At 40.8% G+C, this 60,948-nt stretch overlaps 7 protein-coding genes across 8 annotated transcripts; 4 read left to right on the top strand and 3 right to left on the bottom strand.

Moving 5' to 3' along the window:
* The first annotated feature begins 5,876 nt into the window (after positions 1–5,876).
* On the top strand, positions 5,877–8,456 carry LOC146491163 (serine protease 57-like). Of its 2 annotated transcripts, none has more exons than XM_085151181.1 (5): positions 5,877–6,711; positions 6,842–7,007; positions 7,171–7,300; positions 7,449–7,703; positions 7,804–8,456. In XM_085151181.1, the coding sequence occupies exons 1-5, from the start codon at positions 6,672–6,674 to the stop codon at positions 7,954–7,956; spliced, it is 744 nt and encodes a 247-aa protein (XP_085007307.1). In that variant the 5' UTR covers positions 5,877–6,671; the 3' UTR covers positions 7,957–8,456. The 2 variants fall into 2 exon arrangements, with proteins under 2 accessions (XP_085007307.1, XP_085007308.1); XM_085151182.1 differs by having other exon boundaries at positions 6,340–6,711; positions 6,854–7,007.
* An 825-nt stretch (positions 8,457–9,281) lies between these two features.
* On the top strand, positions 9,282–14,020 carry LOC146491162 (spindlin-1-like). Its single transcript, XM_085151183.1, has 5 exons — positions 9,282–9,615; positions 10,265–10,306; positions 10,569–10,816; positions 10,910–11,143; positions 11,818–14,020. The coding sequence occupies exons 2-5, from the start codon at positions 10,287–10,289 to the stop codon at positions 12,021–12,023; spliced, it is 708 nt and encodes a 235-aa protein (XP_085007309.1). The 5' UTR covers positions 9,282–9,615; positions 10,265–10,286; the 3' UTR covers positions 12,024–14,020.
* Positions 14,021–14,382: 362 nt separating this feature from the next.
* On the bottom strand, positions 14,383–16,905 carry micos13 (mitochondrial contact site and cristae organizing system subunit 13). Its single transcript, XM_085151185.1, has 4 exons — positions 16,733–16,905; positions 16,187–16,343; positions 14,899–14,956; positions 14,383–14,648 (listed from the first exon to the last, which is right to left on the bottom strand). The coding sequence occupies exons 1-4, from the start codon at positions 16,759–16,761 to the stop codon at positions 14,551–14,553; spliced, it is 342 nt and encodes a 113-aa protein (XP_085007311.1). The 5' UTR covers positions 16,762–16,905; the 3' UTR covers positions 14,383–14,550.
* Positions 16,906–17,142: 237 nt separating this feature from the next.
* On the top strand, positions 17,143–23,757 carry LOC146491160 (hydroxysteroid 11-beta-dehydrogenase 1-like protein). Its single transcript, XM_085151179.1, has 6 exons — positions 17,143–17,354; positions 19,269–19,399; positions 19,542–19,745; positions 19,821–19,914; positions 21,907–22,072; positions 22,161–23,757. Exons 1-6 carry the CDS (start codon positions 17,270–17,272, stop codon positions 22,342–22,344), a joined length of 864 nt encoding a protein of 287 aa, XP_085007305.1. The 5' UTR covers positions 17,143–17,269; the 3' UTR covers positions 22,345–23,757.
* Positions 23,758–28,626: 4,869 nt separating this feature from the next.
* Positions 28,627–42,511, top strand: LOC146491157 (hydroxysteroid 11-beta-dehydrogenase 1-like protein). The gene is made up of 6 exons (XM_085151180.1): positions 28,627–28,777; positions 40,402–40,532; positions 40,736–40,939; positions 41,022–41,115; positions 41,527–41,692; positions 41,775–42,511. Exons 1-6 carry the CDS (start codon positions 28,696–28,698, stop codon positions 41,956–41,958), a joined length of 861 nt encoding a protein of 286 aa, XP_085007306.1. The 5' UTR covers positions 28,627–28,695; the 3' UTR covers positions 41,959–42,511.
* On the bottom strand, positions 29,681–33,075 carry LOC146491159 (uncharacterized). The gene is made up of 2 exons (XM_085151177.1): positions 30,680–33,075; positions 29,681–30,289 (listed from the first exon to the last, which is right to left on the bottom strand). The coding sequence occupies exon 1, from the start codon at positions 33,073–33,075 to the stop codon at positions 30,925–30,927; it is 2,151 nt and encodes a 716-aa protein (XP_085007303.1). The 3' UTR covers positions 29,681–30,289; positions 30,680–30,924.
* Positions 34,710–38,725, bottom strand: LOC146491158 (uncharacterized). Its single transcript, XM_085151178.1, has 2 exons — positions 38,470–38,725; positions 34,710–38,079 (listed from the first exon to the last, which is right to left on the bottom strand). The coding sequence occupies exon 2, from the start codon at positions 37,320–37,322 to the stop codon at positions 35,562–35,564; it is 1,761 nt and encodes a 586-aa protein (XP_085007304.1). The 5' UTR covers positions 37,323–38,079; positions 38,470–38,725; the 3' UTR covers positions 34,710–35,561.
* Positions 42,512–60,948: the final 18,437 nt, after the last annotated feature.

Genomic DNA, 60,948 nt, shown 5'->3' with positions numbered 1-60,948 from the left:
GCAAAGGAAGTGGTCAAAAAGCAAAAAATGACAGATGATAATCATACTTGCCAAAAGGAAACTGCTCTATAAAAGGCTCAACCTGAGACTCCTACAGTACAAACAAAGGCTAACCATTTTGCTGGCATCATGTTCGGTCTGCAGAAATTTCTCCTCCTCCTTGTTCTGACCTGCTTTGGACAACACGGTAAGAATCACAAGTCCTTGTTGTTATTCTTCAACCATTTAATGAGACATCCATTTAATTTTCCTTTTTTTTCTTTTACTTTATTCAGTGCATGGGGGTGGCATCATACATGGAGAAAAAGCCCCGGAGAGTTCAATGCGATATATGGTCTCTGTGCAAAACAACGGCGGTCATGTGTGTGGAGGGTTTCTCATCACTAATAACTTTGTGGCCACTGCCTCACACTGTTTTGACGAGTGAGTAATCAAACATCTTCTGCTTAAGTCTCTTTCCTAAAGATAATTCTTTCCCTTCATTGGATAGTGGAGCAGTGAAGATTAGACAAGAACATGAGTAGAGAGCAGGGAAAGATGTGCAGCATCTTCTCGTGTGGCTCTCAGCGGAGGCGGTCGCACTTTTCTCCTCTCCTCCTTACCCTTATCTTCCCTGCTTAGCCTCTCTGTCTTTGTCTGTCTCATGTGCATTACTTTTTTCCCTGGAACAGTCTCTCACTGTCGTTCTCTAAAACCTAAAAGAGAATTAAGGATTTGATCAACTGGTCTCTGAATGCTATTGACACCCTCTTCTCAACGAGAAGTCTGGGCTCGGGAGAGCCCGAGTGCCCCGGAGGGACTTTCCCTGCCGGTTACACGATGGACGGGTGGCAGACCTGGAGAGTCATGTGCCTGGCGGGACTGTCGATCGAGGACGCTGAAGACATTTACCTATTTGGAACCATGATAACGGGGTTCTTGCTGATCGGAGCTGGCATGGCCCTGACTTATTGGAGAAATAAGAGAGCGGAACCGGTTGTTCAAACCCCCCCAAAGCTGTCCGCTGGAATCGAAGCGACGGGACGAGTCGCGACCTCTCACAACGAACGCAGCATGGTTAACACCTTGGAGACGCTTACAGCTGCTGTGAAGGCTCAAAACAACACCATTGAGCGTATGGTGGGATACATCAGAGAGGGCCCTGCTCAAAATGACAACCTTGAGCGAAAGTTGGATCACATCACAGAACGGATCACTGCAGTTGTGAGGTCTCAGAATCAAAAGAATGATAACACCACGGATCAGAAGTTTGATACCATCATGGGGAGGCTTCGCGGCTCTCCAACGGGAGATCGAGAGACCAGTATCAGAGTGTTAAAAAGATCAGCTTTGAAAATTCTCAATAAATCAACAAATTCGGGATCAAAATGCAGACACCACCACGGCGCCAGCTGCACAGGCCCAAGGCTGAAGCCGGACAAACACTCCCTGATAACGACTGTGTGATGACTATTCTCCCCATCCCATGCAAGGACACCTGGATTGGCTGGAGGACTGTTTACTTAGCCTGATAGGGCGAAGGACACTGTCTCAGCTGAACTATGGACACGCACACACACACACTTACACTGATAAGCACTCACTCATCTCCCCTTCCCTTTCCAACGCCTTCGATGCTTGTTACCTCCTGGGAACACAAGGCGGGTCTGGGCCCGCGCTGGCGAGTCGGCGCAGTGGCAGGATGTCTGCTGTGTTGCCTGGGATTATTCCTCATCCCCCTACCCAACCCTGTGGCTTGTTATGTCTTCATAATGTTGTGCTGTGAACATTCATGTGCTTTTTTTGTGCAGAGGAGTTTTTTTTGTTTCCTGTTCTCGTGCTGTCCTACCATGGAAGCACAGCATGAGTAGGGGTCTCTTTTTTTCCTCTTGTACCTTCCCATTGTGTGTACATTTCAGTGTTTTTTTCCGTAACTGCCGATCTCCGACTTGTAACCCCCATGTAATGTCTGTGTTATGTGTGTAAGGTCGGGGGGGGGGGGGGGGGGGGGGGTGTCTCATTTCACTGCGGGGCAACCTGTATGTGACAAATAAATTCTGAATCTGAATCTGAATCTGAGCAAAGCTCTGCTCAATTTCAGTCATGTGGCACATGGTTCACTGCCAATCCAGTGAGCTAAACGGACGACCTCCTGCTTCGATCTCTGATTCATGTCATTAAAACAGATTTCATACAATCTAGTAAGAGTGGTTAGTTGCCTGGATCCAGCCACTCTTACTGGATTGTATCATGTCATCTCAACAAGAACAAATTAAGTTGCTGAATTTCATGCAGATGCTACATGATTTAATTATGTTCACCATAGAAACATGGAATTATTTAGTTCAAATTACAAGTTTGGATCTTGCGCATGTAACAACCACCCAATTAAATTTTTTGAGTCGACTCATGAAATTCACAAGATCACATAAGATGTCAAACCACAGGAAAATCACTGGGGTAAGAGGCAGACAACCACACCACGTGTATGCTGTTACTGTTTCTTATGGTTTAACTTGTCAAGGACAACGACATAAAGCATCATCAAGCATAGCTTTCCTACTTTTGTTAAGTCTGTATTGACAGATTAATGCCATGGTGGTTCGTGCTGTTGCATCAGAGCAAGAATATCCTGGGTTCAAATCCACAATGTGGCGAAGTTTGCAGTGGGTTCTCTCTGCGTACTCTGGTTTCCTCCACAGTTAAAAGTCATGCAGTTGTAAGGGTAACTGGTTATTCTAAATTACCCAAAGGTGTTGAAGTGCAAATGGTTGTTTGTCTCTGTATGATAGACTAGCGACCTGTCTAGTCTGTACCCTGCCCCAGTTACGCTATCACTTCCGCAGCCCAGATAAAGATAAGAAGATGGGTGCATTGGAAGTTGCTGTAAATCTCTTGAATTTTTTTGTTAAACATTATGTAATATGAATACAACATGTACTACAGACACAAGTTACATTTCATTCATTCAACAAGATTATCATTGGTGTAACAAACAAATATTTTACTAGTTCATGTAACAAGACTGACTTTTGATGTGCCAAAGTGTTTAAACAATATAAGATGAATTTAAATAAATCTAATTAGACTAATGTGGTACAAACATGACTCACACTCACACCCTGGGCCATCTGACCTCAGGAATTCGCATGATAAGGTGGGGCCAGGTTTCACAATGAACTCACCCGAAACTCTGGCTGATTGGGACCCACACCCAGTTCCACACCTTGGCTCAGGCGATTAGAGGATCATCAGGGGGTCCTTTTGTCCCTCTGTGGGGGGACACTCCCACCAGGTTTATATCTGGGACTCTCCACCATTTGACCTTAGAACTGAAGAAGCCTCTTGGATGAGAGGTGAAACGTCTTCAAGTAACTTAAAGAAGTCCAGATGCTTTTCTTTGCAAGCTCCTTTGACTACAATGACCTGGATGACTGAGAACCTTCACAGACATATCCATATACATACTGACCCAAGACGCATGCAAAATTAAAAAGATGAGGAAGGAAAAAATGCGAATCAGCTGTAAAACTATTCCTGTTTTGGGAATTGTCTCATTGTTGCCACCTCTAGTGCACCTGTTGTTAATGTAATTAACACCAAAGCAGCTGAATCTGATTAAAAAAACTGACCAGCTCAATATCCCAGAAGTGTAAGTGGCATGATGCTGTACTCTGATGAAAAAGTATTCCTGTTAATTTTTTGGACCAGGGTAGAGACACGGTGTCGCTTCTTTCAGCAGAAAAAAATGAATTACCCTGATGTAATGTCTTCTAAGGCACTGTCAGAATACTCACCACAAACATGTTGTTACTGTTACTAAAGGGATATTCTCTCTTCCTGCCATTTCTCAAACACCGCATTTCAGATTCTATAAATGCAAAATCACAGGAAGTGCATTAATCAGATTTTCAGGAGCATGCATTTAAAATTTAAAATCTTATGCATGCAGCAAGAAACCCAGTTTTAGGTTAAAGCAGAAGTATTCTTGGGGTGTGGTATATTGTGCTATACAAAATCGCAGCGTTTCTTAAGAGCACTCTTTTCAACACACAAAAGGGGAAGTGTAAGTATCCCATATTACCCGTAACTACAAACATGCAAACACAGACTTACAGTGGGGCAAAAAAGTATTTAGTCAGCCACCGATTGTGCAAGTTCCCCCACTTAAAATGATGACAGAGGTCAGTAATTTGCACCAGAGGTACACTTCAACTGTGAGAGACAGAATGTGAAAAAAAAAAAAAAATCCATGAATTCACATGGTAGGATTTGTAAAGAATTTATTCGTAAATCAGGGTGGAAAATAAGTATTTGGTCAATAACAAAAATACAACTCAATACTTTGTAACATAACCTTTGTTGGCAATAACAGAGGTCAAACGTTTACTATAGGTCTTTACCAGGTTTGCACACACAGTAGCTGGTATTTTGGCCCATTCCTCCATGCAGATCTTCTCAAGAGCAGTGATGTTTTGGGGCTGTCGCCGAGCAACACGGACTTTCAACTCCCGCCACAGATTTTCTATGGGGTTGAGGTCTGGAGACTGGCTAGGCCACTCCAGGACTTTCAAATGCTTCTTACGGAGCCACTCCTTTGTTGCCCGGGCGGTGTGTTTTGGATAATTGTCACGTTGGAAGACCCAGCCTCATTTCATCTTCAAAGTTCTCACTGATGGAAGGAGGTTTTGGCTCAAAATCTCACGATACTTGGCCCCATTCATTCTGTCCTTAACACGGATCAGTCGTCCTGTCCCCTTGGCAGAAAAACAGCCCCATAGCATGATGTTTCCACCCCCATGCTTCACAGTAGGTATGGTGTTCTTGGGATGCAACTCAGTATTCTTCTTCCTCCAAACACAACGAGTTGAGTTTATACCAAAAAGTTCTACTTTGGTTTCATCTGACCACATGACATTCTCCCAATCCTCTGCTGTATCATCCATGTGCTCTCTGGCAAACTTCAGACGGGCCTGGACATGCACTGGCTTCAGCAGCGGAACACGTCTGGCACTGCGGGATTTGATTCCCTGCCGTTGTAGTGTGTTACTGATGGTGACCTTTGTTACTTTGGTCCCAGCTCTCTGCAGGTCATTCACCAGGTCCCCCCGTGTGGTTCTGGGATCTTTGCTCACCGTTCTCATGATCATTTTGACCCCACGGGATGAGATCTTGTGTGGAGCCCCAGATCGAGGGAGATTATCAGTGGTCTTGTATGTCTTCCATTTTCTGATGATTGCTCCCACAGTTGATTTTTTCACACCAAGCTGCTTGCCTATTGTAGATTCACTCTTCCCAGTCTGGTGCAGGTCTACAATTCTTTTCCTGGTGTCCTTCGAAAGCTCTTTGGTCTTGGCCATGGCGGAGTTTGGAGTCTGACTGGTTGAGGCTGTGGACAGGTGTCTTTTATACAGATGATGAGGTCAAACAGGTGCCATTCATACAGGTAACGAGTGGGGGACAGAAAAGCTTCTTACAGAAGACGTTACAGGTCTGTGAGAGCCAGGGATTTTCCTTGTTTGAGGTGACCAAATACTTATTTTCCACCCTGATTTACGAATAAATTCTTTACAAATCCTACCATGTGAATTCATGGATTTTTTTTTCACATTCTGTCTCTCACAGTTGAAGTGTACCTCTGGTGCAAATTACTGACCTCTGTCAGTAATTTGTCAATTACTGTCATCATTTTAAGTGGGGGAACTTGCACAATCGGTGGCTGACTAAATACTTTTTTGCCCCACTGTATTAGTGATGTGCGATACCACCGATTTCCTTTCCGATCCGATACCAAGTAAAATTCAGGGTGGTATTGACGACACTGATCAGATACCGATACTTTGCACAAAAACTCAGACAACATCAGAGTACTTGTTCTTATTGTTTAATCATGAATATTATCATATAGAAATAAAAAATCTGAAGTTGTGTGTTAATTGATGCTATTTGAACACGTATATCTTGTCATTTAACATTGCCTGGACATTCCAACAAAAATGTCCAACATTCACACTTTCCCTTATTCACAGTAGTGCTGTGCCACACTACAAATTTTAGTATTGATCTGATAACAAGTAAATACAGAGCCAGTATTGCTGAAGTTGATTAATGAGATGAATTCTCAATTTGCAAATTCTGAACACATTTTAATCATCACTATATAAGTGTGATTTTTACTTTCCACAATAACTAGTTAACACAACAAAACACACCTTTGAGCTTTTCACGTGTTTTAAAACTGGGTTTTTGGAGACCTGGAATCTACATTTTTCTTTCTCTAAAGCACACAAAAAGATTTGGACATTTTTCACAGTGCATGTTTGAGGTTTATTTTTTCCAAAGAAATAATTAACAGAGTTCAGCGGGCTACACACTGAATTTCGATACCAATACTAGTGTTGGTATCGATGCTGTCGATACTTGAATCGATCCGTCCACCTCTAGTACTTGTAGTTAACTGCAAACTAGAATTAGGGAGGAACAATTATGAACAACTAAACTTCCTGAGCATTGTGTTACAGCTTAAATACCACTGCCCGTTAACATCAATTATGAAACCTTGTTTTGTAATTTTTACCGAGACCTTTACAAGACACCTTACAGCATGTTAGCAAACACACTTAAGCAACACAAAAGAACATGAAAAGAGACATTTGCTTCCCTCAACTTTAGTGCGGATTTCACCAGTGACCATGGTAGCCAGATTCTTCCTTCTGCTGTTTGTCCTCAGTGGTAAGCTTTCATGTCTTTATGATAAAAAATAATCTAAAATCTGACAAACACTGTGCATATTTTTATTTGCTACGTATCCTACTACTAATTACATATTGTCCTGGATTGCTATAAACAAATGACGTCTTAGTTTGTGTTTCAGGAGCTGACGGTTCTCGGATTATTGGAGGCCGAGACGCTGCCCCCCACTCACTCCCCTACATGGCCTCAGTGCAACTTCAAGGTCGCCATTTGTGTGGAGGAGCACTAGTGAGAGAGGACTTTGTACTCACAGCAGCACACTGTGAGACACGTGGGTACGCATTCAGTGTTTGCTTTAATCGGCAGCATTTGCAGAACTGACAAAAAAAAACCCCTCTATCAGTTTTTCTCAATATCATAATAGGTTTCTTCGTTATGGAAGAAAAATGATTAACTTTGGATTCTTGATAACATAATAAATGTTGCTGCAATTTGTAGAATACCCACAGTCGTGCTAGGAGTTGATTCCCTGACAGGTACTGAGCCAACGAAGCAGCAATTCCTTGTGGTCAAATCTTTTCCGCATCCAGGCTATGATGGACACAAAAATGATATCATGCTCCTTAAGGTGAGAACAACAGCTGTCTGCTAACGTGATCATGATCATGATCATTTCTAATTTGCACAGAAACATAACTTATGATGTTAAGGTTATGCAAATACTAACACCGTTCAGCTTTTTAAAGTATTTTTCCTGTTGTTGATCTCCTTCTCAGCTGAACCGGAGGGCCCAAGTGTCTCAAGCAGTTCAGGTGATCTCTCTGAAACCTGGCAGGCTGAATCAAATCAGCCAGTGCATCACAGCAGGCTGGGGCGATATAGGCGATAACAACACCTTACCAAAAACGCTTCAGGAAGTCAACGTCACCACTCTGCCACACATGATATGCAAAAGGAGATGGGGACAAGTTCCCATCACACAGTCGATGGTTTGCGGTGTGGGATCCCACAGCCTTCAAGGCTTCTGCTCAGTAAGAGATTAAAGTGTCTGAGTACTGGGAAAACCTGAAAAACCTGTATTTTAAACAAAGCGTAAGTGTACTTAAGTGTACTTTATCATTTCTCTTCAAGGGAGACTCAGGTGGACCGCTCGTGTGCGATGGAGATGCAGCGGGTGTTATCTCTTTCTCTGGGAGTCGATGTGGAGACCCCCAAACCCCCGATGTCTATACACGCATATCTTCTTTCCGGTCATGGATTCAAAGGGTGTTGAATGACAATTAGGCCAGTTAGACTAACTGATAATGTGTCGCAACGCTTGACTGGGTTATGGTGCTGTAGCCATGATTTTTGTAATTCTGCACTCATCACAGATACCCTTTTGCTTTAGGTGTGCCTTTCAGATGGGTTAGGAAAGGTTCATGCATGCTTTTCTCTTCTTCTTTGCTGTTGGTGCACTTCAATGTGTTTCAAATAAGAACACAATCTAAAATAAAATACTTTTGCTCGAGAGTTATTGTACATTGTGATTTTATTTATTCATTTTGAGAAAAGCTGGATGGCGTACCGCACATTACACTAAATATTGAAACACTCAATTCATGCAAATCATTTTCTTCATCATGCAGTGATACTAGTATAATGATACCTCACGGAAGAGTTAAAATATTTAGCAAGAAGCACAGGCTCATTGAGCCTCACTGAATATCTTTGTCATTCTCAGTCACAGGGAGGCAGCTGCATCCTGTTCCAGTTGATTGTTTGTTTGTTTGTTTGTTTGTTTTTTAGGTATTACAAAAAAAGAAGGCCTCCAACACTGTCATCTTCATAACTGCTGCATTTCAACCATATAACATTTTTGTTTCTGCCATTAAATATTGAAAACTCACTCCACACTGAGCCTGACTATATTTGTTCCTCTCTAGAATAGTTTATTGGATACTATTTTTTTTAATTAACCTCCAGTTTTTACTTTTTAAAATGTGTTTTTGGAATTATGCTTGACTGACTTTTAAAAAATATATTGAAAAATCAAATAAACAAACCAAAAAAACCCCAACAACAACTGCAGTACTCTAACATACCTTTAGGGGGAGAGCAACTAGTAATGGCTTTATGGGAAACACTGCAAAGCTCATATAACACCATACTGAATATATATTACTGGCTCTGTGCATCTGTTAAAATAAGATTAAGATTGATAAGATTGATTCAGATGATTAAGGCAGCCCAAAACATGAAGGTCACACTATGCAAGTGTCCTTGTCATGTGTCTAATATTTGTCCACACCTATTAACTCCTAATTCTAAGCCTGCACATTTATTTTTACAATATTTTAAGTCCATCTAATAAAAACAGCTTCCTTATTGTTATAAAGTATTGTTGTAAGCTTTAAATTTCCATGTTTTAGAGTAATATTCTAATTTTACAAACAAAATGCTCTCACAGCTCAAACAGTGACGCCAAAAAACTAAAACAAATACGGTCTGTCCCTTTAATTGAAACCATAGGCAACTCCTGCGTCATAGAAAATTCTGACCTCATTTTTCCTGCTTGTTGGTTGTGTTGTGTAGCTATCTTGTCATCTTGCCCGTGTACCAAAGACTTAACCGCTTTATTTCTCATATTTCTAGAACACACGAGCTGACAGTATTCACGAATCACTGTCGGAAACTGTTTATGTTTTGTGTAAAAAAAAAAAAAAAAAAAAAAAAAAAGTCAGTTTCGCGGACACCAAAACATCATTTCCCATCACTCCCCGCGCCCTGCTCTCATTCTTCTCTACGGCTCTGGTGACTCACGCCTTGACGGGATATAGAGTCTTCTCTCCCCTCCTTTCCCTTTCCCACAGGTTTCGCGAGATTTTACATAGGCGGATTGGTGTGTGGCAACATTTCTCTGCCAGACGAACTGAACAATGCTGATATGAAATCTGCTTAAAGGTAATGAAAATATGTTCCACGTAGAGAACAAGGCTGTAAACACACAGTTTTTAGCTGTGTTTGCTAGCTGCCATTAAAGACACCGAAGAGTGTGCTGGATGTATGTGTCCGCCTACACTTACCTACAGTAACATCTGCATTGAGGTAGAGCTAAGACTGTTTCCGATAACCTACAGAGGCGGTGTGCTGGCTTTAGTCCAGGACAGGTAGGGTACATGTGACGTAAAGGGTCTAATGGCCTTGCCAGTCAGCTTTTATGTGTAACTTGGTGAGTCCTTTGCGTCACACTGTAACCTTCTAACATTAAATCCTGTAATTTCGCACATAGCAGTGAAACGGCTTTTCTCAAAGTTGTCAGTCGGTTTTGTTAAGACTTTGTGATCCTAAGATGAGGGGAGGCTTGCTGTCAGCTATAACACACAGTCTTGTCTTAGTATACAGTGACCTCTATGGTAATGTTGTGTCAATAAATACCCAGGAAGTTATTCCGTCATGCAAATTCATTGGCTCGAGGACTTGTCAGTCTGTTGAACAGGCAGCATCTGTTTCATAAATATATGTGTGTGTGGCATCTCTTAATGTATAATCATCATACATGTGCTTGTCAGTTTGGCAGTCAAACTAATTGTCCTGTCTTTCTCTTAATTAGTAACCTTTGCATTTCTGGAGGCATGTCCAAGAAAAGGGGCAGGTATGTCGATCTGCGTCTGCTGTATGTATTTGATGTCACATTGTGCCGTCGTTGTCACAAAGAAGTCACTGCAAGAAACCCCCCCCCAAGTGTTTTAATCACATGGAAGCCACAGAAATGAACAAATAGCTGACAAATGTGACAAAGGTCATACTGTATTTCGACTCGGGTGCATTCTTAAAAGAGCAAATTAGGTTAGGTTGTTGGAGCTGTGTGTAAGGCTCAGGCTCACAGACTTACATCTTCGTCTTGTTTCTACCAGAAAACGGAGCAGCGGGGAACTGAGTGACGCAGTAACCCCAGACCCCAACTACATTCTGGGAGTCCGCATTCAGCATAACTGGCGTGAGAGGGGGAATCAGAGCAAATGGAAGGGCACAGTACTTGACAGAGTTTGTGTAAATCCTTCCCTCTTCATGGTGAAATACGATGGCTTTGACTGCGTCTATGGCATTGAGCTGTTCAAGGATGAGAGAGTGTCCAACCTACAAGTGTTGTCAGAAAAAGTTGGTAAGTCAGTGTCTGCCTTGATCAGTTCATACTTCAGATTCTAGAGTTACAGCTGGGTCTGTATTGTCCTCTTTCATGCTTCTGTCTCCACAGTAAACAATAAAGTCAAGACACCTCCAGGGGCGGAGGAGTTGGTTGGCAAAGCGGTGGAGCATTTATTTGAAAAGGAAGATGGAGAGAAGAATGAGTGGAGAGGCATGGTCCTCTCTAAAGCACCAGTTATGACCAACTGGTATTATATTACTTATGAAAAGGACCCCGTTCTTTATATGTACCAGCTGTGGGACGACTATGCTGAAGGAGACCTCAGGATTCTGCCTGAAGCAGGTATTGCTAATTTCTGTTCAATGGAGGCATGTTTTATACAAGACTTTTCAGAGTTGTAAACATTTTTGTCCTATGGCATTAGAAATGAGTTAAACTGGGCCAATTTTACATACCAGTGTGTGAATGTGTGAGTGAATGAATAGTGGAATTGTAAAGCGCTATATAAATGCAATCCATTATTATTTACTTACAGAAGCACTCTGGCAGAATGACATTTTTTGAGGGAAGTGAGCAGCACTTGCCTACTTTATATCCCTTAAAATAAAGTATTTTAAGTTAAATTTGAGTATTACAGATACCTAATATAGCTGCCATGCTGTGTAAATAAAGCCCAAGGTTTGAATCAATAGTATCATTAAACGACCATTTCCAGCATGTGAAGAAATTTCCACATCTGATTTGGCAGAGATAGGTATTCACATTAACTTCAAGTGAAGTTTAATGCAAATAGAGAGATCTTTATGCAAAACGCTTTGACCTTTATAGCACGAGTATAAAAAGCCAAGTATAAAAACAAAGTAAGTTTTTTTTTTTATTTGTGAAAATTATGACAATGACACCATTATTTTTTTTCTTTTTATCAACAGCTTTCACCAGCAGCAGGATTTTATTTTACTCTTCATCTCTTCTGTAATTATAATCTTGGTGTTGTAATGATTAACCTCTCTCCACAGAAAACAAGCACCTGTTGCCTGCAGACAGGAAGCCAGGAGAAGAGACGGAGAGTCTCGTTGGGAAACAAGTGGAGTACGTTACTGACAAGGGTGTGAAGAGAACAGGCCTGGTCATCTACCAGGTCCCAGCCAAGCCCTCTGTCTACTACATCAAATATGATGATGACTTTCATATTCATGTCTATGACCTTGTCAAAACCACCTAGAGATAGTGGACACTTTTATCTAATTCCCCCGACATCTCTCCACCTGCTACTGTTCCACTCATTGCTACAATCTGTTATTCAAAGCCTAGACAGGGTTAAATAGCTGACATGCTTTATTGTTCAGAAGTCAGTGCAATCTCTTTTTATTTCTTTTTTCTTTTTTTATTTGTATGCACAGCATAACTGTAGCACTGCTATGCTTGGCTGTTTCGCAGAGAGAAAGTTATTGTTTTGTTGTTGCTGCTCTACTTTAAATACAACTTTAAAGTTTGGACAAAGTCAAAGATTGCACTGCACAACATTTGTGCAGCACTTTCACGTCTGTCCCCAAAAGTGCTCCTCTTAATTAAATTCCAGTGACTAACGAAGCTGCTTAATATCTCCTTTCAAAGGGCACTTTATGTTGGCTTATCTAAATTGACGATAAGTGTTGACACACACCTATGGACTAGGTGTTTTCCACTGAGGTAGTTATTAAAAGAAATGGGCAGATGCAAATGTGTGTGTGTGTGTGTGTGTGTTCATCAAAGAATATCAAATTAACTTAATACCAGAAGTAAATGGAAGTTGCATTGTAAAATCATCTTAATTGAGACCAATTCTTTTTAAAAGCCAACATATTCCTGCACCTTTGCACCACGTGAAGTATTGCAGCTTTCGTAGCTGGGTGAAGTGGTTGCACGCTGCATATGCCATTTGTGCTGAACATGTCCTCATGACCTTGAAGGAAGGTTTCTGCACAGGCCCTAAATCCTAACATCAAGAGTGCAAGTATCATGTTTGTGCTGGTAATTAAAGTACTAAATTTGCATATGAATTTGATCCCACTGATATCATAAAGTGCCTTCCGGCTTGTCATTTTGCAATACTGTACTTACCATTTCTCTGACTGTGCTCTTAATGAATCTTTGCCCCCGGAGGCTGCTATTTGGCCCTCATTTCAAAGTGGCAACACTGACAGCTGGAGCAAAGTTTTAAAACTATCAATTTGTATTAGTGATGTGTGTGTGCTCTTAATGCAGTTTGAAAAAGTTCTTCAAACATAATGCACATTATCATTGGTTGTATAATCTCACTGTTGACATTGTGGGGAGCACTTTATTGTATAAAGTTTACATATTTAGGTAATGGTACACTTTAATAGTTTCCCCCAAACGGTGTTTCCTTAAGTGCAAATGTGGCAGAATTTCGCTTTAAGATACACGCATGTAAAAGAAAAAAAAAATAGCTACAGTACATAATGACAGTATTTAATCTACGAAACTTGTAGAAGTTACTTGTAATGTTGCCTGTTGTGATTACTTCAGTTTATTAGTGTATCTCATTAAAACGCCACACCAGCTTCTTGTGAGAAAGTAATGTACATTAATTAAAATATGAATATTTAAAGATTGTAATCAACCGATTTGTTCAGTGACTAATCTCGACTCCTGCCTTTGGAACTCATAGTCTTGCAAATATGAGCAGCCAGTTTCCCACTCATGGATTAAACATAGCCCTAAACTTAAAGAAAAATTCAATGAAGAGCTTCACTGGGATCAGAAATTTATTTTAAGATTAGGCATAATCAATGTTTGGGAAGCTAAGGCTCTTCGCTTGCCACGTGGACGTCATCTCGCTTTCGTTACCGTGTTGTAGTTGCTGAACTGGCCTCAGTCTTTTCAGCCTTTGCTTTTCTTTTTCTGCATGCATCATATCTGATCAGTGCCTCAAGGTTTATAAACTTTATTTGGATGTGAAGAAGTGATAACACGTGGCAGAATGGGTAATGTTTTCTTACATTTGGATTAAAAAAAAAAGGTTGACACTAAACATCGCCGCTCGCGGTGCTGTGGAGTGTGTCTGCATCGTGTACAGTGGAGTCAACTGATCATAAATGGCTGCGTGTGCTCTTCCTCACGCTTTAAGTCATCTCCCCTTCTTTTCAAGTTGTAGCAGAATCAACAGTGAACTGTGTCATTATTATTGTCATGATTAATAAAGATTTTTGCACATTTGTATGGTCTTACACTTTTTGTCGACCGAACACTATATGTTACATGACTTGATAGATCAAACTAATGATGAGACAAGATGTTTTAAGATTGATATATTGCTCACAAATAGTGAAATTGCATATATATATATATATATATATATATATATATATACACACACACACAGATATTCTTAACATTTTTTGGGCAAGGTGAGGGCAGAATAACACTCTCTGCTGGACAGTGCCGATAGCAACTATTTGGTATACACAATTTTGAGGTATACACAAAATGAAAGATTGCCTTCTTAAAAATAAAATTTCCTTTCCATTATGTACATCTCCTATCAAAGGCCACTATCAGTTAGAAAACCACAGTACCCATTCAGCAGAGTAGCCTCCTTGCTTTTAATCTTTTAATCTAGCAGTTTTCTTTGATGTTGTGTGTTGCTTCATTCTTATGGCAGGGTTCAACATTTGAAGAAGTAATGTCATTCTGAAGTGCAAAAGTCAAAAGGACTGATAATGTGGGGCTGTCCAGAGAGTTCATGTTCACTTTGTGAGGTCCTTCAAGTATTGCAGCCCCTGACTTGTGTATTCAGTGGCTTTTGTCGGGGCCTCAGAAAGATTTGAAATCGTCCACTGTACGCCTACAACAAAAGAAAAAAAGAGAAGTTTAGGTTTTAGATAGTGAAAAATCAGGGTCAATATAGGATCTAGACCAAAAGTAATACCAATACCAAAATTGTTTTAAAACAGACTACTGCCTCCAAACAATTTTGAAACTATTACTGCATGTAACAAGTGAAATACACAACAGAAAGTCTGTGCAAAACTTGTGACCACAGTAAAGTTTTACCCTTGCTTTTTTAAAAAAGGAACAAATAATTGAATTCTTACCAGAATTCCACGCGTCAACAGGAGAGAACTCAATCTTAGGTATGGTTGGAAGCTGAGCCTGACAAGAGGGATAGGGTGCATTATTTTCTGTTAACAACATACTACATTGCTTACACTGCTTTGATTGGAGCTGGTATACAGACTTTCTATTAGTATAGGTGAAAACACTCCTTGTAAGGTCTAATTTATCTTAGGTCTGATTTAGAAAAAGAGCAAGTGTTTATTATAATTGGACAATACGACTACTAAAAATAAATGAATAAATAAACAAATCAGGTTTTAAAATAAAATCATGAAGAGCAGACTTATACACTGTTTCAAGTGAAAACTTGCTTGTTGGAGTTTGTGAATAAAATCATAAATGAGAAATGGATAAATACTCGTTCTTTTCTATGTTTTTTTTTTTTACGTTTTTTTTTTTTTTTTTAAATCACCCGAACTGGTTTGTCAGCAGAACTAGGACCTGTACTATGAACTAATTTCAGCATTCCCTGGATATCTTTCCATTATCTGACTTCAATTAAAATAACACTGATAACCAAGATAAGCAGAATTACAATGGTGTTTATCGACTAAGCCAAGCCAGAGTTTAACAATCTAGCTGTGAGTGTATTCAGCTAGATGTTGGCAGCTGTCGACCAGTCAGAAACATGGGCGGATCTTACAAAGCTACAACTATGATATCTGAAAAATTTGAAAAGATTAAATAATACAGGCATAAAGCAACAGCAGTGTTGAAGCTAAATGAGTGGTGTGAGTGTGTGTGGGAAGAAACAGCCAGTCCAGTAGTATTAAATGTTTTGTATGAGCATGAGCACTTTAAGCACTTTGGTCAGTAATGCTGGAAAAGATATTTACTTTAATAAAGTCTCAGTCTTAAATCTGGTAAGCCTCAGTTACCAGACTTCAGGCACAGGAGAATCTGAAGAATTGCTATTGACTATATTTTCAACCTGATGATCTCTAATCTAGACCACAACCTGCTCCAGAGCTAGTTAGGTCAGCAACATACATTACCACGAATCAAAGTACATGCCTCACAAAGGTTTATGATGTCATGGTTGTACTGTAACTATGTATGCATTAGAGCGTTTCTGATCTCATAAGAGAAAGGCTAGAAAGCAAAAAGAAATTTCTACACATTTATGATACAAGTAATCAAATTTGCTGTCTGCAGCACTGATCTATTTAATGCAATGACTTTATAAAACCATTTTACTTTCTGTTGTATTAGGCCTAGTGGCACTGATCCAGGAAGACATAGTTGTTTATAACGTGCATCTTGTACCTCCACACCAAAGTACTTCATCCATTCCTCCATGGCAGGTGGGATTACTGCTTTGGCCTTCTGCAGAGCCTCGGAGCCCTGTTCACTGTTCCCCAAGAGACCAGAGTCATAGGCAACATAGACAGCTCCTCCTGCAATGGTCACCTTGGTGGCCAGTCTGGAAATGAAAGAACAGATGCAGTAATACAATTGATCTGAAATACCCCAATTTCCCAACAGGGCAAACTGAAACTACAGACACACGTAGTTATTGTCAAAGTAAACAACAAATTATTCTTTGATGCCAAGTTAGCAGTTAATAGTTGGGAAATTTACAACCGCCCACATAAGCTCACGTTATTGCAGAGAGTTAGTATATCAACCCAAGTTTAACTCCATAAAGAAAAGCATATTTTAAGTCTTAAACTTGGAGCTAAAACGAAATCAACTGAAAATGACCTGGTATGACTGACAGCTAGCTTAGCCTAAGTTAGCTTAATTACCAATAAGAGCATTTAGAGCAGTAATAGTATACGGAACCGCGGGAGTTGAAATAAAAATACTAACTTCATAACAGGCCAAATCCTCGTCGCCATCGTTCAACGCGGTCTATTCTCCTTTAAGAATCTGTTATTACGAGAACTGCGACAATGAGCCGTAGATCAGGCTAGCTGGTTAGCTGCACTGAAGGACAACCCTGCTTGATGATCCGTGTGCACCAGTGTTGTGTAAATAAAGTTGCTATTTCAAAAGTAAGGGCGGGTGTAATTTCAGAGGCGCAGATTCGTCAGCCTTGATTTTTTTTAACTATAAATATACAGGCAAATAAATTAAAGATTTTGGCGCTCCGATAAATTAAAAAAAAAAAATAGATAGATTTAGATAGATATTAAAATAGATAGTATTAAAATAACAAAAAAAATTATTTGTATCCATGAAAGAGGGCAGACCTATCTGACCAACCCCCGCCCCTTACAAAGTGGAAGGAGGGGAGAAATAGTGGGCTGCATAAAATGCGCTTAGTTTTCTCAAACTGGGATTGTGAAAGTTGGCAGAAACTTCTAAAGCTTAGCATTTCCGATCAGCTGCTACCAAATTGCCATAATGGGCGCTGCCACAAAAATTCTTTTAGCTAGTATATGTGTTGCTTTCCTGGCTGCCAAATGGACTTCACCCAGATTTGATGCTGGTAAACTCTGTTCTTTGTTATTGTGAGAAAGTACTAGCTTGTTTTTAGTTGCAAACTTGCAGCAGGCATGCAGGTTTGTCCAGCAGACAATAATGTGTTAGGTGGTGTTGGACCTACAGTGGTCCAGACATATGCGTGGTATGCATTTGCAATGTATAAGTTGAAAACAGCTAAATAGAGTCACACTTACGGATTTACTTAACTTAAAAATGAAAGTTTCACATGAAAAAGGTAAGACTCACGTGAAGGAATCCTAGCTAGCCTACTCGGTTATTATGTCACAGTTATAACTTAGTATCTCGTAACACCTCACTATTATAGTCATAATTACAATATTTTACGTCATTTTTTCTAATTATTATGAATTAAATCATGACGGATTTTCTTGTTTTTGTTTTTTTTTATTGTTTGTTATACATATGAAGTCTGTTTTTAATAGACATCTAATACATGTGCAGACAACTTTGATTGGATTTTTGAAGCTCAAAAGCACCCGGGCCAATAATTTGAGGCTTTATGGTCAGGTGTAGGCCAGATTAAGGAGATAAAAGGTCTGAAGTTGAGTCCAAGAAATCAATTTGCATGTTCAATATGGGTTTCAAAGAATTAGTGATGGAATCAAAGGCTGAAAAAGCAAAAACATGAGCTATAAAACCAGAAACCACAGGAATGTTTAAATTACCAGTTACATTCTTGAAAAAAACAATGTACAGAAGGCCCGGAAAACAACAAAAACAACAGCAGATATCAGAATTCTGAGTAAAAATGCCAGGTCAGACTTTGCTATTTAAAAATGAAACCAACAATTCATATTAGAATTATAGAAATAATAGAATACATGCCACATTATCAACAAATAAAAGGCAGTTTTATGGTGTGGGTGTATATTACTGCCAACTTGGAAAGGTTGGCAGTAATAATGATTTGTTCAAGAAATGTATTAGAAACAGCACAAAGTTAGCGAGTAATTGAGAATAATCTGCTCTCCGCATGTGACCAAGGCCTTACCAAAGAGAGAATCCAGCATTTATTCACATTTTGAGAACACACTGTAGAGTCAAATTTCCTTAAGCAATGAAATTATGCGGTCCATGTCAGTGGACTAGTGTTATGTATACTTGCATATCCCATGTGCTCTACTCTGCAACACTGTAACCTTATAAAATACCACATTTTTTAAAAAGCTTAAATGCCTATATTTCACAAATGTACGACAGCGCAGGACAATTTGTTTCAGATGCCTTGTGTTTGCTTTGGTTAGTAATAAAAATGCAGTTTGAATGTCTATTCATGAACCCTAACCCTTCATGGGAATAAGAAGTGGAATAAGAGAGAGAACATGCAGTTGATAGCACATTTAGCTAAACCTTTGAGGAGAAAAGGGTACTGACATATGGCTCCATTCTCCAGCATGGGGAGTGAAAATCTTTAAACCTGCAGGATATTTAAATCTTCATAGCACCAGGCAAAGAATTAAAGCAACAAACGAGTGATATGGAACCTTCAAAAACAAAATACAGCATGGAAATTCTGGTGAAATAAATAAACACAATATCCAAGCATTTTACTATTCCAAATGAAGAGTATGCATTTTGCAATTTCTCAAGGTTAAAAAGTTTCAAATGCCCTTTGACCTGAAGCAATATATAGAGGACTAAGATTAGCTTATCTTTTTAGTGTATATATCTGCCTAAAGAATGATTCTAGATAAACTAAACTATTTCATTGAAATCAAGTTCACTTAAAAACCTTTTCTGCATGCGTAGACACATTAACAATGTATGCAATAGTTACTGTGGTCATTTACTCTATTTATTGTTGACTAATAGAAATAACATTTTTGTTGTTTCTATTAACCTTTCATGTATTAAAACAATTCCATTCCACGTTGAATACGGTAAACCTTTGTTTCAGATTCTCTCAAAGGGGCTAGGGTACTGGTGACTGGGGCCAGTACAGGTATTGGTGAACAAATGGCGTATCATTACGCCCGCTTTGGAGCCAAAATTGTTATCACAGCAAGGAGGGAGAAAGTCTTACAGCAGGTCAGTTTACGTAATAAACTGTTGAAATTCTGCTCATAGATTGCCATTTACTTGTGTTGTTTTGTGACAGTCACGAATAGAGACATTCTGTAGTTCTCTCAATTAACTAACCATGTGCATTTTTAATAATTTTGGCCTGTAGGTAGTAGAAAAATGTCTGAGTTTAGGAGCCCAGAAAGCTTTTTATATAGTAGCAGACATGGCGAATGAGGCTGACCCTGACAAAGTGGTGGATTATGCTCTGGAGAAGCTGGGAGGTTTGGATTACCTGGTCCTCAATCACATTGGGCCTAGCCCCTTCAGCATGTGGCAGGGAGATGTGGATCACACCAAATGGCTGATGAAGGTAACTGAGCATTTTGATGGTCATTCAAAACAGGAAATGGAGACTATGTTGATTCATGAATGTTTCTTTGTGAAGGTCAATTTCTTCAGCTATATTCAGATGGCCTGGAAAGCTTTGCCCTCCCTTGAGCAAAATAAAGGATCACTGGTTGTTGTCTCATCGCTCTTAGGTAGGTTTATTTTTATACTTCTTCAGCATTTTTATACTTTATACTTTTTTATGCAGATGATGACAAACTATCAAATACAAATTGTGTGTACACATATATACCTCCTAATACTTTCACCCACCAATTACAATTAAATTGACATTTTTTAAAGGCACTTTCTACTGCAACTGATAAATAAGCATGGTAATACAGTAATTAAGATTAACTTAATGTATTATCATGACAAGAGTTTATAAGCCACTCTGGAGCTTGTTTGTGTGCACCAGGTGGCTGGGCCATAAGTTCTTGGTCTTGTACCATGGGTCAACTACCTGCAGGAGAATCTGTAGAGGGAAAGTGTTTTCTGGATTGGGCGCCAAAGTCACAAGTACTGATAGTCTAGTTGTTGGCTTTTTTGCTGTAAGGGATGTGGGGACATCTTTAATGGGGAAGGAGCCTAAGTTTTGGTAGGAAGTTGAGGAATACTCACCAGAGCATGAAGGTGACCACAAAGCTGACAGCAGAAGCAAAGCTGTCAATTTCCTGGTCGGTCTACCTTGTTATGCTCAATTATTTATATGGGCTGGCGGTAGCGACCAAAAGAATATGATTTGCAGATACAAGTGGCTGATAAAAGTATCCTTCACAGGGTGTCTGGGCTCACTCTTAGAGATAGGGTGAGGACCTCAGTCATTTACAATGTGCTTTAAGTAGAACTGATAAGTAGAACTCTTAAGTAGACCTCTCCTGGCATGTCAGACTGGCAGGAGGCCTCAGGGCACACACAAGTATGACAGGAGAAATGAGATCTATTGGCTACCATGGGAATGCCTGGGTATTCCCCTAGAGCACAGTTGTCAAACTCCAGTCCTCGAGGGCTGTTGTCCTGAAACTTTTAAATGTGTCCCTGCTGCAACACACCTAAATAAAATGAGTAGGTCATTAGCAAGACTCTACAGAACTTGACTGGATGTTGAGGTGGCAATTCAGCCATTTGATTCATGTTACAGCAGCTCATGAGTGAATGAACATGGTGCAATAAAAGTACTTTAAGAAGTACAGTTTCCAAACGCTTATATTTACTTGAGTAGGGTTAGGGGTTGCCGCCTCAGCATGCAGTCTAGTTCTATAGAGTTTTATTCAGGTCTACTATAATTTTATTCAGGTGTGTTGCAGCAGGGACACATTTAAAAGTTTTAGAACAACAGCCCTTGAGGACTGGAGTTTGACACCCCTGCTCTAGAAATATTGGAAGAGGTGACTGTGGAAAGGGACTTTTTCAGAACTAATTTCAAAGTTCTTTCCAAGTACAAGGAAATAAATGATATAGAATCGATTAAAAAAAAAAGAAGAAGAATTGGCTAGACCAGTGGTTCTCAAACTTTTGTAAGGCAGTTTTTATTAATCATTACCAATACTATGCAAAACCATCCATTGTGGTTTGTGACTCAGGGAGCAGTTGAAAGAAGCTTTGTTAGAATAAAAGTGACCAAAGTTGAAAAGTGAAATAAAGGTCAGTATATTAGAATCAGCAAACTCAAAAAAAATTTTTTTACCTGCATAATTCATATTCATCAAGTTGGTTATTTTTTGCTGCTCATTACCTGCCCACCTTCCCTTCTGCAGTGGCGCTGGGCCCCTCAGCAGAGCCCCTTAACACAGTTTGAGAACAGATAAACTAGACCAAAAGATGAAAAGTTGGACTTCCAGAGCTCAGAGATTTGAAATGGCCAAGGGGGCAACAGAAGTTACAACACATAGCAATATAACAAATGAAGAAACCAAACAACTGACATTCAGTACAGACAAATAAATAGAAACTTGTGAATCATATACAATAACAGACGATTACAAGAGCAATATTAAACACAGGCTTGAGCAAAAGAGCAGTTCTCTAATGCGTTTAAAATGGACTTTGACTCCCCGTCGTAAGCAGTTCTGACAGTGTTTGAAAGCTCCAAGAAAGCTCCTGAAGACGCTTCTCCTACTCTAACAGTTGTTGATGTTTCACAGGTAAAATAACTTCTCCTTTCGTGGCACCATATTCCTCAACCAAATTTGCCTTGAACGGGTTCTTTGGGTCTCTTCGTCATGAACTGGCTATGAAGAAGAGCAACGTGTCCATCTCTGTCTGCACACTCGGTCTCATTGATACCGACTCAGCTATGGAGAAAGTCCGGTTAGTCAAATATATGTATGCAGAAATATTTGACATTGTGTATTTTAAGATATTTTTGAATTAAGTGTAAGAATTTTCTCTATCCTAGGGGTGTCACTGATTTACCAGCCTACCCCGCCACAGATGCTGCATTGAACATCATCATTACGGGATCTACAAGGCAGCCAGAGCTTTTCTACCCTTGGTTCACATACTTTATAGCTATTACCAAAGACTGGTTTCCTTCTGTCACAGATTATTTGACCCAGAACTCCTACAACTACATCCCATGAAGAGCATTTATTCAGCACAACTGAAGCACAATTATACATTTTCCTAATTATAAATATCAACATTTAATTTGGATTTTGGCCTAGCTCTTTGACATTTTGATGCACCCAGTTTTGCGGGAACATTTCTGACATTTCAGTTTCCACTTTTCTCATCATTTCTTTGAGAATGATGAGAAAAGTGGAAAATGGCCTGTATTTATATAGCGCTTTACTAGTCCCTAAGGACCCCAAAGCGCTTTACATATCCAGTCATCCACCCATTCACACACTGGTGATGGCAAGCTATATTGTAGCCACAGCCACCCTGGGGTGCACTGACAGAGGCGAGGCTGCCGGACACTGGCGCCACCGGGCCCTCTGACCACCACCAGTAGGCAACGGGTGAAGTGTCTTGCCCAAGGACACAACGACCGACACTGTCCAAGTCGGGGCTCAAACCGGCAACCTTCTGATTACAAGGCAAACTCCCAACTCTTGAACCACGATCGCCCGAACAGAACGGTCCAGTAATAAAATGTATACAGATAGAAAAGCTCAGGACTTGGGATTTTACTTTTTAGGCTACTATTTTAACATTTTAGACATTTGTGTCTGTGTCAATAGTACAGCCACTGCTGTCCAAACATTATTGCACTAGTACTTGAAAACTCAGAAGAAGAAAGTCTGATTTACTACTGATAAGACAACCTCACCCCTCCATTCAGCCCTCCCACACACAGACACAATACCTCACATGAGATTTGTTTATAAAATAAATGAATATGTTTCATGTTGCTGCTGATAATGAACACAAAACAATAAACCAGCTTCCTCCTGACATGTTTGTTGGTGTTAATTGTGGTTAATGAAGGGAAGGAAAGGTAGATCATAATAACAATTCAATTCAATTTTATTTATATAGCGCCAAATCACAACAAAAGTCGCCTCAAGGCGCTTTATAGATACAGAGAAAAACCCAACAATCATATGACCCCCTATGAGCAAGCACTTTGGCGACAGTGGGAAGGAAAAACTCCCTTTTAACAGGAAGAAACCTCCGGCAGAACCAGGCTCAGGGAGGGGTGGCCATCTGTTGCGACCGGTTGGGGTGAGAGAAGGAAGACAGGATAAAAGACATGCTGTGGAAGAGAGACAGAGGTTAATAACAGATATGATTCAATGCAGAGAAGTCTATTAATACATACATACAACAGACCACATAAGTCATCCATAGTCTAACAGAAACATCTTTCTACCATAAAATGCAGTTTAGCATATTCCAGGTCGGTACAGATTAGTGGAGAAGTGAAGAGCAGTCAGGAAGCTACTTGGCTGACACAATAGAGAAGCCCAAAGCAAACAAAGTCAAGAATGTGAAATAACGTGAGGTATGATAATGCACATAAAAGCAAATGGAAAAAAATGTTTTTTTTGCCAGTGAAATATTTGTTCCGCACCTTAAAGGTATGAAGACCTAATAACTTTAGATTTTTCTTGTGTGCAATGCCACTATTAGTGTTTAATTATGGAGCTACAAAAATGTTAGCCTCCTATTGCAGTTGTCTGCTTTGACTGACAGCCACAGGCACAACGAAACCTAGGTTATTTATACTGCGCCAAATCACAACAACAGTCAATAAGGCACTTTATATTGTAAGGTAGACCCTACAATAATACATAAAACAATCATATGACTCCCTTTGACCAAGCACTTGGTGACAGTAGGAAGGAAAAACTCCCTTTCGAATAGGAAGAAAACTATTTGAAGCTCTGAAACCTGACTGAAACTCAGTCAGGTTTCAACCTGACTGAAACTGAAATAAGCCATATTATTTAAAATAATGATTAATGATACTTGTTATGTGGTCTGTTGATCCAAGTCTGCAACACAAGTTGAAAGGAAAAATCAAAAAGAATATCACAAGGAATAATAGTACAAGACTTATAGATCAGTTTTAATGTAAAATATTTATATTCAAAAGATCCAGAGACTGGATGAAAGAAATTGACCAAAACTAAAGTTTCACCCCAGCTTACCAGCACAAGGAAGGAAACACAGAAAATTTGCAATCTGTTATTTCAGTATCTTCAAATTATAAAATTGATGGAAAAATATATAGTCTTTGATTTTTTTCCCCCTGCAATTCTCCTCTTCACACTCCAGTCCATTAGGTGGCAGTAATGGGCTTGTGCCTTCCCACATGGCTAGGTTCAGTGGTTGCACAATGAGAGTGTAAAAGGCAGAAAGTCAAAAGAGCACTGAGATTTAAAAGGGTGATTAGCTCACAGAAAGCAGGCAAGAAGGTGACTGCACTGGAGTAATGATGTTAGTACTGGCAGATGATGGTTTATGACTAAACCATCATCTGCATCAGCGCTCAAATAATTGGTCACATATGTGCACGTTAAATTTCACTGGTAAATGTGAGCCACCTGCTAATGGTTCAGAACAGTATATATTTCCTCAAATGTTTGTTTTCTGCCATTTTATTCTGTATTTGTCTTTTCAGACCTCTAACAGCAGCATGTTTACAAGGAGAAGGTTCTCACAGACCAGCAGGAGAGGAACTCCAGTCTGGACCTGGATGGCCCAGAGCCTCCACAGATTAAAGAGTAACAGGAGGAACTTTGCAGAAGTCATGAGGGCGAGCAGGTTGGACTGAAGCAGGAGACTGATACCTTTATGGAGATTCCTCCTTATGAGTAAAGTGACCACAGCTCTCCTGAAGCAGAGAGCCAAGCTTATAAAGAAAGCCAGCATGTGGACTCGGGAGAAATAATTAGAAATGCAAAACCAAAGAAAAGAAGACTTAACAGAAAGCAAAGTAACAGAAAGAAAAGTCTCAGCCCAACTTTTCCAGTGGTACAAACCACGGGCAGGTGCCAGGTTTGTCCCACCAGGAGTGATTCAAAGATTAGGAAGACATGTGCACAATGCAAGAGATGTATCTGCAAGGAGCATGCACACACTCTCTGCACATCATGTGTACAGTAGTGCAGACAAAACACTTGACTGTTTGACAAGAACTTTTCCATGTTCTGACTATTTCACTGATGTTGTCATTATTTTCAGTTTCACAAATCATTAAATTTCACCCCAAATATGTAAAAAATAATATAAACACACACAAACCCTCAAACAAAACAAAAAAACTCTTCAACTCTGCCACTGCCGGTCCCAAGCCCGGATGAAAAAAAGAGGAGGGGTGAGTAAAATTAGAGCAAAAGGTCTAGGGTCACAAAAGTCAACAGGATTCATTGTAATGGGCATGGGTGTGCACCCAAAATTAGAAAAAAATTAGATGGAGGATTTTCAAGATACACTAAATCTAAAACTGAAAGTTTGACCTGATGCTGGCACTAGAGAAAAGGTCATGCCATCACTAAAAACCAACAGGGTTCATCCACTTGTGATCATTAATGTTTTGAGTAATTTTGAAAAGATTTGAATGCAAACTTTACAAGATACATTTATTCTAAATTAAAAGTTTGGCCTGATGGTGGCACTAGAGTTTCATTATCAAGGGGCTATTTATGTGTTCAATAAGTAGCCAAAGTGTGGTCAACAATTGTATGTGAACCATTGTCTATGATAGTAATATTTGAGGAGAATATGAGGGTTAGAGCTGCCTTAATATTGAGACCTCAGCACCATCTAGTGACAGTATGGAGGACTCATCATATTTATGGTGACTGTTGAGTAACTATGGCTGTATCCCAATTCAGGGTCTGCAGCCTTAAAGGCCGCATTTTAAGGCCGATTACGTCACCGCGGCGCGACGAAGTCTGTCCCAATGCGAAGGCTGCTCGAAATGCGGCCCTCAAATGCGTCCTTCATTTCCCTGAATTTTAAGGACGTGGTGGTGTAGACTTCGTGGCCCAACATATCCCAGAATGCATAGCGCGGCGGTGGGTGTGGATAATTTTGCCGGAAAAAAACCGCGGATGAGGGGCGCCCGAAGAGTAAACTTTAAGTAAGTACTGAATATCATGTCAGTTATTTATGTGCAAATGTTTAATAACGAAGAACATTAAAACATTACTGTTGGCCACATGTCGGCAAAGTTATGTGACATTAGTGACGTTTGTACTAACTTGGTTTTAAAGCCTTTACTTTAAAATATACGCCGTTCATTAGCTGACCTTAATCTTACAGAGAATGATCAAAGCTCATGTAGAATTCAATTCAATTCAATTCAATTCAATTTTATTTATATAGCGCCAAATCACAACAAATGTCGCCTCAAGGCGCTTCATAGATACAGAGAAAAGCCCAACAATCATATGACCCCCTATGAGCAAGCACTTTGGCGACAGTGGGAAGGAAAAACTCCCTTTTAACAGGAAGAAACCTCCGGCAGAACCAGGCTCAGGGAGGGGCGGCCATCTGCTGCGACCGGTTGGGGTGAGAGAAGGAAGACAGGATAAAGACATGCTGTGGAAGAGAGACAGAGATTAATAACAGATACGATTCAATACAGAGAGGTCTGTTAATACATAGTGAGTGAGAAAGGTGACTGGAAAGGAAAAACTCAATGCATCATGGGAATCCCCCGGCAGCCTACATCTATTGCAGCATAACTAAGGGAGGATTCAGGGTCACCTGGTCCAGCCCTAACTATATGCTTTAGCAAAAAGGAAGGTTTTAAGCCTAATCTTAAAAGTAGAGATAGTGTCTGTCTCCTGAATCCAAACTGGAAGCTGGTTCCACAGAAGAGGGGCCTGAAAACTGAAGGCTCTCCCTCCCATTCTACTTTTAAATACTCTAGGAACAACAAGTAGGCCTGCAGAGCGGGAGCGAAGTGCTCTAATAGGGTGATATGGTACTACAAGGTCATTAAGATAAGATGGGGCCTGATTATTTAAGACCTTGTATGTGAGGAGCAGGATTTTGAATTCAATTCTGGATTTAACAGGAAGCCAATGAAGGGAAGCCAAAACAGGAGAAATATGCTCTCTCCTTCTAGTCCCTGTCAGTACTCTTGCTGCAGCATTTTGGATTAACTGAAGGCTTTTCAGTGAGTTTTTTGGACATCCTGATAATAATGAATTGCAGTAGTCTAGCCTGGAAGTAATAAATGCATGAACTAGTTTTTCAGCATCACTCTGAGACAGGATATTTCTAATTTTAGAGATGTTGCGCAAATGGAAGAACGCAGTCTTACATATTTGTTTAATATGTGCGTTGAAGGACATATCCTGGTCAAAAATGACTCCAAGGTTCCTCACAGTGTTACTGGAGGCCAAGGTAATGCCATCCAGAGTAAGAATCTGGTTAGATACCATATTTCTAAGCTTTTCAGCGCCGAGTACAATGACCTCAGTTTTATCTGAGTTAAGAAGCAGATGCAGAAGCAGAATCAAACAAACAAATGAACAAAAGATTTTCTCCTTCATTTCTGTCAAACAAAGCTGTATGAAATGTTTCCAGCTGTTAGTATCATGGTTGCTAGGCAACCTGGGCAGCGCAACGGAGGCTAGACCGTCCCATTTCACAAGCCTCGCACTTCCGGCCTTAGCGGTCTTTAAGTACGCGGCCCTTGAGGATCGTTGAGGCTGCGTACTTTAAGACTGCAGACCCTGAATTGGGATACAGCCTATGCCTAGTGCAATATCTGTAAAGCTAGCTCTCATTCCTTCTAAGTCCCTGTTAGTACGTTAACTAATAATTGATCAACAAATTGATTTACTCTGCCTGACAGAAACCCGTTTACAGCAGGATGATTATGTTAGTTTAAACAAATCAACACTAATTGTCAGAATCCTCGAAGCTCAGGCCGAGGGTGCAATGTGGCAGCAATTTTCCACACTTGATTATTAAAGCAAAATCAAAGACCAAGAATGAGTTTGAATTCATTTGAAAGCCAGATGCTTAGCCTTGTCCACCCCAGCTGGAAAACTCAAAAACCAGTCTCATTTGTTATCATCTATCGTCCACCTGGGGCGTACACAGAGTTTCTGTCTGATTTCTCAGACTTTTTGTCTGATTTAGTGCTCAGCTCAGATAAAATAATTATTGTGGGTGATTTTTTTTAACATCCATGTAGATGCTAAACACGACAGACTAAAAATGGCATTTGATGTCTTATTTTTTTGGATTTATTTATTGCTAATTAAATCAAACACTGTGCGGTTTATTAAATAAAAAGTTAAAGCTACTGTAAGGAAATGTGTAGATAAAAAGCACTTTCTCTTTGAGTTTGAGGGCGGGCCTTATTGAAGTTCAATGAACCACTTTTGAAAACACGCCCCCTTACAGAGCGACAGGAGGAGGGTGAATGGAATGCGGTTGCATAAAAGGCAGTTGGTGTGCACAAACATGAACTGTCTAAAGTCCAACACTTCAAAACAACTAGCAGCAAGCTGTTAAAAATGGGAGCTTTCATAAAGATTATTTTAAGTTGTACATTTGTTGCTTTCCTGGCCATCAGATGGACCAGCAATTTTGATGCAGGTAAAGTAGGATTATGTTTATTGTTACTGAGAGCAAGTATTAATCTATATTTATCTGTAAACTTTGGTTCAATGACCTAAAGAGCAGTACTGCTGATAAAAGACGGTGGTATTAGAGCTACAGGTTGCAACAGGCAGGGGTGTTGTTTATGAAATGAATGGCGTGAAAACAGTGTATGAAAGCATTTTAAAGGAGTCTGCATATGACATTTACTTAGGTTAGAAGTTAAAGTTAAAAGATTTATACGAGGTAAAAGATCATTGCACTCTGTAGTTAATGTTTGAGTGACTGAAACAGTAATAAAAACGTGCAGTGCCTTCCGAAACTGAAGTAGTTATCTTTTAACTCACGACCTTGCTTTTGATTTTGATTGAGGCTTAAAAGTAATAAAGTAATAAACATCTGTACGTTGACGTGTGCATCAGTTAAGCAGATAACAGGTCTGAAGTGACGTTCAAGTGTTGAACTTGCATTCAAATGGTTCACAGGAAATAATATGAATCTAAGACTGCTGATAGAAATAGCAGGAAGAATTCTCAAGTGTAAGTCAGCCACTTGTCAGATTCAGTTAAATGCTGCAAAACTGATGGCACAGAACTTCCCATTACAGATGAGTAATGATCCAAACACACAGCAAAAGCAAGCCAAGTGAATGAATTTGTGAATTATATATTCCCGTATTCTCCTCGTTACCTACTCCCAGATATTATAGTTTGCATTTTCCATATCAAATGTTTGCCATACAGTCAGGACTGTGAAACTTAAGCTCATCCGAATGAAACATGTAAAGTTATTACACATAATAAGTAAACTCGTATAACATAATTTTCTGATTTGCATGTGTCACCCTTTTTAACTGAGTAGTCCAAAATCAGTCGAATCCGCAGTAATCTGTTATACAAAGTCAAGGAAAAAAACAGTATTTGAGAATCTACTCATTGGGTTCAGTTAGGATCGTAAGGAGACTGGCAGTGGTAACTCAACTTAAAGAAGGAATATCCCTCCACTCAGAATGAGACACTGACGACAACTTAAAGGAAGAAAAGTGATTTGAGCGTATTCAACATTTAAATGGTCCAAAACATAGACATGAACAAAACATTTAAATAATCTCAAACATGTAAATCTCAACAATGTACAATATATCACTTAAAGTGTCCATAAATGGTTTAGGTAGGCTGTCCATTTCAGTTCAGTGCACTTAGTATTCAGTGTTCTTAGTAAGTGTTAATTGTCTTTAGTCACTGGTTCGTTTTTTTCACCAGTTTCTTTTTGTTAAGTGGAATCAGATCTGACCCAAAAAAAGGAAAAAGTAACAACATAAAGCGTCCTGAGATCTCAGAAAAACGTTAATCCAAAAAAAAATTGCAAACCGTTGTATCCTACCACCCTCCAAGGGAACAGGTGGCCTTCAGATTGAGAACGTCCTTTCTAGGCACCTCCAGTGGCATCCAGTCCTTAGATGGCACCGCTTGGTCCTTGCAGCAGATTTCTACCACATAAAAAACCAGTCTGCACACAACGTGCAGTCCAATCACTTCACTTGTAAAATAAAACATGTCTTCCTCTAATATTATCCCTTTTTTTCCCCACACATCACACATCTATACAGTTCTTATTGGCCAATAACAATTTATCAACAACAAAAATACATTTCACTGCAAATCATGAAGCATGAAAAGTGTCTCCGTGGTGTGTTAGCTAAAACATCACATATAAACGCATTAGCCCAGGGAGCACATGTGGGTACGCTAGCATACTTTCCACAGGCTAACACAGCTAAGCAATCATTAGCAGGTTCTAAGACAAATATCACATTTCTGACAAGCATAGTATCCTGACTGGTTTTATGCTCAGAACTGGACTGTGAATCACAACTTAAACTGCAACCATGAGACTCACCAGGATATTCTTCAAAGAAAACATTAATTCCGTAGCGCAACACGTTACAGACTGAATCTCCACACAGCTTTGCGCATCTAGCTCCGTGCAGGCGGATGCAGTGAAAGAAAGTCACCACGCACGCGCTATGGTGCATTCACGGTACATGGGAAAACTCAGAACTTAACAAAACAGTAACACTTCAAATTAGAATAAAAATGGAATACAATTGGCAATAAAATAACCATGGGTTACACTCTCCCCCTCTAAACGGCATGAGTCCCTTCATGCATCGTTGACCAACTGGGACCTGGTAAAGGTGACATGACAGTTTTGGAGAATGCAACACCTAAGGTTTGGAAAAAGGAGCTAACAGCCAAGGTCAGCGGCTCTCCTAACTCATCATAAGTGAACTTCTGAGGTGGGCGTCTTTCTCTGTCAGAGCGCCTCAACCTCACTGGTTCTGTAGCACCAGCATCAGTACTAACAGCATCATCATCAATGACTACAGGTTCTGGTGGAATGAGATCTGCGTCAGTCATGGTAGGTGTCAAGTTGGGTTCGGGAATGTCAATCACAACATGGTCTGAAGACCTAGCATCGGAAGGAACATAGTCCACATGACTTGTGTTAGAGACTTCAGGTTGTGTGAAGGTAGGTTTTCCAATATCAAGTAAGGATGTTTCCGGTACAGCAGTATCAGGGGATGATACAGGGGGATGACTGTTCATTTGCTGTTGGGCTTTAGGATGAGCTGACTCAGTTTGAATGTAAGGGCCTTTTATGATGATTTGTGGATTCCATGTGCCAATACATAAATCCCCTTCATCACTCATCTCATCCTCATCACTGTACTGTCCTCCATTATCCCTGTCGTTGCCTTTTGTGCGGTTTGGTTTACTCCTGGTCCTCATTTTCCTTTGATTCCCATTTTGAGAGTCCGATCCCACCTGATCTCCAACAGGTAAGAACCCGCAAGGGAGAAGCAAATCCCTGTGTAATGTACGCTGGGGGCCGTCTCCGGTTTCCGGTCTGACAACATACACTGGGCTGTCTTTGACCCGGTTGACAACAACGTGAATATTTTGTTCCCAACGGTTAGCAAGTTTGTGCTTACCTCTAACATTCACGTTCCTTACTAAAACTCTGTCACCTGGAAACAGTTCTGCAGCTTTGATCTTCTTATCAAACCTCATCTTATTCTTCGCACCCATCTTTTGTGCGTGTTCGCTGGCAAGGGTGTAACTCTCTTGGAGGTTTTGACGAAGACCTTTAACATAGTCAGAGTAAGACTTTGGACTGGTTTTGCCCGGGTGAGTACCAAGGACAAGATCAATAGGCAACCTCGGCTGTCTGCCGAACATAAGTTCGTATGGACAGTACCCTGTTGTGTCATTTCGTGTACAGTTGTAGGCATGTGTTAATGGCCTAACAAAGTCTCTCCAATGGTACTTGTCTTTGTCCTCCAGTGTGCCTAACATGTCTAAGAGAGTCCTATTGTACCTTTCCACCGGGTTTCCTCGTGGATGATAGGGTGTTGTGCGAATTTTGCTTGTCCCAATCAATGTGCAGAGCTCTTTAACAAGCTTAGATTCAAAATCTCTGCCTTGGTCACTAAACAGACGGCTAGGGATACCATAGGGGATGATAAGGTGATCCCAAAGAGCCCTGGCTATTGTTTTAGCCTTTTGATCTTTTGTCGGGACCGCGACTGCAAATTTTGTGAAATGGTCCGTCAATACTAACACATTTCTGGTGTCTCGACTATCAGGCTCAATACACAAGTAATCAATGCACACTAGCTCAAGAGGGTAAGTTGCCTGGATATTCTGTAGTGGAGCAGCCTTTTGGGGAAGGGCCTTCCTCATGAGACAACGTGAGCATTTCTTACACTTCTCTTCAATGGACTGAGCCATTCGTGGCCAGTAGAACCTTGCCCGTGCGAGATGTAAGGCACGCTCAAACCCGAGGTGACCAACCTCGTCATGTACACCTTTCAGGGCTCTGTCGCGGTACTTTTGGGGCAGTACTAACTGGTACAGAAGGGAATCTCTGTCGTTGAATTTCCTGTAAAGCACGCCATTACTGAGCTCGAGTTTGTTCCATTGTCTCAGAAGGAGTTTAACATCTGACAATTCAAGATTTGTTTCTTTGGGGCTGGGTTTCAAGCCTCTTCCCAACAGGGCTATAACACGAGTGATAGAAGGATCATCCTTTTGTGCAGCGCACCAATCAGCATCTGTCATTGAGGGTAAGATGTCTTCTCCATAAGCCTCAGTGACTGAGCTGGGGTCAATAGCGAGACTCTCGGCGACTGAGAGGGTTTCTGAATGGCATGACACTGAGTGACGCTGACACAAAGCAGAAAACGTTTCATGGTCAAGATTGTTTGGCATGTTAATGAGACGTTCTTTCATGTCATCAATACGAGCTTTTTCTTTGACAAATGCCTCATCTTCATGAGGAGGCTCTTGGGGCCGCCGTGACAACCCATCAGCATCTTTGTTTGCTTAACCTGCCCTGTACTTAATATTGAAATTGTAAGTAGACAAGGCAGCCAGCCACCTGTGTCCTGCCGCATCTAGTTTCGCAGTTGTCAAAACATAAGTTAGCGGGTTATTGTCGGTCAGGACTGTGAAGCTAGAACCGTAAAGGTAGTCATTGAACTTTTCACACACAGCCCACTTGAGGGCTAAGAATTCAAGTTTGTGTGTGGGATAGTTCTGTTCACTCTTAGAAAGCCCCCTGCTAGCGTAAGCAACTGCTCTCAGCCTCCCCTCTTGCTCCTGATAGAGCGCAGCTCCCAACCCATCCCGACATGCATCCGTGTGCAATACATAGGGGAGTTGTGGGTTGGCAAAAGCAAGAATTGGTGCAGAAGTCAGCTTTTCGATTATTGTTCGGAAGGAGGTTTCACACTCATGAGTCCATTGTTCCCCGAGAGGCTGAGTGGGACTGTAAGAAAGTCTGGGCGGTTCTCTCTTGTAAATCTTGCCCCTCTTTTTCGGTGGCCGGTAACCGGCAGTGAGACGATTCAGCGGTTTGGCTATCTTGGAGTACCCTTCAACGAAACGCCTATAGTATCCAGCGAAGCCTAAAAAACATTTAAGCTCTTTGAAATTGGATGGGCGCGGCCAACATTTCAGAGCAGAGATCTTTTCGGGATCGGTGTGGACTCCGTGAGCATCCACAACATGCCCTAAATACTTCACAGATGTTTTGAAGAAGTGGCATTTTTCTGGGGATAATTTAAGACCGTAGTCTCTTAAGCGAGTAAGAACTTTCATTAGCCTGGATTCGTGCTCTTCTAATGTGTCTGAGAACACAATCAGGTCGTCTAAAAAGACAAGCACTTCGGTGAGGTGGAGATCACCCACACACTTCTCCATCAGGCGTTGGAAGGTGCTTGGGGCATTTGTAACACCCTGTGGCATCCTATTAAATTCATAGAACCCAAGAGGACACACAAAGGCTGTCTTAGGCTTGTCCTCCTCGGCTACCTCCACCTGATAGTAACCGGACTTAAGGTCCATGACTGAAAACCATTTAGCTCCACTCAGAGCTGTGAATGTCTCCTCAATATTTGGCAGGGCATATGCATCTCGAATAGTTCTTAGATTTAGTTTACGGTAATCTATGCATAGCCTTATCGAGCCATTCTTTTTCCTTACCAATACAATTGGTGAGGCGAAAGGACTTTGTGACTCTCGAATGATGCCTGCATCCAGTAATTCCCTTAGATGTTGTTTGACAGCTTCTCTGTCACTTGGGTGTATGGGCCTTGGCCGCTCTTTGAAAGGTGTTTCATTGTTCAATTTGATTTGGTGCTTCACAGCTGTGGTGTGGCCATGGGACATGTCATCGAGAGCAAAAACTTCAGGGATGGATCTCAGTTTTCCCAGAATTCGCTCTTTCCATTGCTCTGGGATGGGAGAATCATCAAGGTTGAATGTGAGGTTGTCGCTGTCTGGTTCATTTCGACTTGGAGGATTCTGAGTTTGACTCGATGCTAGTGGGGAAACGTGTTGGGCTGCACTAGCTCTTGCGACAATGCTATTTGACTGCAATGTAATAGCATGTTCACTAACATTGTGTACAATGACAGGTACTTTACTGCTGGAATTAAAAGGAATGTCCACTAAAGCAGATTCAAGAAGCAATCCACCTGGTAACTTGTATTGCTCATGCGGCTCAAGGACAAAACTTGTGTTCCGGTTGTTCTTTCTTAACCTCACATTTCCCATTAGGCATTGTTTGTGTCTTGCAGGGATTGTCACTGCCCCTTTGCTATGCAACATGACAGGGCAGGAATGAGTATCATTTCTTTGTACTTGGGCAACGTGTTGAAGGATCGTTGCAAACTGCTTAGAGTGTAGCTTACGAATGAACTTGGGACCATCTTGATGTACTAACTGTCCATAAACCCGTAAAAGCACATTTGTCCCTATCAACAGCGGAATTCTACTGTTAAAGTGACACTCAGGAACAACAAGGGCCAAGACAGCTAATTGTTGTTCTTTGCCTGCAATGTTTTCGGGAAATGTAATGCAAGTCTGAACATAACCCAAGTATGGCACGTTTTGCCCTCCTGCTCCTTCAATTTCAAGAAGAGCATGTATTGGTTGGATGGGAAGATGGGAAAGGTGCATCTTGTGAAAAGACTCAGAAATGGTCGTAACCTGTGAGCCTGAGTCCATTATGGATTCACAGGGTACCCCGTCAACAATTACTGAGGCTGCACAGCGTGGGCCTATGAGACCTTGAGGGAAGAGGAAGTTAGGATCTAGGCTGTGTATGGGATGAATGGGTTCTGTGATTTGCACTTCAGGACCACAAGCTAATGTCTCGGGACTGGGGGAATCAAGGGTTTCAGCTCCTGGGTGTCCCACGACAGGAGCTGCCACTAGTTTAAAGCAAACAGGGCTGTGGCCTGACGTGCAGCAAAATCAGCCCGTTTCTTTCTCAACTCTGCGTGCTTTTCTCGGACAAGTGTGGGATTAGCGTCATTTGTGCAGCTTACTGCAATATGATTGTCTTCCCCACACTTAAAGCAAAACCATGCCCTAGGTGTGCCAGGAACTTTAGCAAATGCCTGTGAGTTTCTGGTGTTGACAGCTAGAGAATTTTTGGGCTCATATCTCTCAGGTTTGGTTGAATGGCTTTGGCTTTGGACAAGCATTTGGACTTGTTTGGTCAACTCAGCTATTTGACCTTCAAGCTTGGCAGTTTCATTCGGTTTTGGGTTCACAGATCTGAATTTAGTGCTTACAAGAGGTTCAGTACTTGGGGCGGTGCTCCTTGGCCTTTGAGTTAAAGTTAACTGTTCAACTTGCTTTGTGAGCTCACTAACTTTTTGTTCGAGTTTCACAGCTTCACTGTCGGTTGGAGTAGGAGTCGCAAGTGGCGCTTGGCCAAAAATGGGCATACTAAAAACTGAGTGTGCGTGTGCAGCAGCTTTTGTTGCACCCAAATGTTTCTTCATGCGGTCCAACTTGGTGAAGCGACGCTCTTCCTCAGTCCTTAACATGAGGAGAAGCTCTGAAAATGAGGGTGGAAAGCTCTTTTTTGCTTCAAGCTGGAGACTTATTATCAAGCTTTGGTCCCAGCAACCTCTAATGAATTGCTTAAGAAGCAGTTCATTTACATTTGCAGGAGGGGCTCCCCCTCTAGAAATGACTCGTGTGAGAAGGCTGTGAAGACGGTTCAAGAAGGCAGATGGGTTCTCTCCGCTGTTTTGATTCGAGCCAAGAAAGGCAGTGTAAAGCTCTTCACCGTCCTCAACAACTCCAAAGGCTGAATCAAGCTGAGTGACATAAGTGCTTGGTGTCGCAGTGACCCCCAGAGGCTTTACAATTTCAGATGCAGGGCTAAGTAAGCTCTCAAGTATCTTCCTCACTTTGAGGGCATCAGTCAGAAAAGGGTCAGTGAGTAGAAGATCGACTTGGGTACGCCATGTCTCATAGTCGACTTCACCGTTGGGCCGTGGAAGTCGGCCTGAGAAGGTACGTATCTTAGCATGAGCAAGGGGTGCGTGACTTGGCTCATTACGAATAACATGTTCAACCACTACTTTCTGAATATGCGAAGGGTTGTAGATGCTCTCGTCTACATGCACTGGACCAGCAAAAGTGTCAGTATGTGGGCTGAAAGCACTTGTGGGTTCTACGGGTTCACTTGAATCAGTATTGGGAATGATGTCAGCTGTCGTATTAACGTTATGGTCAACGGGTGATCGTGTCTCAGTCTGGGGGGTAGGGCTGGCCTGCAACTCGTCTTGGAAAATACTGAGGAAGCCTGCCCTCCCACTGCCCCCCATAAACTCAAGTTCCTTCAGGTATCTACGGGCCACTTCCTTGCCCATTTCTTCTTGGGTGATATCTCTGACAGTTTTGGAAACCCATTTCACTGTAGGGTCTACAGGGCTGACAACTTCCCCTAAGGTGGAAGGGTCTATCTTTAAGATAGCCTGTTCAGACTCATACGCTATAAGTGTTCTGCCTTCGGGCTGATGTGGCTCATCAGGGACCCTGACAATGTTAGAGATCTTACCATTGACTTCGAAAACATTAGTTATATCATGTTCACTACGGTGTCTTTCAATACCTGTAATAAGCAGGGTTTTCTGGCTATCAACTCTAAAGCGTTCACAAAGGTCAAGTGCCATTTTCAAAAATAAACGTATTACTCAGTGTGTCATATGAGTTGGAGGTAAAACCACTATGCCAATCTCCTGGCTGGCTCGCCACTAATTGTCACCCTTTTTAACTGAGTAGTCCAAAATCAGTCGAATCCGCAGTAATCTGTTATACAAAGTCAAGGAAAAAAACAGTATTTGAGAATCTACTCATTGGGTTCAGTTAGGATCGTAAGGAGACTGGCAGTGGTAACTCAACTTAAAGAAGGAATATCCCTCCACTCAGAATGAGACACTGACGACAACTTAAAGGAAGAAAAGTGATTTGAGCGTATTCAACATTTAAATGGTCCAAAACATAGACATGAACAAAACATTTAAATAATCTCAAACATGTAAATCTCAACAATGTACAATATATCACTTAAAGTGTCCATAAATGGTTTAGGTAGGCTGTCCATTTCAGTTCAGTGCACTTAGTATTCAGTGTTCTTAGTAAGTGTTAATTGTCTTTAGTCACTGGTTCGTTTTTTTCACCAGTTTCTTTTTGTTAAGTGGAATCAGATCTGACCCAAAAAAAGGAAAAAGTAACAACATAAAGCGTCCTGAGATCTCAGAAAAACGTTAATCCAAAAAAAAATTGCAAACCGTTGTATCCTACCACCCTCCAAGGGAACAGGTGGCCTTCAGATTGAGAACGTCCTTTCTAGGCACCTCCAGTGGCATCCAGTCCTTAGATGGCACCGCTTGGTCCTTGCAGCAGATTTCTACCACATAAAAAACCAGTCTGCACACAACGTGCAGTCCAATCACTTCACTTGTAAAATAAAACATGTCTTCCTCTAATATTATCCCTTTTTTTCCCCACACATCACACATCTATACAGTTCTTATTGGCCAATAACAATTTATCAACAACAAAAATACATTTCACTGCAAATCATGAAGCATGAAAAGTGTCTCCGTGGTGTGTTAGCTAAAACATCACATATAAACGCATTAGCCCAGGGAGCACATGTGGGTACGCTAGCATACTTTCCACAGGCTAACACAGCTAAGCAATCATTAGCAGGTTCTAAGACAAATATCACATTTCTGACAAGCATAGTATCCTGACTGGTTTTATGCTCAGAACTGGACTGTGAATCACAACTTAAACTGCAACCATGAGACTCACCAGGATATTCTTCAAAGAAAACATTAATTCCGTAGCGCAACACGTTACAGACTGAATCTCCACACAGCTTTGCGCATCTAGCTCCGTGCAGGCGGATGCAGTGAAAGAAAGTCACCACGCACGCGCTATGGTGCATTCACGGTACATGGGAAAACTCAGAACTTAACAAAACAGTAACACTTCAAATTAGAATAAAAATGGAATACAATTGGCAATAAAATAACCATGGGTTACACATGGACCAAAGATATCTCTTTAACAAGGATAGTAAAGGTTTATTGTTTTTACTATATTTTATGAAAACAGTAAGCAATCTAACGACTTTAAAATGCAAATGAAACCCGAGTGGAATGATTTGAAACTCCCAAAACCCATATTTTATTCACAATAGAACATGGAGAACTTACAAAAGCCAGGAAAATTCACCATTTTAAGAATAATATTAGCTCATCTTGAACTTGATGGAAGCCACATGTCTCAAAAATGTTGGGGCAGGGGAAACGAAAGACTAGAAGAGTAAGTGGTACAAAAAGAAAAAGCTGGAGGAAAATGTAAAATAGCAAAACTTGAAATATCGTATCACTGACATTATATAATGTCATCAAAAGATTCCAGGAATATGGAAAAGTTTCTACATGCAAGAGATCAGGCGTCTCTGCAGCATTGCATTCTAATTCTATTTGATTGTCACGGTTATATTTATATATATTAAAATAATAATAATAATTCCACACTCGCCCTGCAAGATCAATGTTATTTAAATAGTATGTTCTCTCACTTTAAACATTTGATATGTTTTCTGTGTTCTATATGAATAGAATATGTGTTTATGAGATTTGCACATCGATTTCTACAGGCAATGAATTTGAATGAATCTGATTTGTGTCAATGAACTGTTGGTTATGCCCTTGCACATGCCATGTGCTCCATTCAACAATTACAACACTTTGCATCCAGCCAGTTTACGACCTACCACACCTTGTATATCACTCTGGCATTTTAAATAAGCATGTTTCACAAATAGACACTAGCATTTAATTTGTTTCCATCTGTAGACATTTGCAGATATACTGATATCTGATAGTCCCAAACTTCAGTTCTGTATATTTCTTATTTTTGTTAATGTGTGGAAACAAGACTAACTATTATCAAGCATGAGGGGTGAACACACAAAAAACTGGATGTCAATGACATTAAAAGATACGATAAGATCTCAGAATCACTTCAAAACCAAAACGGTGTTTCTTGGACAAAGAGAAGTCCCCGAAAAGGCAGATTATTGATTAAGCACAGTATATGACTTTTTAACCACCTCATACATTACTGTCAAGGCCGAAACTTTTCCAAGTGTCCTTCAACCTGAAAGTTTAAGGTTGTGTGGTGTAGGGGTTCCAAATGGAATACTTGGGCAAGCAAAAATAACAAAATGCAATCTTTTTATTTGGATGGTTGCAAAAAGTCAAAACAGACAGATCTAAAAGACGAGGCATTACAAAAGAAAGAAAAAAAAGAAACGAGAACCACAACAGCCTCTTCAACAAAGACAAGGGCAAGGCAGGGCTGTATATACTCTGACTGACTGGGGATGGAGAACAGGTTGGCAACGAGAAGTGAACATAATCAATACAGGTGAACAGAGTGGAACACAGAGAGCGAATACAAATACAAAACAGAATCTAAAAGTCAACAATATTACTAAAAAACACAAATTCAGCACCAACCCGAGACCATAACACCAACAGCATATGAGGACACAGTTTTGGCTTGTATTATATTTTATTTATAAAGTGACAATTAACAGCAAGGATTGTTTCAAGGTCGTTGATCACATCTGCATTATTCCTATTAAATGCTTCACTTACACCTTTACCATGTTTTGTGTATTAGTATAATGACATGCCATTAGTATAGTATATATAATTTTTGCCACAGAATCTCTCAGAGGTGCCAAGGTATTGGTGACTGGGTCCAGTAAAGGCATCGGCGAACAAATGGCATATCATTATGCCCGCTTTGGAGCCAAGATTGTTATTACAGCAAGAAGCAAGGACACGCTACAGAAGGTCAGTTAATACGTAAACTACTCAAATTCTACTAAGATGCTGTCATTTAGTTCTAGTGTTTATGTAAGTCATGTCAGGGATGATATTTTAGAAATCAAGCAGCTCAGAAGGCAGTATGAGGTACATGAGGATATTCTTTAGTTCTTTGGAGTAGCAGTTTTAGCTATATGACTCATGCCATTCTTATTGATTGTGACTAACAGGTAGTAGAAAAGTGTCTGAGTTTGGGAGCCCAGGAGGCTTTTTATATAGCAGCAGACATGTCCAATGAGTCTGACCTTGATCGAGTGGTAGATTTTGCCTTGAAGAAGCTGGGAGGTTTGGATTACCTGGTTCTCAATCACATCGGCTCGACCCGTGTCGCCATGTGGGATGGAGACGTCGAACATGCCAAGTGGCTGATGAAGGTAACGGAGCGTTTTGATGCTCTATCAGAAACAGAAAATGAAAGGAATGCCCTCAGTCATGAATGTTTGTTTGTGTACAAAGATCAATTTCTTCAGCTATATTCAGATGGCCTGGAAAGCTTTGCCCTCCCTTGAGAAAAATAAAGGATCGCTGGTGATTGTTTCCTCACTTGCAGGTAGGTTTGTTTTTATAGTTCAACCAAAGCACAAAAACAGGCACCTTAAGCCACTTTACATCGTAAAGTAAAGACCATGCAATAATTCGGAGAAAATCAAAATTTCAAGTTTTAATTAATTTAGCCACATTAGTGATATTTATCACCTTAGCCATCATATGTGTTTTTGCCTAATGTCCTGTAGTGGACCATCCAGTTTTCCTGACACATTCCCTGAGGGGATCCAGTGTAAAGAAAGAAAAAGCTGCCTAGTCAAGCATGCGGAGCGACCCGCTGTGGTGACTCCTTGGTTATTGAACCACATAAGGGAGCAACCAAAAGTAGCTCCAAGAATCGATTAGCAGAGGAAAGTCGAGACATGTTAAGTTTGAAAACTCCAGAAAAGCCCTAACAGCTGTTGATGCTTCACAGGTAAAATGCCCAGTCCCTTAACAGCTCCATACGTCTCAACAAAAAGTGCCTTGAATGGGTTCTTTGGGTCTCTTCGTCATGAGTTGGCTATGAAGAAGAGCAATGTGTCCATCTCTGTGTGCACACTGGGGCTCATTGATACCGAAACAGCTATGAGCAAAGTCAAGTTAGTATGCATAAAAAGATTTGCCGTCAAATCATTTGTGCTGTTTACATGAGTTAATTGCAAGGAATTTTTTGTGTCCTAGGGGAAAGGTTAACATGCCAGCCTACCCCGCCACAGAGGCCGCCCTGAACATCATCATCACGGGAGCTACGAGACAGCCAGAGCTTTACTACCCTTGGTTCACATACATTTGGACTCTCACCAAAGATTGGATTCCTTCTTTTACAGACTATGTGGTCCAGCGTTCCTACAACTACAACCCATGAAGAACATTTATCTGAAGCACAATTCTACACCTATTTAATTAAAAACACAGAACTTTGGCTTGGATGTTGGCTTACAACTTTGCCATTGATTTTTTTTAATGTTGATGTACACACTGGGCAGGACTATACCATGGACAGCTCGTCTGTAGCAGGTATATGTCACTTCCATTCCTCTGAATCTTAGCCTTCATATTTTAATACACCCAGTTTTATGGCATAATCTTTGACTTTTCCAGTTTCCACTTTTCTCGCCTTGCTTTTGAGAGCTGTCCAGTTATGAAATGTCTATGGGGAAAAAAGCTTACGGCTTGAAATTGTTTCATTTTCGTCTCCCTCAAAGAGATTAGCTCCTATCTGCATAGCACAGCCACCGCTGTCCAACCGTTACTGCACCACTAAGTGAAAATTCAGAAAGAAGACACCTGATTTACTACAAATAAGACAACTCTCTCTGTCTCTCTCACACGCTTTCCTTTCATGATTTTCAGCCACGAATGGTATATTAAAGTTTCACATTTCTGCTATTCACTATTAAAAGATGAAAAGCAATAAACATATTCTTTCCTCTCATACTTTAAATTCAAATTTTATTTGTCACACACACAACCATACACAGTATGACATGAGGTGAAATGCTTATTGCTGTGCAATGCCTGACCATTAAATGACAGTAAGAATTGACAGAAAGATTTACAGATTACTACAAAAATTTACAGATTTTAACTTAGAAATTTACAGTAAAAATGTGCAAATAGCAGTTTACGTAGGAAATTATTTAAAAAAAGAAATTATAAATTATAAGAAGTGTGCAAAAAGAAAAACCACAGTGCGTGTGGTGATGTGATGTGTGTGAGAGAGTCCAGTCCTACACCTGATTCAGGGCCCAAATAGCCTGGGGGAAGAAGCTCCTCCTCGTTCTCTCCGTTTTGGTCTTAAGGGAGCGGAAGCACTTCTTATTAATTCAATGTTGTTCTTTTTTAAAGTAACTCTACATTTTTTATTTGATAGGACAAAAGGACAAAAGCAAGTGACAACAAACAATATAAATAATCTTAAGTCTTTGTTTTCCCTGCTGAATCCTAAAATCCTACAGTAATATAGCTGAGTAGATATGTGAAGTGAAGGAATGGATCTAAGCCCACACACACACAAAAACACACACACGCACACGCACGCACACACACACACACACACACACACACACACACGCACACACACACAAACAAAGATAAAAGGAGATAAAATGCACATAAACGCAAAGAAAGGTGAAAAATAAAACCATTTTGCATTAAAGAAGTGAAATATTTGTTCTACTTCATCTTAAAGGTAACAAAAAGGTTTACGCAAACCTGATCAGTACTTTGAATGTCCACATGAGGACAGTAGTGCCAAACTGTTGAAGTGTCTTAGCTTCAAGCACATTCACAGTTAAGAAAAAAAAAAGCCTAAAAATTAGAGCAACATTTATTTGATGGCAATGAAACAAATCAATGTCAAATATTTTATCTTGTGTTGAATTTGAATTTTGAGATTTTTAAGCTCGCATCAACATATCAATAGTGACCCTCTGTGTTCCAAACCCTGGATTGTCCTCCTTCTCCTTTCTTTTCCATTTCATTTAGTTTCATCTTCCCAAAGCTGGCCACAGTAGGTGCAGACTTCCTATAGAGCAGGACTTTCTCAGTGGCTTCCTTTGTGCCTTTGTTCATCATCCCCAAAGGCACCACAGGCTTCCTGTGAAGCTGTTGGTTCAATCCATCCTGGTGGTCTTTCTCTATTGTAACACAACCTAGAAGTTGTCCCCTGCTGTCAAAGCAGTTTTCTACTGTATACCAGGAGTGAGCTGTCCTTGTCACAAAAAAGACTCACTAAAAGTAGTTTGAAAAGTTGAGAAACAAACTGTTCCTTTTGAATATATTTACAGGAAATTCTCTAAGAAGAATACAACGTCCTTGATATATAATAAAAGAGTTTTCACAGTTGACTTGCACTCTGCAGTTTTCTGTGACTGATATGACTGATGACAAGAAGTCATTGGAATACATGTTCTCTTTGTCTTTATCTCGACACTGCTGGTGATTGGAGAGGATTTTGGAAATGGTATAATCTCCCTGCAGACAGCACGGAAAGAGAAAAATCTTTCCGTTCCTTTCCCTCCTTCTGTCTTCTCTTCTGTCACACATGCACGCACAATGGTGGGGCCTCCTGGAGAGGGGAGCAGGCATGGCCTGGGAGAACAGCCTGAAACACCTGCAACAGATTAGTGCTCCTAATGCCGGGTAATAAATCCTCTCACCCTTCTCCAGCATCTCTATCTGCGCTGTGCATGGCTCTTACATGCTGAGCATCCTCCCACAACAGTGACAGCAGAATACACACAGAAGATAAAGTAAACACTAAATCTTTAAAACATCCACTATTTTATTTACGTTTCTTTCCATTATTATCCACCTCTGCAAATGCTACAGATATATTTCTTCTATCATCAAGTTTTTTTTTTTCCCTAGTCAAAGCTGTAAATAAAGATCAAACATTTTCATTGTGACCGCAAACAGCAAAGGCCGGGAATAAAGTAGATCCTCTCTGCTTTACTGACTGCACATAAAAGTTGGAAGGTAGCCGACTGATCAGCCAATCAGACTCCTACTTACTGAGGCCTGTAGTGCAGTTTGAATCCAGCTTTTTCTCGGCGATTCAGCATGATTTAATCTCTGTATCTACAGACAGACCTTAGGTGTGCTACAGTAGTAAAATCAATTAAATGGAAAATAAGTCTATTACCTTTTTGCACATATCATATAGTGTGTCCTCAGTTTTACATTTGCACACAAAGTTTGCTGATGCAGCAGACATGTCATGTTTCACACCATAAATAGTCACCTATCCATGAAAATAATCTGATGCACCAGTCCCAGTTTATAACTCTTTCTTGTCCTGCTTCTTTGAGCACAAAGGTACTACTCCACAAATTCTGTCCGGCTCCATCCATCATTTCGTCGAGCTCAACAGAAAATGGGGCCTTGGCATGCTGCGCGTGTGTGCCGGCTTGTGTATGTTGCCTTCGTGCTTGACATTAATCACGGTCACTGCTGCAGTGAAAATAATTGACCAAATGCTGAGAATGGGAAATAGGTGTCTCATGATTAGGTACTGTTAATATCTATGCAGGGTCAAAGGTAACACACAGATCTATACTATGTACTATGACAGGAATGCAGCAGCAGTAGTAGCTAGTAGCTGCCTGCTTAGCTTCCTCTCGTCTAAATCCAGTCATTGGATGTCAAAATTTCTAATAAATATGGTCTACTGTGAGGTCCTTCTGAGAGTCTAGTATTTGATTTGTCCATTACTAAGATGGGGCTTGTTAATGACAACAACAGCGACAACAAACAAATTATTAGACAATGCAAATAACATGCTTCAAAATCTGAGATCCAGAAAAGCAATGGGTTATTAAAGCAATGGTTCAACATTTTCATTACAATGCCAGTGTGAAACTGAAAGAGTTCCTTTTTCTTCTATAAGTTATCTCAGAAATATAAACATCTTTAAAGCTGTAGAGTGTGAGTGTAAGGTCAAGTCTGAAATTTATGTGAATTCTGAGCCGCTTGCGTGAATTGCAGGTACCAGCATGGTACTGCAAAACAAACACCATAAATATTCTCATTTTTTCTTTCGTGTAAGTGTTCGATTTTATATATTCCATGCATTTATTTATTTTTTTTAGCTGTGTGAGATGATTTGGTTTGAAAAGAACGTTAATCTTCCTGAACGCCGAGCTCGTTCGTGACCTCTGAAAAGTTTTTACAAAACATTCAGCTATGATAACAAAAAGAGAACGTGAGCAAGTGAGACGGGGGAGGACAGGGCAACGAGATGAGAACCTATGAAAGGGAGCGCCAGTGTGAATATAAACTGTGGGTGTGTGCGAGGTGGCTGAGGTGGCCCTGTGACCCCTGACCTCTTTCCCACAGGTCCATTCAGAGCAGCACAATGGTTGACACCTGTGTCTTTTCAGTACTGGTTCTATTATTATTTACATCAGTCGGTGGGAGAGAGACAGATAGAGGCCAGAGGTGCTGTGAAGCCGAGTGCAACAGCCTCATGCCAACAACACCCCCCTCTTCTGCCCCGAACTTTTTCAAACACAGGTGCCTTCCTATCTTTCCTTCTCTATTTGTGTGTGTGTGTGTGTTTGTGTGCCAGTCTGTTCCTGTCTAATTATTTCAGATAACTCCAAACACATTGCCGGAGGAAGCGGATCCACAAAGAGGACAAACAGGGTGTTTTCACATCCTGTACCAAACGGTCTAACATTGTTCTATCCCTGCTGTGCTCTATCATCATTAACATCCAGGGAATCAGATGGAAGTTTGCCTGAAGAAAGCTGAGTCTTCTTGCTCCTAAGGAGAAATATAAGATTTTAAATCTTAAAAATAAAGTCGAGGATTTCACGTTTGCTTCTTTGGCATCTGTGGAGGCGAAAAAGAAAAGATGAAGAAGAAACGAGATAAGAGAAAATAAGAATAAACAAGCCCAAATTTTCCCAGAGCAAATTTAAGAAATAACATAATTCCATGTTATTTTTTCCCCAATTGTTTGGTAGGAGTTGCCACAAACAGGACAATGTCAGAGCGATTTTAGTCAAACTGAGAGCGTGTAAAACTTAAATGACATGCCCGGGACAATCCCTTCGTTATGTTCCTGTCATTTATCCCTCTCTTGCTGATCTGGGTGGTGGGGTGAGTCACAGGGAGCATGGGTGGCAGGCTAGGGGTTACATGAATTCTTTTTTCTTTTTTTTCATTGGGGGAGAGAATGCCCAATTAACAAAGGATAAGAAGTGAACCGTAAACACCCTCAACAAGGCCCAACAAACCTACAAGAACAAGCTCACTCTCTCTCTCTCTCCCCCCTCCTCTGCTGACCACTCCCCCCTCCAACCCTACTCCCCCCTCTTGCACGCTCACTCTCTCTTCCACTCCCCTCACAAAAGGAAGACTCAGAGCTTACAAAGTGCCAATTAACACTGAATGTTTGCCCCTCGCACCTCCCTCTCTGAACTGCTGACAGCTCTGGTGTTTGGGTTAATACCAAAGGCCTGCAAAGAATTATAATTCTCCTCCTTGCGCCCCCACCCCCACCACCACTCCCACCCCCTTCTCTCCCTCTCCTATCCTTTTATTTTGTTTCCAATGGGGTGGTTTTACAGTTCAATGCACAGTCAAAGGGTGATATAAAATGACTTTCCAAAGAATTTCATTTGGGGAGAAGAGGGGCTATGTTGCACTGGGACAGCCAGGGGCACGACAAGGGATAAGGGGGACACTGGGCGACACAGTGGAAGACAATAGAGAAAACTACAAAGTAGTAGTGGAAGTACAGCAAAAAGAGCTGCTTTGAAATATTTATATCCATGTATTGTTCATTCTTTTGTACAAGGATAAGCATAAAACAAACATAAAAGTGTCTCTCTTATGTAAAAAAAAAAAGAAAAAAAAAAGATAAAAATATAATCCTGCTACATGCCAACAGACTCATTCTCACCCACTGGAACTGTAGGTCCCACTTGAGATGAAGATAGCGGTGTGGGTCATTTATCACAGGCAGGGCTGATGGTTATGCTACGCTTGTTTTTCTCCCTTGTGAACTTCAATAAATCAGCCTACTGAATAAAGGAGCAGCCAGTAAGAAGAGGTGATAGGGTTAAACTCTGGGAGAAACAGAGACCACTAGACTCTTTAAGGGAGCTTCTGCTAGCGCTCAATTCCCTGCCTAAACTGGGTCTGTCTCAACAATTTATGACCTCTTGGGACCTGGTCTCTGCTCTCCTCGTTCTTTACTTTGGGATGAGGTCCTGAGTTAAAATGGGTTATTCTTGGCGATGGAGCAATGCTCGAATTGGATTTCACTTGTGCCAAGAAAACATCTGATTAGTCCTTTTAGGTCACAATACGTCTCGCATCTTCGATAAATTTGTTTATTTAATGTCCAGCAGAGAAATAGGTGAGAGGATCAACATTCAAGCGTCTGTCCATTTAATGTGAGGCTCCAGCTTTCAAAAGTGGCAAAAAAAAAAGAGGTTTAAATAACAGAGCCTCCCGTCAGAATGTCATCCGTTAGCCTGAACAAAAGAGAGTCAGTAGTATTGTTGATGTGGAACCAAGCTAGACTGGCTTTATTTACATTCAAGTAAGGGGAGCTGAGCAGAGAGCTGACATGACCTGACATGGTTCATGGTTCCACCAGTGAGGGCTGACTGCGCCTCTACCTCAACCCTGGGACCCTGAGGTCAAAATGCTCTGAGCCTCACTGGGAGGAAAGCTGCTGGCAAAACATGTGACTCTAAGCCGGGATTTCAAATGTAGAATTCTTAAATGCACTTAAGATAAGCAAAAACTTGCAACCTGAGGAGATATAAATGAAGACTTCACGTGGGAGGGAATATCTGTGTGCGCACAAGGAATCAGATTTCCACATTTCCAGACACACAATCGAGCTGCAGTGTATCATTTTTTTTAAATCTTAGATTTATTTGGAAACAGGTGCTCCTCCTCTAGTGACGGCAAAGGAGAACTCTCTTTCCCGTCTCTGCAACATCTGATTCGCATGAAGAATAATTTGACAGATGCAAAGGTCGACGATGTGTCTGTGTCAAAGGAGGGTTGTGAGAAAAGCCCAGAGAAGCGCATACGTGGGATAAGATGAAGGTCAAAATTTGCTCTGGTTTTGTCTCAAGAAGGCGTGCACGTGAGAGGAGTCACCTTGACCTAAGTGGAACTGCAGGTCTTTGCCAGAACTGGCTCTTTCCTACATTTTAAATCTCACTCCCCCTCCCCAAAGAACAGTAGTGCGCGCATGTCAGGAGTCTACGTGACCCCATCAGTGCTGAACGGTACACAGCAGACTGGTCCTGTGGGACCCAAATTCTGGTCCAGAATCTGCAACGGCACAGCACCACACCCTGAGCTGTAACTCACCCTCGCTGTCTCTGGTATGGGATGGTGCACAGGGAGGGGTGAATTGCAGGTCAGCCATGGAAAAGCTTGCTTTATTGTCTGTCCGAGGGAAAGAAGAATAGAGGCGAGAGCGAAAGAGAGTGAGCGATGGTAGGAGGTCAGCGTAGACAACAGTGGTTGGGCAAGATAGAGGAAGTACAGAAAGATTAAGAGGAACAAATTCAAAATGAGGACATAAGAAGAGGCTTTCACTTGTATTAAGATGGAGCAAAAGATGTATAAAGTCTGAAGGTAGAAACGTGGGCACCATTAATTCCACATGTCGGGCTCGCTCATCTCTGATTTTCATCTCTTCCATATGGCAGGTTAAAATTTCTGATGGCAGAATAGCTGTAAGGCTCATGGCTAACTTTAAAGCTGAGCCAATACCCTCGACACAGTATTAGAATCAAACGGCAACCTCCATCAGTATGTATGTGCCCTGTGCACTATATGCGCTTATGAAATTTATATTGAGTGCACCTGACACTTTTGAAACACCACAGAGAATGGCACTGACGGGGGCACTCGCACACAGCGCAGAAAATATACACCTATCAGTCACACAAGCAGATTTGTAGATTCCTCCGAGTTATCAAATAACAAGATTTCTACCAGATTCGGGGTGTCAAAGTTCCTCGTCTCAAGTGATTGATGAATTCTCGGTAACTGTCCATTGCGAGGAGATGTCAGACGGAGACAGCGTGTCACCTCGCAGTGAGAGTAAAAGAGCCAGCAAATGGAAGTGATTACATCTAATATTCTCCATCTGGGAGCGATTGCCTCAGAAGACGTGTTTCAAAGAGGAGAACGGCGGGGAGAAAAGAAATAGGCAACAGTAATTTGCAGAGGATTTACAAATCTCCTGAATCAAATTCGGGAATCTTTTTGCACATCTTGTTCTCTTCTCTCAAGACAATAACTCCCGAAATGCACGAACACACACGCAAACAACCCCACAAAAAACAGTAAGTAAATAAATAAAACATCCTCACACTATCCCAGTGCACATATAGGGGTTTCTGTTCTCGCCCGAACTCTAACGGTCCCTGAGAACTCAGATGTAATATTCACTGCAGTGAGCTGCGTTTTGTGGCTCACACATCAATACTCAATATATCTCACTGTCTGTCTGTGAGCAATCACAAACCACCCAAGAAATGGTTGCCAGTGTGTCAGAGTTGAGCTGGAGCCAGGTCAGAAGTGATCAAAGACTGCTGAGGAGAGAGGGAGAGGGGGTTATCTGGTCCCAATTACATTCAATCATGGGAAATTGGCAAAGTGCAAAGCGAGAGAGATCTTCACGATGAGAACAGGAGACCAGATGAGCCGAGGTGGTCTGCCGACATTTCTGACTTGACAGAGCAGATAGGAAAATTAACGCCAGGATCCTGGAGATAATGGCTTTTTTGTTTCTGGAGTGTGTTGAGGTCACAGTGACTTTAATTACAACCTTTTTTTTAATAAACTTGAATACAAGATTTACACTTGTAAGCGAGGAGTGAAAAAACAAAAATAAATTGCCTGCGGTGCCACATTAGAAACTTTAGCATGTGACATGCAGTGACGTAATATGAGTGCAATACTGCCTGGCTTTTGCATTGCAGTTTCTAATCGCTGTAACACTGAAAGGCTCTAATACTGGCCTCTGTGCTTTAGTTACAGTCTGCTGATTGCATGCCACCTAAAGAGAAGAGAAATTCAACTCTTATGACAGTTGTTTGTTACATTTTCTTTATGTGCTCTTGGCCTGCGGTAAAAAAAACAGCACAAACATGTGGCAATAACTTGGCTTAACTGACAGTACAATGAGGTGGGATGGGACTTTGTGCAGCCACTTTGGCCAATATTAACAAGTGGGTGCTGATCAACAAAGACCGCACACTCGCAGATGGGAGTTTTTTAAATCGTAATGTGTCTAATTCTGCAAATGAACAGAAGCCTAATTTGACAAAGCCAGGCTGAAGGAATGAAAGTGAAGTAACGAGCAGTATTATCAGTTGTGAGAGTCAGTCTCTGTCCAGGGTGTGGACCGCACTCTTGACCAGCTTCAGCTGGTACAGGCTCCAGCCCCCTTAACAGGATATACAAATAATGCAAAAAAAGACAAATGAATAGAGTATATTAACGCAATAATGGTGAAATAGCTTTTAAATTAACTACATTTTTGCACATTAAAGTAACTTTTTCCAACACTGCAGCAAAAATATTCTGCAAATACATATGGAAATTTTAAAACATCACGTATCAGGACCTGAATCACATCAAGGATTTACTTATATGGCAAGGAGTCGAGTTTGATCGGTGGATGGAGTTATTCTTGAAACTCAGCTTGTAAACAAAGGTGACTGGACCTTTGTCCTTGGAGCCTTCACACTGTGTCTGTGGTGATGCCTTTATTCCATTTTAAATCTCTTCCCAGTATAATGAAAAGGCTTTATTGTTGTTGTTGTTATTGCGTCAATGCCTTTTCCAGTGGAACAACAATTTGCAAGAACAGGACCTTTAAGCAATCAAGAATCAAAGAGTTAAATGTTAACAATGCAGGACAATGTAATAATAAGTTAAAAGATGATCCAGCTCAAACAAAGGCTTTTCTTTCAATGCAAAGGTTTGAAACAGGCTACGTTTCCCCAGCTAATGAATGCTGATAAAGAGAGAGGAGATAACCAAACAAAGGGGATTTTTTACTGTTGGTTTCACTCTGATTTGTCAAGTGTTTTCGCTCTTCTCCATGATTGGTCAAGAGCTTCAACCAAAGAATGCCAACAAAAAAGTGACCCTCCTCCGCCATATCCCTCCACCCCCCACTGTACCCTCCCTGCTCACCACCCGCCTTCAACCACTCACTCTCCCCTCTCCCCCATTCTCTCCTAGTTGCCTCACGGCTTGCTGTGACCCATCTTGCACCTCCTGAAGCCCACAACAGACGCTTGGTGTGTGAAGAAGGTCAGGAGTTCAGGCTTGGCTGAGGCTCCATTCCTCCCTCTGCACAGAGGAGGCTGCCCTGCGGGTTTATAATTATCTGCCGTTGGCATTCAGCGCAGGTTCAAGCACAGTGCAAGCGCTGGCACCAGCGTGGGGGGATGCGCTTGGCTACACACTTGGTGATTAGTTGTCCCTAATTGTCAGTTCCTGGTTCCTTTTTACCTTTCTCTCCCTCTCTTCCTGTCTCCCTCCCTCTCACCAGTAAAAACATATTTACATAAAACTTGGCACTTTGTTTATTGTCCCTGAAATGGGCTCGGCTGTGTTCCTTTCTGCTTCTTCGGATTGGTCGAAGTCTTCATTTTGCATCATTTTGCTTGTTACAGATTCATGAGAAATCTATCTGCAATCTGAGCGTTCTGTGATCCAGAGCCGGGGACACGCTGCACCTGTCAGACTTTCAGAAACAGGCAAATTCAGACCATGGGAGACTTTTACTTTTATAATACATTTCAGCCTCTTCCTTCAAGGTTATCCTCACGGTAGATGACGCGCTGGAGAATAATGCTTTCTAAACCTCACCGATTGCTGATGCAAAAAGCACCCCATAAAGTCCTTTTCAGAAAAAAGGACACAGAAAAAACAGGTGGACTTAAAATTTCTGAATTGCTGTGTGAATTTTGCCCAAAGAGGAATTTTCAGTGCATATTTTGTACCGTGAACTACCAGGTTATTTGTAAGAACTTGAGCAGGAATGCAGGATTTACTGGCTTTAATGTGTAGGTAGAATGTTAACTTGATTATTAAAGAGAATACAAATCTTTCTCTCTCAAATTTTGTTGTCGTCCTTTATCTTGTGTCTCACTGCAGAGTTTCCCTTCAGGTTTTGTGGCGCGTTTGGAGTCAGTTCCACTCAAAGGTGAATGTATGCTTTCTATCAGGCATTTTATATTGGCAGTGACAGGCAGTGTGATGAATGACACTGGATAAATCCATTCTTCAATGCCCTCAGAGATGTCTCCGCGCCATTAGTCACTCACACTAGAGATCTCTGCAAGAGTCCATCATTGCTGCTCTAAGAAACACATCTGCAGACCTTGAGACAGACCCTGAAATGGGCTGACAACTGAACCAATACTGTTGGGGGTGGTGGTGGAAGAAAAAGAGGAACAGCAGTCAGGCAGATGTGTTGCCTGGATCGCTGCCAAGCAGCACCCGTCATCATGCAGCAGACCCTTCATCTCAATATGAGTGAGAAAAAAGGAGAGAAGGAAAGAGGGAGAGATGTGGAAAACAGCAGGGTGTAGGAGGAGCTGAGGGGGGACATGGATAGATTTGGTACAAAGGCTATTCCTCCATCTTAGAACATCTGCCAAACTTCTTGGCACCACTATACCGTGACTACACACACAGTCCGGTCAGCTGTGCGATCTGATGTTAGTTAGAAGAAAAAAAAAGAAGGAATTTGAAGTAATTTATTGTGCAAACACCTCGCTGAACACAGCACCTTGAATAGCCTATTATTCCTTGACATTTTAGTGGAAAGCAGAACTAGCCCGTTGAGCCTTCCATAAAAATCTATATTTAACACACGCACAGATGGTTGAAATAAAAACCCACATTCGCCCCTCTATTTTGGTGGAAGGAATAAGTTGAATTTTTTTTTTTTTTTTTTTTTGCCAATTTCCAAGAGCTGTGTGAGATGAGACATGGACTTTTGACAGGTGTTTGTTTGAATATCAAACAGAGCAATAGAGGCCTGCAGATGGCAGGCAGATTGCATTCCAGACAAAAACTTCAGCCCGGGTCCAGACCAGTGGGGGAGAGCCCACTTTTGTTCTTTAGTAGTTCTACATTGGAACAACTTTGTAAAGTTCTTCTCTGCATCGACTCTCTCCATCTTCATCATGGCGGTTTGTCCACTCTGGCACTGTTTTTTCATCAGGTACATGCAGAGATGGATAAGTGTTGGATCACAAAACTCCAGGTTATTATTTTTTTTATTTCCTTTTTTGGATGTGGAACTATTCATGCCATGGAAGATGGGTCACATGGAGATGGAGACAGTGTTTGGTTTTCAGCTACATACAAGTTCGGGTTAGATGTTGTCTAAACTATCAAATACAAGCATTCATCACTGTTTACAGACTAGCATAGTTTCAGATGTGCTTAACTTTTGTTTAATCTCACAGTGACTTTGATACTCTGGCTTGTTTACAATATCTGAGCGCTCATGTGTCTTTTTTTTTTCTAATTAGACTTTATTGCCGTGATGTTGATGCAATATTGGAGCAACGTGTTTTCTGAATGTCATGACTGCAAGAACCATGTGACTTAAGGTGCAGCGGATAGGCAAAGATCGCACACAACCACAAAACATCTGAAGAGCCATTCAACAAAGGAGCTGATGCTGTGTTTCCCGCAACAGCAACGCTCTGAACCATCGGCGAAAGCGACGCCACAACCAAACAACAGACATCACGTGAGAGAACACTGCTTTTCTGCCATAAAAAAAGGAAAAGATGTCCAGTTCCACAAGACTAAACAATAGTTTCAGACAATAGAAGTCATTTTATAATTCTTTGTAGTTTGTTTGTAGTTTTGGGGCCTTTAGTCTTGGATTTCTCATTTGTTTTGACTGCTGGCTGATGGCTTTCTTAACTGGCTAACTGACAGACTTGCTTGAGAAGTAAAATGAGAGTGGGAGGAAGGTATGAATAGCTGGCAAAGTGCACCTCAGTGAGTCAACAGAAACTAGCGGCTGCCAGAAAAGGACTATTTGGTGTGTGGCTAATGGAGAGACAAGTAAATCTGTTTGTCCTAGACTCAGGGCTATGCGTCTTGTCATTAAATTCCTTTCCCAAATCTTAATTAACAGCTCGTATTTGCTATTTCTTCACAGTTGTTTGTTTCAACCCTGTCACATTATGCATGTGAGTAAAAAGTATGCAAGAGAGAGCTGAGAAGTGTGGAACGGGGAGGGAAAATATGAAAAACTAAGGAAGGGATGAAAAGTCTATGTCCTGAACCTTTCCTCGACTGGGCCTGAAGGAAACATGGCCAATGTCAACAGAAGCGAGGCCAAGGCTTGCAGCTCCTGCTCACTCATACATCACCTGTTTAGATTTCATTACATAACCTCTTTAGAGAACAATTGGTTAGTGTAGAGTGGTTACTTCTACAGGGTTTTATTCTCCTGCTTCAGCTCAGCAGCTGGAACCGTGTTCACTTCCACACAGGTTCTAAGTGCCGAGAAGCAGCTGAGGGACTGAACCTGCAAAAGAAATTCCCACAGGGAAAAGTCAAAATTCCCCTAGGTTCCATTTTTTGTATTATTTTTTTGTCGAAGGGAGAGATGTTTTTTTTTTTTTAAAGGAATTCAAAACCATCTGCGCTTTCAAGAAAAAGTAAGTCCACACTACATGTACCAGATGTGCTTTTAGGCTCCACAGCCAACTCTCCATCAACAGCCTGCACTCTCCTTCCCCTGAGGGTGGCTGGCCAGCAGCATGCATAATGCCTGAGCTGTTTCAAGCAACAGGTAGCCTCAATTTCCATATTCACCCCCACAGCTTAGAAAAAAGCAATTCTGCAGATCTCTTACTGTGAACTGACCAACAGAGAAGAGTTTCTTCCCCCTACACCACCATTGTGACCGTGGCCATACCTCTTTTTACTGTAACAATGACCTGCCAATAAATGCACCACCTACCACCCCAGCCCCCACACCATCCTGACCTTAACCCATGCTGGGGTAAAGACACAAGCTTGTTTTCTTAACCCTAATGCAAGACAAATAGAACTCCCCGAGAAGGGATCTGGGGCCAAATTTGTCATTTAATCTTTTCGAAAAAGATCGCCAAGTAGAGTACACTGCCTGGAATGTTTGACTTCTTCTGTCTAAACCTGAGGGAGGAAGGTCAGACGCTAGTCTGGCAAAGACCAAAGATTTAGTGTCATTTACTCTTAGCCCCATTCTCTTCTTTCCATTAATCTGATGGCATCTGAACATTTTAGCTTCATGCCCGAATGAGCAACACGGTCGCTTTTCCATTACAGTCATGAGGACAAACATACTAGATCTGGACAAGAAAGATTTACGGAGATGCTTGGACCCACAGTAATAGATAAGCACACAAAATGACCTCTGAGTATGTCTTGAGTTGCCATGATGATCAAAAAGCTTTCCTTAAAAGCGAGCAATAACATAAAAACAAACAAACAAAAAAAGCTAACAGTGTTTTTAAGTTGCCATGTGAAGATGTTAGTGTGTGAGGCATCGTCCTTATTCCAAATCCAAGAAACAGCTTCCCCCGGAGCCTGTTTGCAAATGGTGGAAGCAGCAATTGTTTGCTGCAGGGTGCACACACACAAAAGAATGAATCGCTTCACTTGAATGACTGATGTCAATACTCACGAAGTACAAACAGTCTTTCAAAACTTATGACAAAACTCACAGCATGCTGTGGCTCTTTCAGTGAGTGTTGTATGTCTGAATCAAGCTGTAAATCACAAGGAAAAACAGCTCCAGCAACATGTCACAAACAATTTAAAAGCAAGTGATTCTGCAAAAGTGACACTTTCTCTGATAAAATAAGTGACCTCCCAAGTGTTATGTTTTTTTTCCATAGAGGCCAGTGAGCCTATCCAAGCTCACCCTGAAGCTGGTTAAATGTAGTGAAAGAAAAGTCCTGAGACAAACACTAACTTCAAACAAAGAAGGTATGGGGGAATCGGTGTTGAAGGAATGCGATTCTTCTTTCAACTGCTGGTATGCTCTTCTTGCAGTACCTCCTGTCAAGAGAAGAAAAATCCCAGGAAGAAACAAGCTGAAGAAATGCAAAACAACGCTAACCTCCTGCTGCCTGCTGACTGATTGATTAGGACTTGTCACATTTCTCTTGTTTTCAAATTGCTGAAGGAGAAAAAAGAAAATCAAAAGATGCTTTTGAGCAGTTTAAACTATGCATTTTTTACGGAATGCAATCTTTAATAGTTTTGCATTATTTAATTGCCTGTGCTGTATATTTTTCTTACTTGGGGGGAGGCATGAAGGATCTTTACTGTTTTAAATCTAATTTAATCTAAGGGTCAGTGTAATGAGACAGATTACCCAGAGTGAGCGGTTGCAGGGAAGTCAGCCGCAACTCCTCTGCTAGGTAACAAGCTTTACAGTGTATTACTGTGTATAAGGACATTTCGCTGCTTCCTGGAGTGTATATTCTTTTGCATCTAAAATATACCCCTTTGAGCCTGTTTTGCCTTATTTTTGGATAAGCAAATCTTTGCCTATTCTTTTACCCTTTAAAAAAATCTGCCAATCGAGCCAGTTGTTGGCTTGTTTGTTCTTCTCCTCTTGTTTTGCTTCCTTTCCTCAAGCTGCAAGTCTTTAGTCCGAGCTTTGCTTTGACAGGTGAAGATCACCCGCAGTCATCACTACTTTCAACCATGTGGGACTGAAGAGAAGAGGCGGTCATGGGGTCATTGGTAACAGAGTTATTTTATACCCATGCAATGACACACCCACTTGGGTCAGAGTTCACAACATGCTTTTATTCTCTTCCTGCAAAGAAACTGCAAAACTATTTCAGATTGAACTCCAAAGGCAAAAAGAGAAGCAGCCTCTCATTTTCCCTATGTTGGTACATCTCCTCTGTCAACAGGAAGTGTTGAATGTGATCAATTCTAATACCTGTATTGCCTTAGGGTTAGACTTCCTGTCACACATGCCATTAGAAGACAACAGCTACCCTATTTTATCCTGTTTTCTCAGAAATGATCAGAGAGGAGCAGCTGAGCATTACTGACTTCCACTGCAGACTGGAGTGATTAAGCAGCAATCACATTTCTAATTATGATAATGTCAATTGAGCTTGTCAAGGATGAATAATTTCAGGGGAGACAGTAAAATATACCTAACAGGGCTTTTCTCAGCGGTAAACAGAGGGCTTTTAAAACTGTAATTAGCCCTTTAATGTCTAACACATGGCTTACAAGCCATCCATGGGTCCAACTTCCCTTCCCTCAACCACTTTCACCTTCTCTCTGTAGGACACACTTTTCACATAGCTGGAAATCTAACCGCACAAATAGGAAGCCCTCCCTGTGGAGTGGGGGTGAGGCACAGACAGGCATATTTCAGCAATTGCGGGACAAATTGTTATTTTCCTGTGCCTAAAATAGGCACGCACGAGATGCAAAATAACATTTTATCCTGGGCCTACCTTTAACTGCATACAGTAAATGAAATGTTACGCATTCCCCTCACTCTTGTGCGCTATTTTCCGTTAATTGGGAAGCTAAAGCAGATAGTAAACAGCTATTGGTTCAATGCAGTTTCTCTGAAACATTTGAGGCCGCAGACAAAAGACGAGAGCTGAAACAAACAAATGCATCATCTCTCCAACAACTGTCTCTTATTCCATCGCCAAACACCCACCCAAAGTATTCAAGAATTCCCCCTTTAGAGTCAGACATAGATAATTGGTCACAGATTTCTGTTGGCAGGTCACAAAAGGACCTTCTATTCACCCCTACACAGCTGTCTATTTTCCATTCTCCTGTCTCCGTTCCCCTACTTGTAGCATCCCCTCCAACGATTTCCCCACCAAGCAAGAGCTTAAGCACTGCTCATTTCGAAAACACAACCCCTTTCACTGCCACGGTAAACCCGCAGAGACACAGGCTTCTCATGACCCTGACCCAGAACCCCTTTCTAGCCTCCTTATACCCTCAGGGCTCAGTGACATCTCCAAGACCTTTGAAACTGTTATGAGTTCTCTATGATTAAAAAAACAGAAAGAAAAGTTCCAGTTTGGGAATCCAAAGGGTTTAATTAATGCTTCTGATGAATATTTTGTTAATTAAGAAAATGTAAATGTATGTTTTGTTATTGTTTTGCAAGAGTACAAATATGTGAGATTTACTACTTTATAAAGGTGACTGCATTTTTATTTTCTGTTTATATTTCCGTGTGCTATTGTTATCTTCTCTTTAGATTAGCAGGTTGGTGCCAACAAAGCAATTAACTTTACTATTAGGAATTTCCAGATAATGCGAAATAAATAATATTAGAATGTGAAATAGAAAAGTACATACATACAAGTAAACCTGCCAGTTTACTACAATACAATCAGATATTTGAGAGTGTAATTAGGCACAGCAGTACTTTGGTCCACAATCCAATGTTGGCATGCTAGCATACACTCAACATTAACGTAGTTATCACCAAATTTAGCATATTTTGCATTTTAGCACATGTGTAATAAATAGTACTGACCATTAAAAAGCTGAGATTGATGAATTTCATCAGACCAAAGTAGTGAACTGAATGAATAAATTTAGTTTTCTGTAAATACAAACTGGTACTCGATCCAGTCGTTTTCTCTCATGAAGTATTGAGGTGTTGCTGATATGTGACTATTAACCAATGGAAATTTAATTGTCAGCCATTCTGGATGTGCAACTATTATAACATCCTGAATGAGGCCCCAGTGACGAGGGCAAACTGACAACTAATGGACATAGATTAAAAGTGTGTATTACCTGACTGTTTTTTGATAAAGCACTCTCTTTGCAACCAGTTTCACACTGTGACACACCGCCACCTCTTACAAACTGCCACCAACCAGTCAGGCAACACACATTTTCCCCTGGAGACTAGTGACTGTATCCTGTTTAACATGACAGCCAATTTTCAAACATTTGCAAACGATGTCATGCAAGGAACCTCTATAATAGTTAAGGTCACAAAGAATGAAATATTCAAGGAACAAGCAGCTTTTACTCAGAGTTGAATAAATATAGTAAGTTATTTTTTCATCACTGTTCAATTTCTGTTGTACATCCTGGAAATATGATTATTTATATCTGATTATATGTAATCAGAGGCAAGATGTAACAAACTACAAATATGTTGCAGTTCAGCATTGGTTATTTTGCAGCATTGCAGTGATGTTTGCAGTGATGCACGATACTGGACTGGTGCAGAGCAGCTGTGCTGTTCATGGTCAATGATTTGTTGCATCAAAGGTAGCAGACAGTGATATCTGTTTAAGCTAGTGATATTATTTATGCTCACTGAATTCTACATTTATACTAGAGGCTGGAAATCAGCTTTAGTTTGTATAATAGCTGCGTACATCTTGCTGAATTTACAAAGAGCAGCACAGCTCAGACAATCACATCATGTACACAAACCGGATGTCTAAGTGATTGGGGTTCCCACACTTGTGAAATTTGTTTAGGTTTGAAGTACACTATAACCTTTTTTGTTTCATTCTGCTTGTGTTGTACATAATAGTGTTCAAGTTCATTTTTTAGGATGAAAATTTTATCTGACACAAAGACTGTATTCACCTGTATTAATATGGCTTTATTACTGTATTAATAAGGCAGCGATGCACAAAAACACCTGTTAGAAGAGGTACTTATACTTCAAGTACCTTTCACTTTTACTAGAGTAAAGAAATTGAATCTGTACTTCAAGTTTAAACACAGTATTTTTTCAAATCTGTGCTTCAACTTAAATTAAGAATTTGGACTTTCACCACATTTTATACATATATTTTGGTATTGATGTGCAAAATTTTAAAAGTTGAAATTTTAACAATTATCTTGCCAGATATTTTTTGTACAGTGTGGCGATCCTAATAAAAAAAAAAAAAAAATCATAGTTAAATTGTCCAGTCAGACTTTGGGAAGACACAGAAATGATGTGCACATCCAGGAAAGTGGCGAAAGAAGAAAGTAGAGCAACACTCTGCACCCCTGGTTTCCTGTACTCTCTCCCTCCTCTATCTACCTTAATAGATTACATGTACAGAGCTGGTGTTGTGCTGAATTCCAAGAAGACTTAAACAGATATAGTGCCGAAAAAAAGAGGCATAAATACAATATGGCGAAAGAACAGAAGAAGAAGGAACATTGAGTATTCAGTTTGGAGAGGAAGAAGGCAAATAAGGTGATTATAATTCCAGTCACAGCTAGCACAGCAGTTTGTGCAGTGATCCTAGATTTCTTGTGCAACCTCACAACGTTGTTCCCAAGGGGCTCATGTGAAGGC

The sequence above is a fragment of the Neolamprologus multifasciatus genome, chromosome 23, assembly GCF_963576455.1.
Source record: "Neolamprologus multifasciatus chromosome 23, fNeoMul1.2, whole genome shotgun sequence".
NCBI classification, from domain to species: domain Eukaryota; kingdom Metazoa; phylum Chordata; class Actinopteri; order Cichliformes; family Cichlidae; genus Neolamprologus; species Neolamprologus multifasciatus.
The sequence above is the reverse complement of the archived record's forward strand: the minus strand, read 5'-3'. Positions and strand labels throughout refer to the sequence as shown.

Coding starts and splice junctions, on each gene's coding strand:
- LOC146491163 (XM_085151181.1), top strand. CDS start 6,672: ATGGTAGCCAGATTCTTCCTTCTGCTGTTTGTCCTCAGTG. Junction 7,008..7,170: donor GCACACTGTGAGACACGTGG/GTACGCATTCAG, acceptor TGCAATTTGTAG/AATACCCACAGTCGTGCTAG. Junction 7,704..7,803: donor GCCTTCAAGGCTTCTGCTCA/GTAAGAGATTAA, acceptor TTTCTCTTCAAG/GGAGACTCAGGTGGACCGCT.
- LOC146491162 (XM_085151183.1), top strand. CDS start 10,287: ATGTCCAAGAAAAGGGGCAG. Junction 10,817..10,909: donor AGTGTTGTCAGAAAAAGTTG/GTAAGTCAGTGT, acceptor CTGTCTCCACAG/TAAACAATAAAGTCAAGACA. Junction 11,144..11,817: donor CAGGATTCTGCCTGAAGCAG/GTATTGCTAATT, acceptor CTCTCTCCACAG/AAAACAAGCACCTGTTGCCT.
- micos13 (XM_085151185.1), bottom strand. CDS start 16,761: ATGGCGACGAGGATTTGGCCTGTTATGAA. Junction 16,344..16,732: donor AGGATTTGGCCTGTTATGAA/GTTAGTATTTTT, acceptor TTTCATTTCCAG/ACTGGCCACCAAGGTGACCA. Junction 14,649..14,898: donor TGTTGACGCGTGGAATTCTG/GTAAGAATTCAA, acceptor CTTTTGTTGTAG/GCGTACAGTGGACGATTTCA.
- LOC146491160 (XM_085151179.1), top strand. CDS start 17,270: ATGGGCGCTGCCACAAAAATTCTTTTAGCTAGTATATGTGTTGCTTTC. Junction 19,400..19,541: donor GGGAGAAAGTCTTACAGCAG/GTCAGTTTACGT, acceptor TTTGGCCTGTAG/GTAGTAGAAAAATGTCTGAG. Junction 19,915..21,906: donor TGTTGTCTCATCGCTCTTAG/GTAGGTTTATTT, acceptor GATGTTTCACAG/GTAAAATAACTTCTCCTTTC.
- LOC146491157 (XM_085151180.1), top strand. CDS start 28,696: ATGGGAGCTTTCATAAAGATTATTTTAAGTTGTACATTTGTTGCTTTC. Junction 28,778..40,401: donor GACCAGCAATTTTGATGCAG/GTAAAGTAGGAT, acceptor TTTTTGCCACAG/AATCTCTCAGAGGTGCCAAG. Junction 40,533..40,735: donor GCAAGGACACGCTACAGAAG/GTCAGTTAATAC, acceptor TGTGACTAACAG/GTAGTAGAAAAGTGTCTGAG.
- LOC146491159 (XM_085151177.1), bottom strand. CDS start 33,075: ATGAAAGAACGTCTCATTAACATGCCAAACAATCTTGACCATGAAACG.
- LOC146491158 (XM_085151178.1), bottom strand. CDS start 37,322: ATGGCACTTGACCTTTGTGAACGCTTTAGAGTTGATAGCCAGAAAACC.